The sequence below is a fragment of the Canis lupus genome, chromosome X, assembly GCF_011100685.1.
Source record: "Canis lupus familiaris isolate Mischka breed German Shepherd chromosome X, alternate assembly UU_Cfam_GSD_1.0, whole genome shotgun sequence".
Classification (NCBI taxonomy): Eukaryota; Metazoa; Chordata; class Mammalia; order Carnivora; family Canidae; genus Canis; species Canis lupus.
Genome location: NC_049260.1, coordinates 107,838,097 through 107,910,185, shown reverse-complemented (window position 1 = coordinate 107,910,185; position 72,089 = coordinate 107,838,097). Strand labels below are relative to the sequence as shown.

The following is a 72,089-nucleotide window of genomic DNA, read 5'->3' as shown; positions in this document are numbered from 1 at the left end:
GTCCATTGAAAGATGAATGGATAAAGAAGATGTGGTCTATGTATACAATGGAATATTACTCAGCCATTAGAAATGACAAATACCCACCATTTGCTTCAACGTGGATGGGACTGGAGGGTATTATGCTGAGTGAAGTAAGTCAATCGGAGAAGGACAAACATTATATGGTCTCATTCATTTGGGGAATATAAATAATAATGAAAGGGAATATAAGGGAAGGGAGAAGAAGTGTGTGGGAAATATCAGAAAGGGAGACAGAACATAAAGACTCCTAACTCTGGGAAACGAACTAGGCGTGGTGAAAGGGGAGGAGGGCGGGGGGTCGGGGTGACTGGGTGACGGGCACTGAGGTGGGCACTTAACGGGATGAGCACTGGGTGTTATTCTGTATGTTGGTAAATTGAACACCAATAAAAAATAAATTTATTATTTAAAATTTTTTAAATAAAATAAATAAAAGAAGATGAAATCATACTGGATCACGGTGGGTCCTAAATCCCATGAGTGGGGTCCTTATAAGAAGGTCATGTGAAGACACAGACACACAGGGAAGATGGACATGTGATAATAGAGGCGAAAATGGGGTGCTACAGGTACAAGCCAAGGAAGGCCGAGAATTGCCAGCCAGCACTAGAAGCTGACAGGTATGGACCTAATTTCTACCTCAGCACCTCCAAAAGGAGCCTGACTGCTGACACCAGCAGTGTCAGACCTGAACTCTAAGAGAATCCATTTCTGTTGTTTCAAGCCAGCAAATGTGTGGTAATTTATTATGACAATCCTAGGAAGCTAACACATATGATTGGGGGAGATTTTGGGAATGGGGAATACTGATGCCTAGGGGGAGTAAGTCACTTCAGCCTTACCCTGATCTCCTTTGTGCACTCCTCTGATGTTTGACCTTTAATGGTACCTCCACGGAGCACCAGGCATCCACCCTCCACTTGGAGCCTCCCATTTAAGCAACTTTATTTTCGAATTTCTATTGAGCTTAGAGGTTTTCAGGTTTTCATGAGGATTCTACTGTTCTTTTTTTATTTATTTTTATTTTTTATTTTTTGGATTCTACTGTTCTGATCATCACATAGACACAGGGCAAACAAGTAGAATAATGTCAGGAAACCCTACATTCTTGGGGCACCTGGGTGACTCAGTCAGCTGAGCGTCCAGCTCTTGATTTCAGCTCACATCATGATCTCAGTGTCATGGGATTGAGCCCCATGTTGGGCTCCATGCTCAGTGCAGAGTCTGCTTGAGACTTTTTCTCCCTCTCCCTCTGCCCTTCCCCCTCCTCAGATAAATAACTAAATCTTTTTTTTTTTTTTAAGAAACCCTGCATTTTTGTTGTGCATGCATCTGGGTGAACAAAAACATCTGTGCAGCTGGACCTTCAGGATCATCTTCTGCTCTGCCTTCATACTGCCACAACTGGAGCCAGCCCTCACATGCTGTACAATGTGCCTCCTCCAGAAGTAAAGCAAAACTACAGGCATCCTGGAGGAGGGGGGCTACTCAACTGTTGTTGTGTTTTTCTTCTACTTTATTACATTTTGAAAAAGGCATGATGAGAGACTGAACTTAAGAAGTAGCAATGAGGAGAGGGGCACTTGGGTGGCTCAGTACGTTACTGGCTGCCTTCAGTTCAGGTCATGATCCCAGGGACTTGGGATTGAGTTCTGCATCTGGGTCCTTGCTCAGCTGGGAGTCTGCTTCTCTCTCTCCCTCTTCCACTGCTCCTCCTGCTTGTGCGCTCTCTCTGTCAAGTAAATAAATAAAACATATATATTTTTAAAGTAACAATGGGGGATGCGATGTTGGATTTAAGAGATAAGCTGTAGAGCACCTCGGTGGCTCAGTTGGTTGAGTGTCTGCCTTCAGCTCAGGTCATGATCTCAGGGTCCTGGGTCAAGCCCCACATTGGGCTCTCTGCTCAGCAGGGTGTCTGCTTCTCTCTCTCTCTCTCTCTCTCTCTCTCTGCGCCTCCTCCCTGCTCATACTCTCTCTCTTTCTCTCTCTCTCTCAAATAAATATATTTTTCAAAAAAGGAGCAATGGGGGAGATATGATGTTGGATTTAAGAGATGAGATGTAGGGCACCTGGGTGGCTCAGTCGGTTGAGCATCTGCTTTTGGTTCAGGTCATGATCTCAGGGACCTAAGTCACAATCCCACCTCGAGGACAGTCCAGGTGGCTCCGCGGTTTAGCACCACCTTCAGCCCAGGGTCTGATCCTGGAGACCCAGGATCGAGTCCCACATCAGGATCCCTACATGGAGCCTGCTTCTCCCTCTGCCTGTGTCTCTGCCTCTGTGTTTGTGTGTGTGTGTGTGTGTGTGTGTGTGTCTTTCATGAATAAATAAATAAAATCTTTTTTTTTAATTTTTATTTATTTATGATAGTCACACAGAGAGAGAGAGAGAGAGAGAGAGAGAGAGAGAGAGGCAGAGACACAGGCAGAGGGAGAAGCAGGCTCCATGCACCGGGAGCCCGACGTGGGACTCGATCCCGGGTCTCCAGGATCGCGCCCTGGGCCAAAGGCAGGCGCCAAACCGCTGCGCCACCCAGGGATCCCTCATGAATAAATAAATAAAATCTTAAAAGAATCCCACCTCAGGCTCCCTGCTCAGCAAGGAGTCTGCTTCTCCCTCTACCCCTACCGCCCCCCCTCCGCTCATGCTTTCTCTCTCTCTCTCTCTCATGTGCTCTGTCTCTCAAATAAATAATAATAAAATCTTAAAAAGAGAAAGAGATGACCTATACCACTACCAGGCTTTGTTGATTAATTGGTTAGTGGATACTGTATAAAGATGAAGGAGGAAGAGTTAAAAATTAAAAAAAAAGACCTTGAGGTGCCTTAGCCAGGGGCCTGAAAATATAGTAATATATCATCAGACATAAGCTGTACAAGAGGGACAACAAGTTGTAGGGAAGAACCAGGGATGTGATTCCAATATCCTTTTAGATTAAGCTCATATTTTACAACAGTCTTCATTCTTCCCATTATTGACCTTCTCTCAGTCTCCTTTCCCCATCTGTAAAGTGGACAGGATGTATTACTGACCTTATAGAATTGTTAGAATTTCATGTGATAATAGTAGATTGAACCTTCTGAAATACTCATTTTTGTAGGTAAAAAATCAAATACTAGCATTTTGAATGTTTTAACTTCTACACATAAAGCATAGTGCACTTAATAAACACTAGGAATAATTATTCTAGGGGCACCTCAGTGGCTCAGTTGGTTGAGCATCTTTCTTAGGCTCTGGTCATGATCCCTGGGTCCTAGGATCCAGCCTCGGGCTGGGATCCCTGCTCAGGGAGGGAGTCTGCTTCTCCCTCTCCCTCTGCTGTTCCTCCTGCTTGTGTGCTTGCTCAAGCTCTGTCAGATAAGAAAATAAAATATATTTTTAAAAAATGAATGATTATTTCAGAGATATGGATTCCAATTTGAGCTCCCCGGGCAAGCTGTGTGACTTCAGATACAATGTGTCCCTCCTCTGGGTACAAGATTTCCTTGTGCTTTCTCTTTCTGTGTTTTCATTGGAGGATATTCATCTTTCCCAACACAGGGTGAGTGTGTATAAACTTCTTGAGGGCGGAGAACTTGGTCTTGTTTGTTGCTGTTTCCTCAGTGCCTAGAAGAGTCAGTGCCTGGCACACAAGAAGAGTACAACTAGTGATTGGGAGTGAGTGAATTAAAGCACAGTCAAGGCCAGATAAGGGGGTAACTGATCCTAACTCAGGTACTTTTTGCCTTTTCTCCTCCCAAAGCTGTTGAGACCACAGTAAGGTAAGTGTTCTAGATTGACTATTCAGAGCGAAGACAGATTAGATTCACAAGATAATTACTCTCTCTTCATTTTGCTCAAGGAAATAGTTGGGGATGCTTGCACAGAACAGTCAGATACTCGGGATGCCTGGGTGGCTCAGTGGTTGAGCATCTGCCTTTGCTTCAGGTCATGATCCTGGGGTCCTGAGATTGAGTCCTGCATCAGGCTCCCCACAGGGAGTCTGCTTCTCCCTCTGCCTATGTCTCTGCCTCTTTCTGTATCTATCATGAATAAAAAAAGAAGAGTCAGGTACTCAATTTTTTCTAGTCTAAGAAGTAATTAAAAGAAATAGAAAAAAAAAGGTTGAAATGATGATCAAATCTTTATTATTGGAGAGTTAAAATGGTCTGCTGTAAGTCTTTTTGAAAAAACAAGAACATTTCCCATAAGAAAAGGAAAGGAAAATTTCTACATTAAGGGGGAAAATGGTGTTATCAAGAATCTGAGTTACAGTGCAAAGACAATTTTCACAGTACTGTAATTTTAGAAAGGCTATGTAGTATTTTGACAAGTATTCAGTTTCTACATTTCCCTGGGGTAAGATGCTGATGGTAAAATATTGAATACAAAATAATAAATGAGAATTCTTACCATGGCATACATCCCTAAACCATGCTGGGGAGGTGTTTTAAGTCACTAAGCTGTTTTGAGATTAAATCTGATGGTCACAGGGATCCCTGGGTGGCTCAGCGGTTTAGAGCCTGCCTTCACACCCAGGGCGTGATCCTGGAGTCCCAGGATAGAGTCCCATGTCAGGCTTCCTGCATGGAGCCTGCTTCTCCCTCTGCCTGTGTCTCTGCCTGTGTGTGTGTGTGTGTGTGTGTGTGTGTGTGTGTGTGTGTGTGAGTGTGTGTCTCCTGTGAATAAATGAATGAAATCTTAAAAAAATAAATCTGACAGTCGCTTTTAAAGAAAATATGACAACTCCTGATTTTTTTAACACAATAAAAATGTGGTAGAAAATTTTCTGATTGAGATAGACTTGTGGTCAAATATAATTCACTTAGAAATCAAAGAGAAAACAGATCTGTTCTGGATCTATCTATTATGCTACTGCAGTGGACTATTTCACTGTGGGGTTTTTTCTTTCTTTTCTCTCTCTCTTTTCATTGTTTTTTTTTTAAAGATTTTATTTATTTATTCATGAGATACACAGTGAGAGAAGCAGAGACATAGGCAGAGGGAGAAGCAGGCTCCCTGCAGGGAGCCCGATGTGGGGCTTGATCCCAGGACCCCAGGATCATGTCGTGAGCTGAAGGGAAATGCTCAACCACTGAGCCACCCAGGTGCCCTAGATTTTTGTTTTTTTAGCTGCAACTAGAGCCTTTTCCTCCATCTCATTGAGAGGTGGCCCAGAACAACTTGCTCACTGGTTGACAAAGAAATGGAGACCCAAGTCAGATCCTGTTAGATACAGCTCATTGGCCTTCCTACCACTATGTCTTCCTTGACAGCAGAACCCTGTGTCAGGCCTTCAAGCCAAGAGCTCTTGGCCTCAGGGAAGGTGTCCCCATCCACTGTCATTACTGATCCAAGCCAAGCATAATAATCCTATTTCTCTTGCCACTAGGTCATGTGGCCTAGTTTGGTCAATGGGACAAAGAAGTCCACTGCGAGTGAGGTGGGGGCTTCTGGGAAATGTTTTCCTCTCTGATCAAATAGACAGACATATAGAGAACAAGTCTCCTCCCTATATCACTTCCTGCTTCTAGAAGGTGTCCGGTGATTATGTGCTGCTTGGATCTGCTCCTGAGTGGGAGAATGCTTTCCCACCCAAGGTAGCAGAATGGAAAGAGAGAAGTGGGGGCTCAAGCTACAGTCCCTTCTCTAGAACTACCTATTTCAAAGTTTATATTATAGGAGAATATTAAATTTATTGTTTAAACTGGTGTTAGTTCCTCTACTACATGAAGCCAAAGGCAACCTAAACAGTAAGACACAGAAAAACAAAATGACATGTCCAAGAGCACTTGGGTCATAAGTAGCAGTGCAAGAGTCAGGTCTGGAGTGAATATGCAGTTTGAAATGAAATAGCCCCATTTTGAATCACTGCTGCACTGTGTGTTCTAGAACAAGCTACTTCATGGGGATAACATCTCATGGGGCTACTGTGGGGATTAAGTGAGGCCATGTAATGTGGCCAACAGTCAATGAGTATTTTTCCTCTTCTGCTTCCCCCCTGACACTGCTTCAGCACAATTTTTTATTTCAAAAATGGATTTATTTTAAGAAAATTAACTTTAAGAATTTTAATGCAGGGGGACACCTTGGTGGCTCAGGTGCCTGCCTTCGGCCCAGGGCATGATCCTGGGGTCCCAGGATTGAGTCCCGCATTGGGCTCCCTGCATGGAGCCTGCTTCTCCCTCTGCCTATATCTCTGCCTCTGTGTGTGTGTGTGTGTGTGTGTGTCTCATGAATAAATAAATAATAGTGAAAGGGAATAGAAAGGAAGGGAGAAGAAATGGGTTCAAAATATCAGAAAGGGAGACAGAACATGAAGACTCTTAACTCTGGGAACCGAACTAGGGGTGGTGGAAGGGGAGGAGGGTGGGAGGTGGGGGTGAATGGGTGATGGGCACTGAGGGGGGCACTTGACAGGATGAGCACTGGGTGTTGTTCTGTATGTTGGCAAATTGAACACCAATAAAAAATAAATTTATTATTAAAATATAAAATAAAGAATAAATTAATAAATAAAATATTTATTTTTTAAAAATAACTCTAATGAAGTAAAAAGTTTTTAATTGATCTTATTTTTTTTTTACAAAATGTATTTGAAACAGTGCAATCTTTTGATTGTTTTTTCTTTCCTTTAGCACTATATTAGCAGTTGGATTTTCAAGATGAATATTAATTGTACACAACCTCAGACTACCTAAAGGAGTAATTTCACTTCATTGTAAACATTTTTCTATATTTACAGTGTGCCTCTTCTCTCAAAGTCCCACAAACAGTAGATTTCTTAGCTACATTAGAATCTAGAAGAGTTGCTGCTAAAGATCTAGATCTCGCTCTGAGAATTCTGAAAATGCAATGCATCATCTTGAAAATCTTTAAGTGCTTTTTAAAAAGTATCCTTAAGGGATCCTTGGGTGGCTCAGCAATTTAGCGCTGCCTTTGGCCCAGGGCGTGATCCTGGAGTCCCAGAATCGAGTCCCGCATTGGGGTCCCTGCATGGAGCCTGCTTCTCCCTCTGCCTGTGTCTTTGCTTCTGTCGCTCTGTGTGTCTCTCATGAAGAAATAAATAAAATCTTTTTAAAAAAATAAAAAGTATCCTTAAATCTGTTTTTTATGGTATTTTCAGGCCCTTATGACAAAAGCAGATAAAAATGAGTGACTCAGTTGTTCCTACTTGTGAATATTGGAAAAGAAATGGTATCTAAATATCAGTGATTTATAAAGTGGCTACAGTGTCTCTACAGCACAGATGCTGACAACCTCACCCTTGAGTGAAGGCGCTGCATTCGATTCTCTCTGGTTGGTATCTCATTAAACTGTGCCAAAAAATAAAAAATAAACTGTGCCAACAGCCCTACGTGGTAAATTCTGCTATCCTCATTGGAGAAACAAGAACACAGATATGACAAGTTTAATGGTCTGTCCGAGGTCACACAGCTAGTTAAAGTGGTATGGCTGAGACTGAAACCCAATTCTATCAGATTTGGTAGCCCATGCTTTTGATTGTTGTGCTGTACTGCCTGCTTTCCTGAGTTGTCACACTTTTGTGAACAATTGGACATAATCATATAATAGTCATTCTTCATAATACTAGTTAGCATTTATTGAGCACCTACTATATACCAGGTAAGTGATAACATTTCATTATCAGAACAACTCTGAAGGATAGGTATAATTGCTATAATAATAAATTATTTCTTATAACAAATATCAATATCAATTAATGTTAATATTATTGTTAATAATATTTATGAACAATATTGGCTATAATATTAACATGAATTAGTGATGTTGAATACTAATTAACTGTGTGAATTATTAACTATTAATTGAAATGCTGACATTATTGGTCAATAGTGTTATTAATACACATATTGTTTATTATAATAACTTACAGATGAAGAGAGTGAGGGGCAGGGGTGGGCTATAACGTCTCCAGGTTTGCACAATTAGTAAAGTTCATTCGATTCCACCATGGCCTGATTCCAAAGCCTGGGCTCTTTCCAGTCTTCCATGTAGCTTCCTATTGTAAGAAGAGTAAATTTCCATGGGGAAGCTGTTGCATGTTTACACTGGAAAACAATTGGGGTGCCTGGGTGGCAGAGTGTGTTAAGCGATCGATCGACCCTTGGTTTTGCCTCAGGTCATGATCTCAGGGTCGTGAGATTAAGCCCTGTGTGGAGCGGAGTCTACTTGAGATTCTCCTCTCCGTCTGCCCCTCCTCCCCTGTCAGCATAAATAAATAAGTCTTAAAAAAATAAAATGGAAAACATATATATAGTAATATATTTTAAGGGTCTCAGGGGCCCAAAGATACAGATGCAATGAAACACCGGGACACCTGCACCCCGATGTTTATAGCAGCAATGTCCACAATAGCCAAACTGTGGAAGGAGCCTCGGTGTCCATCGAAAGATGAATGAATAAAGAAGATGTGGTTTATGTATACAATGGAATATTCCTCAGCCATTAGAAATGACAGATACCCACCATTTGCTTCAACGTGGATGGGACTGGAGGGTATTATGCTGAGTGAAGTAAGTCAATCGGAGAAGGACAAACATTATATGTTCTCATTCATTTGGGGAATATAAATAATAGTGAAAGGGAATATAAGGGAAGGGAGAAGAAGTGTGTGGGAAATATCAGAAAGGGAGACAGAACATGAAAGACTCCTAACTCTGGGAAACGAACTAGGGGTGGTGGAAGGGGAGGAGGGCGAGGGGTGGGGGTGACTGGGTGACGGGCACTGAGGGGGGCCCTTGACGGGATGAGCACTGGGTGTTATTCTGTAAGTTGGCAAATTGAACAACAATAAAAAATAAATTCATTATAAAAAAATAGAATAAAATAAAAAAAAAGGATCTCAGGGGCCTTACTTGTTTTGTTCCCCAACTAGAGCAGTGCTAGGTGCCTATTGGGCACTCAATGATTGGTCAATGAACTGATTGATAACAAGCAATATCTTATTTGTGCACATTTCCCTCTGAAGAAATTTTTTTAAATATTTTATTTATTTATTCATAAGAAACACGAAGAGAGAGAGGCAAAGACACAGGCAGAGGGAGAAGCAGGCTCCACACAAGGAGCCCAAAGCAGGACTCAATCCTGGGACTCCAGGATCACTCTCTGGGCCAAAGGCAGCGCTAAACTGCTGAGCCACCTGGGCTGCACCCCTCTGAAGAAATATTTAAGGGACTGACAATGATGTGAATCTCATCATCATTTCCAAAATATCTATTATACTTTCTAAGTGGCTGCAGGAGACTTCCACAGCAATGACAGTTTCATCAGTTTGTGGAAGTCTTGAGGATACAACTATCAAAATGAAAGCTGGTCACATCATTCTTTTAAAGGCCAAATAGAGCAGTAGTTTTATTGGAGGAAAAATAAAAAGACTAAGGATGTGATCCTTCATTAAACTTTCATACCAAAGCTGAGAATTGGACATGAATCAAAGCAGTTCGCAGAACTCAAATTTTAAGTGTCATGGCCATAACTCTTCAGCAGCTATATAACTCAAAATTCTTGAGTTAATGACTATGTGCATTTTACATAGTCATTAACTTGAAGGGATAGAATGATTGGGAGCAGAGGTTGATGTGTATTCTGTGAAGAAAATAAAGTTTGATGTTTTTAAAAAAATGCATTGCAATTTCCTTTATATAATTTCAGATTGAGATCCCAATGAAAAACTAGTGAGTTAGAAGAAATGAGGAAGACTGGAATCTAGTTCTGGCTATATTGCTGATTGACTGTGTGACTTTGGGAGCATCATCTCTTCCTCTCTCTGGAGCCCCATTTCCCCATATGTACAATGAAAGCTTGACCATGTGATTTGTAAAGCCACTTTCATGTGCAAGTTAGCTCCTTCTCTTTCCTTTTACCAACCCCTCCTCCCACCCCAGGTTCTTGCCATTAGAGGAGGAATGGACAGTCTTAAGTCTCGAGAAAAGTCCCTTGTATAGTAAATAACTTATCTCATGAGCCTGGAAGATATTATGTAAAGTGAAAAATGCCAAACACACAAAAGGACAAATACTATATGATCCCACTTAAATGAGGAATCTAAAATAGTCAAACTCATAGAAGCAGAGAGTAGAATGTTGGTTGCCAGGGGCTGGGGGATGGTGTAACAGGGAGATATTAGTCAAAGGGTACTAAGTTTCAGTTGTAAGATGAATAAGTCCTAGAAATCTATGGTACAGTACAGTGCTTATAGTTAACAATGCTGTATTGTATACTGAAATTTGGGGTAAGAGGGGAGATCTTATATTTAAGTGTTCTTATCCCAACTAATGATGATAATGATAATGATAATAAAGAGGGTAAGAGGAAATTTTGGAGGTGATGGAAATGTTTATGGCAAAGATTATGAAGGGCACCTGGCTGGCTCAGTTGGAAGAACATGTGACTCTTGATTTCAGGATCATGAGTTTGAGCCCCATGTTGGGTGTAGGTATTTACTTAAATAAAATTTTTAAAAAAGATTATGAAAGTACTTGGAGGCCATAAAGCTCCTCACTCATTTGCAGAGCTAATGGCATATTCCATGTGTATATTACTCAGGATTCTTATGGTTGCCAGTGACTTATCCCCAGCTGGAGTTTTGCTTATACATAAAAGAGAGACCTACTTGTTCATGTAACCAAGCCATGGGAAAGGCAGGGACAACTGGAATGAAGGACTTGAATAACTGGCAGGATTCTCTCTTTCCCTTTTCCTCTCTCTTTTTCTGACTCCCATCTCTGCCTCTCTGAATGTCAGCTTAATTCTCTCAGACTAATTTCTTCCACAGACCTGGATGCATGGCAGCTGGCCAGTTCTGTGCTCATACCTCCCAGAGTTTCTGCCAGAGAGGAATTTCTACTTGCTCTTTCTAATGCCAAGTATTAAAAGATCCCAGAAAGTATTGGCTTACCTTGGATCAGGTGCCCATGTCTATACTAATCACTGTGTCCAGATAACAGAGTTCTCTAAGAACATAGCTGTAGTCCTTCCAGTGCATGGCTGGAGTGCAGAAGGGAGCATTTCCCAGAAGGGGAATGCTGCTCTGAGAAGACAGAGCTCTGGATAGCCTTGGCAGTGAGGCTCCATTGTCTGTGATAAAAGCTTGCTAATCACAGCCTACAATGACACCAAATGGTTCTATGGCATTTTCATAATCAGGAGATGCTACAGTCTGAATGTGTGTGTGTCACTCTCAAAATTCATATGTTGACATCCTAACCCTCAATGTTATGGTATTAGAAGGTGTGCCTTTGGGAGGAGAGTAGGTCATGAGCATGCAGCCCTCAAATGGGATCAGTGCCCTTATCAGAGACCCCAGAGAGCTCCCTCACCCTTTAGCCATGGGAGGACACAGCAAGATGGCCATTTATAAACCAAGAAGTGGGGTCTCACCAGATACCAAATCTTCCAGTGCCTTAATCTTGGATTTCCCAGTCTCCAAAACTGTAAAGAATAAGTTTCTGTTGTTTATAAGTCACTCAGTCTGTGGTAATTTGTTATGGCAGCTGGAATGGACTAAGACAGGAGACTCTTGGAAAAGCAAATATATTGCTCCATTAAATTCAAAGGATTAAGGAATTGAATATATTTTACCAGTCTCTTTTCTCCAATGCAGACATGACCTGTAATTTTGCAAGAGACATCCACTTTTTATAGTGTCACTCAAGGAGTGAGCAATAGAAACTTCATCCATTTGTTATTATTCATAACACTACTTGATACTTATATATATGACATTTTCATCAAAGGATTTTAGAACATACAATTAGCAAGTATTAGTCAGTTTTCAGATGGGAAGTCAGAGGTGCTGAGAAGGCAAAGCCAGGCACTGTGAGTCTGCCTGGGATGGTGAACTTCTGGAAAGTACCTTTTCTAACCCCGACCTAGTAAGCCAGTACAAAGGTGACATGCCATCCAATTCATAAGCCCCATTCCAGTTAGAAGGAAATTAAAGATGAAGAACAAGCTTTCACAGAATCAGAAACTCTCAGATTTGGAAGAGAACTTGGTGGCCAATTGCAGGCCAACTTCCCACCTGTGCATATTCTCTTTCTAGAATATCGTCCATCATGAGTGGCCATACAATGTGTAGAGGCTAAACACTATTTGGTTTACTAAATAACATGTTTTATTGTTAGAGTAAGAAACTTACTTTTTAAGTTGGAACTTGACTTCCTCAGGGCAGTCATTCTTTTTTAAAATTCATTCTTGAAGTCTTGTTCTATGAATGACACTCAGCTAGTGTAGGGATTCAGAGGTAAGAGATGGTTTTCGTTCTCCAGGATATCAGTGTCCAGTGAAAGACAAAGATGTATTTGTCTACGGTATATTCTTTACTGAAGGTGTAAACATGGGAACACAAAAGGAGAAATGTTTACCTCTCTCCAGAGATGTAAAAAAAGTTCTCCTAGAGGGACTAACCCCAGAGCTGATTTTTTATTTATTTATTTTTAAGATTTTATTTATTCATTCATGACAGACAGACAGAGAGGGAGAAGCAGGCTCCAGGCAGGGAGCCCGATGTGGGACTCGATCCTGGGAACCCAGGATAGCGCCCTGGGCCAAAGGCAGGCACTCAGCCGCTGAGTCACCCAGGGATCCCCCAGAGCTGATTTTTAAAAAGATGAGTAAGATTCTGCCAGGTGGGGACACCTAGGTGGCTCAGTGTTTAAGCGTCTGCCTTTGGTTCAGGTGGTGATCCCGGGGTCCTGGAATCAAGTCCCGCATTGGTCTCCCTGCAGAAAGGTCTGCTTCTCCCTCTACCTGTGTCTCTGCCTCTCTCTGTGAGGGTCTCTCAGGAATAAATAAATAAAATATTTTTTTAAAAAAAGAATCTACCAGGTGAATTAGGATGGATTCTGGATTAGGCAGAGGTGATACCAGCATATACAAAGGCTCAGAGATAAGCAAGAGAATGGCTCATGAAGGGAAACAGAGCGTTCAGTGTGACTGGAGACAGGGTGTTGGAGGTGTAAAAGGTCAGGCTGCAGAGCTAGGTGGAGCCATATGATGAAGGGCTCGTATATCATAACAAAACTGTGTTTCCCTTATAAACTAATGTATCTTCGCACTTACAGGGCCACAAATCACTGAGTATCTGACAGGAGGCTAGGGACTGGCCTCCAGAGAAACACATGAACACAGATGCACATATGTGTGCACACACACACAACATATTTCTTATCATTGTACAGATGCTTTAAAATCCATCCATGGAGGGGCACCTGGCTGGCTCAGTTGGCAGAGCATGTGACTCTTGATGTTGGGGTTGTGAGTTCAAGACCCACATTGGGTGTAGAGATTACTTAGAAATAAAATCTTTAAAAAAATAAAATCCATCCATGGATTCATTCATTTGTTCATTCAGTATTCATTGGGGGGAATTAGAGGCCTGGAGCCAAGGACTGTGTTAGGTGCTAGAGAGAGCAGTATTTTGTGTTGAATTGTGTCTCCCTTGCAAAAGATATATTGACCATACTTGTACTATTCCTACTACCTCAAAATGTGACCTTATTCGGAAATAGGGTTTTTAAAGAGATGATAGTTAAGATTAAGTCATTAGGGTGGGTCCTAATCGAACATGACAAGTGTCCTTATAAAAAAAGAGAAATTTGGACAAAGGCATGCACACAGGGAGAACAGTCCTGTGAACACGAAGGCAGAGATCTATATGATGCATCTACAAGTTAAAGAACATCAAAGATGGCCAGCAAACCACCAGAAGCTAAGCAAGAGGTCTGGAACAGATTCTCCCTCACAGCCCTCAGAAGGAAGCAACACTGTCCACACATGATCTCTGAATCCAGTCTCCAGAACTGAGACAATAAACATCCATTGTTTAAACCACCCAGTCTATAGTACATCATAACGGTAGGCTTAGCAAAGTAATACAAGCAGTGAACAATGAAAACCTGCATTCTGCCCTCATGGAGCTTATACTTTAGCAATGGGGAGAGATAATCAAACAGATACAAAAATGTATGCCACACACTGTGAGAGCAAGAGCTCAGGGGTTTATGGGAATACATATAGAAGGACCTAATTTAATATAGGTGGTCAGAAAAGGCAACCTAGAAAAAAATGTGCTAAAGGATGAGTAAAATTAGGGCATGCTACTAGGGTGATGAGGTGAGAAGTGAGTTGTGAGAAGAGAGAATATCCATGTGCAAAGGTTCAGAGGCAATAAAAAGCATGAGGATGAATTCCAGGAATGGAAGGAAGATCACTATGGCTGCAACTTAATGTGTAAAGGAGAGAAAGGTCAGAGATGAGGATATAGACTTAGGATCAGATCTTGGAGTCTTATAGGCCGAGTTAAGGAGCTCAGACTATATTGTAAGAGCAATGGGTGGGATCCCTGGGTGGCGCAGCGGTTTGGCGCCTGCCTTTGGCCCAGGGCGTGATCCTGGAGACCCAGGATCGAATCCCACATCGGGCTCCCAGTGCATGGAGCCTGCTTCTCCCTCTGCCTATGTCTCTGCCCCTCTCTCTCTCTGTGTGACTATCATAAATAAATAAAATAAAAATTAAAAAAAAAAGTAAGAGCAATGGGGAATCACTGAAGGGTTTTAAGTAGGGGAATGAGATCAGATTAATAGTTTAGGAAGATCACTCCCACTGCATGGTAGGGAATGGATTTAAGAACACTAAGAGTGGCCTCAGAGAGACCAGGTTAGGAGGCTTTTACAAGAGTCCAGTGAGTGATGATGATGGCTTGGGCCACAGGCAGTAGCAAATAGAGGTGGAGAAAACTGAATGGATTTGGGTTAAAATTTTGAGTTACAGGGACACCTGGGTGGCTCAGTGGTTGAGTATCTGCCTTTGGCCCAGGGCGTGATCCTGGGATCCAGGATCAGGTCCCACATTGGGCTCCCTGCATGAGGCCTGCTTCTCTCTCTGCCTATGTCTCTGCCTCTGTGTGTGTGTGTGTCTCATGAATAAATAAATAAAATCTTTAAAAAAATTTTTTTTATTTACAGCCAATGGAACCTCCAGGTGGAGCTATCCTGCAGATAGTTAGAAATATCTATGAGAATCCCTTCTTGAATGCACCACCAATTTCTCTCTTTTCTACTGCATCGAAGCCATGAACATACAGACATACTCTAATAATTCCCATCTTTAAAAAATACCCTTTTTATTTTATATGCCCCTCCAGCAGTTCCCTCTCAAAACAAAATTTTTGCAAAGAATTTTTGCAAAAAATGTCTGTATTCTCCTTTTCATTTTCCATTCACTCTTTTAAAAAAACAGCTTTATTAAAGACATAATTCACATCATACAATTTACTCATTCTAAGGGCACAGTTCAGTGGTTTTTAGTATACTAATAGAGCTGGAGCATTTTCATCCTCAAAAATATTGGGATGCCTAGGTGGCTCAGTGGTTGAGTGTCTGCTTTTGGCCCAGGGTGTGATCCTGGAGTCCCAGGATTGGGTCCCACATTGGGTTCCCTGCATGGAGCCTGCCTCTCTCTGCCTATGTCTCTGCTGCCTCTTTCTGAGTCTCTCATGAATAAAAAAATAAAATCTTGTAAAAAATATATTCCTATATCCTTTGCTATCATCCTCTCCACCCCTCCCATCCTATCAAGCCTTAAGCAACCACTAATCTACTTTCTGTCTCTGTATAATTGCCTATTCTGGAATTTTCACATAAATGGAATCGTTGGTATCTTGTGACTGACTTCTTTCACTTAGCATAATGTTTCACAATTCCTCCATGTTGTAGCACAGATCAATATTTCATAGAAAAATAATACTCTGTTTTACAGATATGCCACATTTTGTTTATCTATTCATCAGTTGATCCATTCATTCTTCAATATTGCCCAATTGGGCTTTCATCTCCACTACTCCACTGCAGATACATTTATCAAAGTCACTAATAACATCTACATTGCTTAATTCAATAGTCACTTTGCTAGTCTCATATTATTCAAACTCTTAAGCATTCAACATGATTGAACACTCTTTCTTTTTTGAAATAATTACTTCTCCTGATTTCAGTGACACCATAATTTCCTACCCAAATTGCTTGCTTCCTTCAATTTTGTTGCTGCTTTTTCTCTTTAATCCCATCTATAAATGTTGGAATGTCCTAGAGTTTGACCTTGAACTCCTTGGTCTATCTACACTTTCTAAATTATTTCATCCAATCTCATGGCTTTATATATTCTCTATGTATGTTGATGACTCCAAAGTCAGCCCAGACCTCTTCTCTGACTCCACACTCATGTATACTTATCTCCAATTCAGGGCACAGTCTCACAACCATGAGATTATGACCTGAGCCAAAAATCAAAAGTCAAACACTTAACTGACTGAGTCACCCAGACACCCCTTAATAATCACTTTAAATGTAAATGGTCTAAATTCACCAACTAAAAGACAGAGATTGGCAGAATAGTATTTTTTAAATGACCTAACTATATACTGTTTTTAAGCAATGAACTTCAAATATAACAAGATAATAAGTCTTAAAGTAAAAGGATGGAAAAAGATATATCATGCAAACATTAATCAAAAGAAAGAGGGAAGTGATATTAATATCAGATAAAGTAAACTTCAGAACAGAGAAAATCACTAGAGACAAAAAGGGATATTATATAGTGATAAAAGGGTCAATTCATTGAGAATACCACCAAACAACACAATTTCAAAATACGTGGGCAAAACCCATAGACATGAAGAAGAAAGAGACGAATCCACAATCAAAATTGAAGACTTTAATACCCCCTCTTAGCAACTGATAGAGCTTTTAGATGATCAGCAAGGGTATAGAAGATTTTTTAAAGGTTTTTATCTATTTGAGGCACAGAGCGAGAACAAGTGGGGGGAATGGCAGAGGGAGAGGGAGAAGTAGACTCCCCACTAAGCAGGGAGCCTGATGTGGGGCTTGATCCCAGGACCCTGAGATCATGACCTGAGCTAAAGACAGATGCTCAACTGACTGAGCCACCCAGGTGTCCTTCAAGGCTTTTAACACAATCAACAAACATCACACCTATCCATGACAGAATATACATTATTTTTCAAACACTCATGGGACATTCACCAAGATAACTATATCTGAGTCATTTAAAAACCTTAACAAATTTAATCATAAATCATACCAAAATCAAACTAGAAAGCAATAACAGAAAGATAAAGAGAAATCTCCACTTTGAAACTAAGCAACACACTTAAAATCCATGAGTCAAAGAGGCAGCCTCAAAAGAAATTTGAAAATACACAGAACTGAATTAAAATGAAAGTATAACATATCAACATGTATGAGATATATCTCGATCAGTGCAAAAAAAGGAAACTTATAACACTAAATATTTATATTAAAAAAGGAAAAAAGTCTCAAATCAATAACCTAGCCTTCTGTGCAGCTCTGGTGGCCCAGAGGTTTAGTACCACCTTCAGCCTGGGGTGTGATCCTGGAGACCCAGAAATCGAGTCCCATGTCAGGTTCCCTGCATGGATCCTGCTTCTCCCTCTGCCTGTGTCTCTGCTTCTCCCTCCCTCTCTCCTCTCTCTCTCTCTGTGTCATGAATAAATAAATAAATAAAAATATTTTAAAAAAACCTAGCCTTCTTAAGAACCTGGGAAAGGAGAGCAAGATAAATACAAAGAAAGCAGGAAGGAAATAATAGTGATAAGAACAGAAATTAATAGCATTGCAAACAGGGAATCAATAGAGAAAATTAATGAAACAAAGAGCTGGTTCTTCAAAAAAACTCAATAAAATTGATAAGCTGCTAGCAAGTTTGAAAAGGTAAAAATAGAGAAGATGCAAATCACCAACATCAGGAATGAAATAAGGATATCACAGCAGATGCTGCATCCCTTAGAAGGATCATAAAGGAACACTACAAACAACCTCATGGTTCTAAATTCTCATGCAAGAACTTGTACACAAATTCTGATAGCATCTTTTTTTGTAGTGGCCCAAACTGGAAACTACCCAAATGTCCTTCAATGGGTGATTGGTTAAACAAACTGTGGGGCATCCACCCTATGGAATACTATTCAGCAGTATAAAGGAATGCACTCCTGATAAATGTAACAACTTAAGTGAGTCTCAAGGGAAAAAAAAAAGTGAGTCTCAAGGGAATCATGCTGCAGAAAAAAAGCCAATCTCAAGAGAGTACCTGTTGTGTAAGTCCATTTATATAACATTCTCAGAATGGCAAAACTATAATGATGGAGAACAAACTGGTAGTTGCCAGAAATGAGGGGAGGGGATGGGTGTGGCTATGGGGTAAAACAAGAGCATTTGTGGTGATATTATAATTGAGTGTCTTGATTGTTGTGGTGGTTATACAAAGCTTCACACATGATAAAATTGCATACAGCTACACACACACACATTGATGTGTGCATGTGCACACACACTCAAGTGCATGTGTATGTGTATAACGGGTAGAATTTGAATAAGTTCTGTGGGTTTTATTAATGTCAATTTCTTGGCTTTGATATTGTACTATAGTTGTATCAGATGTCAACATTAGAGGAAGCTAGGGGAAGGCTGCTTCAGACTTCCCAGTGTCTTTCTTTGCAACCTCCTGTGAATTTATAATTATTTCAGCATAAAATGTTACAAAAAAAAATTGGAAACCAAGCAAGAGACTCCATATATGATGACCTTAATCAACTGAGGTCCATATATATTTTCTTTATTAATGTTATTGTTACTCACTTGCCTTCCTGATTCAAACTCGTCCCCATGTATAACAGCCTCAAATAGTATTGCCAAAGTGGGTGGCTTTGCCCAGTGTGGTTGACTCAAGGAAAACCAAGATTCTGTTTTTAACCTAGCTAAAGCATGGGGTCCTCTATTAGGCACTCCAGCTAGTCCTTCCTTGCTTTCAAGATGGGCAAGAAAACACATTTTTATTAATAGAGTAAGAAGCACTTGCATAGGGTGAACTTCACGTCTAGTCAGAACAAGAGTTAACAACAGCACCAGCAATCTAAACTTTACAGGGCATATATGTATATATAATTGTATATATAAGAGAAGTGATATATGTCATTAATTTACAGGAATCTGGAGATAATGGCACTCTGCTCCTTTGCTTTGGAAACAAGCTTAGTATGACTTCAAACATTTCTCACTCTATCTAGCCTGGGTTAAGAACATAGGCACTGCCAAGGTAAACTTATCCAAATCCCAGTTCTGACACTCACAGGTTGTGAGAACATAAGCCATTTGTGTTGACCTCTATAAACCTCACTTCCTCATCTGTAAAGTGGGGCTATAATCTCAACTACCTTAGATGATTACTTGCATGAGCCAATGAGAGTTTAAAAAATGCTTAGCATGCCACCTCCTGGCATATAGTAAAAGCCCAATACACAGTGGTGCTACTAATAGTAGTCATTGTGGTTATTGTTGTTATTACTAGTATCATTATTATTATTATTTCACCACCCACCTCTAGTGGTAGCAGAGGCCTTAGAACCCAGGGTTTTAGATTTCTATCCTTTTTGTAAATCTGAGTAAGGCTGGTCCTTTCTGTCTTCACCCTCCCAAAAACTTTTGAGCAAATCTTTAGGTTTCAAGTAAACCTTTACTTCTGTGGGGTCTACACTGTGGTTTTGACTGAGTTTCGCTCTGATATTTGGGTTCAGCCAAAGGTAGAATTCAAAGTGAAATGTAAAGAGGAAAGTCTGTTTTATGCAAATGTCACTGAAAAAAAAGTTTCTGCAAAATGGAAAGTGCTGAGTTTTGCACAAACTTTAGGTCAGTTGGCTTTCTTAAGCTAGACTACTCTGTTGTCTACACTGCCAGAGCCATAGGCCTAGAAGAGAGAAGGAGCTGGGGGCAGAGAAGAGGCCCTCTTCTGTACTCAGTAGTTATCTTGGGCGCTGACAGAGAGATGCTTGTCAGCAGGGTTAAAATAGGGGGCACCTGGGTGGCTCAGTGGTTGAGTGTCTGCCTTTGGCTCAAGGTGTGATCCTGGGGTCCTGGGATGGAGTCCCGCATCAGGTTCCCAGCCTGCTTCTCCCTCTGCCTATGTCTCTGCCTCTTTCTCTGGGTCTCTCATGAATAAATAAATAAAATATATTTTAAAAGGGGGGGTCAAAATAGGATCCTGTCCTGCAGCTCAGTGTCTGCTGATGAATCCAGTCATCTTTAGATGGTTATCCTTGTCGCTCTCTCGGGCAGAAGCAAGTTCGATGAGGCCATAGTGGGTGGGCGTCAGCACAAATGCCTCCTCTCCAACTTCTCAGATGGGAAGTAACTATGGAAACAGTGTAACACTCTCACAAGCACATGATACCTGGTACGTACAGTATGAAACACAAGTCAATGGTGCTACTAGTTTTACAGCACTAGGAAAATAAATTGTTGCAATAGACTGTGCCCCCTCAATTTACATGCTGAAACTTGACCCCCAAGGATGATGGCATTAGGAAATGAAGTCTTTGAGAGATAATGAGGTCATGAGGTGGAGCCCTCATGAATGAGGTCAGTGCCCTTACCATGGGACCCCAGAGAGCTCCTTTGCCCCTTCCACCATGTGAGGACATGGCAACACAACACTGTCTATAAACCAGGAAAAGGACCCTCAACAGACTCTGAATCTGCTGGTGCCTTGATTTTGGACTTCTCAGTCTCTAGAACTATGAAAAATACATTTCTGTTCTGCAGTGTAAGGTATTCTGTTAAAGCAGCCTGAACAGACTAAGACAGTTCTTTGTGAAGCCAGAGAATTAAAATTTTTTAAAGAGATTTTATTTATTTACTCATGAGAGACACACAGAGAGAGAAAGGCAGAGACATAGGCAGAGGGAGAATCAGGCTCCCCACAAGGAGCCCGATGCGGGACTCAATCCAGGACCCCGGGGATCACACCCTAAGCCAAAAGCAGATGCTCAACCGCTGAGCTACCCAGGCATCCTGAGAATTAAAATTTTTAAATTCAATAATGTCCTTTTGAAACCATCAGGCCTCCCGCAAACTTTGGGTCCTATTATTCCCACAACTAAGGCCATCCATTCACCAGTGAATACTCCTTTCTGAGATGCCGGCTGGGTATAGTGCTGTAGATGCACACATTTGAAATGCCATACTAGGCAGCATTTTGCCAGGAGTAGCCAAGAAATAACCCCTTGCATGAATGGAAGATCTGGGAGCATAACTGAGCATTCTGATCAAAGAATCCTGTGAGTATAAAATAGATTTGGAGGATTATTTTTCTACAATGCTTTTAGTTTTAATTTTTCAATTTTCATGCTGGTTTTGGACCAAATGTGCCTCTTTTATCCCAGCTAAGAAAATCCCAAGTGTTTTCAAATAGCACTTTTTAAAAATCGAAGTGTAGTTGACATGCAATTTTATTTTGGTTTCAGGTGTACAACATAATGATTCAACAAGCATATACGTTATGAAGTGATAAACGTCACTTCTTTAGAGGAGCTTTCTTTGACTCGTTCACCAAGTCCCCTGAGGTTGGGATCCTACAATATCTCACAGTCTCTGCTTCCTTTTTGTCAGAGGGCATGTCACGCTTACAGTTCCCTAACGAAGTGTGTAGTTTGAGTTTAGTGTTTGTTTTTTCTGCTGGACGGTACACTCTCTAAGGACAGGGGCTGTGCCCATCTTAGTCACTGCTTACCTGGGACTCCTAGCTCAGAACCTGGCACATTGTGGATGCTCAGTAAATATATCTGAATTAATCCAATCTCCCCACCCATCCTTTATGCGAACTAGCTTGATGGGTTTCTATTCCTTGCAAACAAGAGACTTGAGTAGAACGCAAAGGAATAAATGAAAACTCAAAGTCTCTGCGAAAGCTGAGCCCAGGTTTCTTTCCAAGAGTTTATTTACAGAGGGATTAATCCTGTTGGTAACACGGAGGGTGAACATTTCACATCTGGGTGCTTGGATAACTCGATCTGCTTCCTCTTAGCAGGTACTAAAATGTTACACCACTCTTTGCCTCGCCTCCATTCTAGTTTCATTTTTAGGTTGCTTATCTGACCTTTAGTGTTTTTTTTTTAAAAGACACCAAATGCAAAGAGAGTGTAGGTATTTTCCCCAAGTGTTATTACCAAAGTGAGACAACATCATTTCTTAGCTTCTCTGTACTTAGGGACCCATTCGCAATTAAAAGTGCCTGATCATAATGCATATGCCAGAATGTACTCCATCTTTATCCCGGGGGCCAGTTTTTCTTGGATAAGTTGGGCGGTGGTGTTTATAAGAATGTATAGTATTGAGAAGAGAATGGTATGGTTTATCCTTTGTCCATGAAATCCAAAGGCTTAGCAAACAACAGATCTTTGAATATGGGATTTAATAATACTCCCCCAAACAAAGGATTTGGTCCCATTCAGGTCAGAATTCAATAAATGCAACCAATTCCCTCCACCACCACCACTACCACATCCATATTCAGGCAAAAGTTGGAAGCCCTTGGTCAGGGCTGATATAAAGCAAAGCCCTGAATTGGGTGAGAGAACAACTCTTACTCTTTCATGAAGAATATGTTGGTTAACATATTTTAATATGTAAGAAGACATTACTTTCCTAGCCTCTGTTTCCAAGAGGGATGGCCACTCCTAATTATCTTTTGATCTCAGCTTAACATATCACATCATAGAGGGACCTGGCTGGCTCAGTCAGAAGAGCATTGCGACTCTCTCTTTTTTTTTAAGATTTTATTTTAAAGAAATATTCACACCCGACACAGCCTTGAACTTACAAGTCCGAGATCAAGAGTCACATTCTCTACCGCCTGAGCCAGCCAGGTGCCCCTAGACGCGCAACCTCCACCCCAGAGTTGTGAGTTGGAGCCCTGGATTGGGTGTAGAGATTACTAAATAAAGTAATAAACTTTACCAAATAGTTCAGCAAGTATTAAAATCATTTTTTAAAAAGATATCTCATTACCTCCTCTAGGAAGCCTTCCTTTACCCCCACTAATGGGGTGCCCACCTCTGTGCTTTCAGAGCAATGCCCCACCCCCCACTACCCCGGCAGTCTCCAGCAGGGCACTTGACCCTACATTTCCTTCCAACTGTTTCTTCATTTGTCTCTAACTGCACTGAGAGGCCCCTTAGGGGGCCGGGAACAACTCATCCCTTTCATCAATTCTGCCCTGTCTAGCTTCTGGGCCTTCACTCCTAATTACCCTTCAGGGGCTTTCTTAAGCACTGTTTCCTCTACGAAGCCTTCTGGGACACTTCCTCACCTCAAGCTCCCCCAACCTACACCAAAATCCCATAGCCATGGGGCCCATTGGCTTTACCATAATCACCTATGGCTAGTGTGTCTCTGGTGCTGTGCTGGTAAATGTTTAATAACTGGTTTTCTGGAAGAAAAAAATCCTGCGTTGTAATGATCGCTGATTTCCTTGATATAAATTCTCCCGCAGTGGCCAATCTCAGGCTACCACAGTGAGGTCATTCAACACTAAGCTGGGAAGAAACAGCAGCAGCACAGCATTACATACTATCCTATCATAGTATATATTATTTGCACCCTAGAGATACAACAGCCGTAGATTACCCCAGGAGCAGAGATAATGATAAAAGGCAGAAAAAAATGGTTGGGAAGCGATAAGCTTTGAGTCCTTGGTACTTTTGTTTTAATTATATTTTATTTAATGGTAAGCTGATATGAAATAATCTGTAATATGGGACACCTGGGTAGCTCAGCGGTTGGGCGTCTGCCTTTGGTTCGGGGCATGATTCCAGGATCCGGGATGGAGTCCCGCAACAGGCTCCTTGCGGGGAAGCCTGTTCTTCCTCTGCTTGGGTTTCTGCCTCTCTCTCTTCTCTGTGTGTCTCTCATGAATAAATAAATAAATGATAAAAAATAATAATTTGTAATAGTACTGTGTTTCACAGTCGGTCTGCAATATTCCTGAATGCTGATTAACTCTCCCGACCTAGTACGAACTGGCTGCAGCCTGTTACCATCTGTGTCCCCAACTAGACTAAATTTTGTGAAGACTTAGGCTGGGACAGCCCCCAGCACAGAGGACATTCGCTAATGTTGACTGTAACCAGCCCGGCAATTCTGTCCTTTTGTCCTCTGTAAAGAAGTTAAGAGAGAGCTTAGTGTGCTGTTTAACCACAAAGGCCACTTGGCAAATGCTCTGGAGGAAGCCAGTCTGACCAAGGTCAGAGCTCTGTTAAATATAGCACCTCATGACCAACTTCCTTCACAGTGAGCTAATGTGCCACTCCCTGTTGACAGACGGAACAAGGCTCTGCCAAGTGTCTTAGACTTTCCTTGAGGGGTGATCACCTAAGGAAGCAAGCAAGGTAGTATGGATCTGGTCTTCTATGAGATTCGAACCAAATCCTCTACAGGCAAAGTGAATTCTTGCCCCTTCAGGCCTCAGACACAGATCTGGTTATTCCAAGACCCATCAAAGTTCACTGAATTCCAGCCCACGGAGAATTTAGACATTTCCCTGAGGTATCTTGTGATGGTTTGGACTACACCAGAGCACCAGGCCGGCTGCCAGCAGAGGAGAACTGTGGGAAGGGACCACAGAGGGTCTGAGACCAAGACAGACATTAATAGCACCCTATGGAAATGAATTTTTATTAATTGTAGCAATAGCTACTATGCACTGAGTGCTTCCTACCTTGGTGCCCGGCTCCATGAGGGGCCATCCTCACAAACTAATGAACGAGGTCTCACAAAAAGTCCTCCACCAGTGGCACCATTAAGATTGTCACTGTCCGGGGGCTGTTGTCAATCCCCCAGTTGGGATCAATAGGTTCTGCTTCATTATCTCAAATGACTCTTTCCCTTTCTGCCAAGATGGTGCCAATGTGGCTTCCTCCATAAGTGTGTTCAGGTCTCACCTTGAAGCAGTCCACTGAGAAGCACGGCAGGAAGAGGTCCCAGGGGCTCAGCTTTGCCCCTCTCTGACATCCGTTCAGAGAGTTGAAATTCGTTGGCTTTTCAGGGCACTGGGTGACACTACCCACGGTCCCCTCCAGATCTCAATAGGTTGACATTTCTCATCATTTGAATAAATCAAAGTGACAGAGGCCCATTAAGTTGCTGAGTTGGGGAGATGATCACAAAGAAGTGAAAAAGACATTTTCATTTTCTTGCTGATGAGCAAAATAAGTAAATTTTGCAAAGGAAGTGGGACGCTTTGTGAGAGGAGACTTCTCAGGGAGAGAGTGGCAGGGCTACCTCTGTCTAGGTAGTAATAAGCTGGTGGGGGAAACATTTCAAAGCCATCCCTTAGGTACACTCGAAAAGCCCATCATGTAGAATCCACTCTCTCCCAGAAAACAAGAGAGTCCTGATTTGGTGAGTCCTGACCTTGGAATACAAACTCAGTGTCACTTGGAAAATGGAATCCGGTTTCCCCTGAGTAAAGCTTAAACTTTGGTCTCAATGGCTGTTGATCTTCATCTTTTCCTACAACAGGAAAAAAGTAGTTTTTCTACCATTGGTGGAAACATAAACTTGGGTGCTCTTCTGTTTGTGTGCAGAAACAGACTAATTCTGCTTTCAGGCTGCTTTGTTCAAAATGTGTTTCAAGGATTTGGCAAGTGAAAAAAAAAAGCCAGCCAGCCAGCAAACAACAACTCTAAATTGTCCAGCAATTTGGGTCAGAAGTTGAAAAACCCAATTGTGAGGCCTCATTCAGGAAGGAAGATCTTTTTCATGCTAATCAACTACTAATTATAAAATTGGTGATAGCAGGGGAGCAAGGAACTAAAAAGGAGGGGGTGGGGGCGGTGCTAGTTCATGATTTAGTCACCCTTGATTGGAAAGTGGGTGTGTTAGGGTTTTTGGCACCAAACCCCTGCAAGTCACTCTGCAGCGTGGGTTTCTCTCACTTTGGGCTTTCAGTTTGGACGCGGAAAAGAAAGAGCCAAAAATTAAAGCCCGAAGGCCTGATTTTGAAAGGCTAAGCTGCATAAAGAGTGGGTTTTGGACTCCTTTGCAAATAGAGGTGGAATAATGGGAATTAACTCTTAAAAGCGGGGGGGAGAAGGAAACCGTGGAAGTGGTCCGCTATTGTGTCCAGATAATGCCCTCGGAGTAGCCTCTAGGATCCTGGGCATAATAGGAAGTTCTGGGTTGGGGGTGGGGGGTGCTAAAGCCATTCTAGGACTGAGTCAGAGTCCTGACATTAGCAATGTCAACTGGCTGGGGTTTTTCGTGTGAGGCAAGGAAGGGTAAGAGATGCAGATTAAGAAGTGGACAGGGGTCAGATGGTGAAGAATCTGGATGATGTCAGGGAGCCAGAACTCTATCCTATGACCAATTGGGAGCCACAAAAGCAGCATTTCTCCTATTTGGCTACAAATTGGAATCACCTGGAGACCCTGATGCCTGGATCCCCAACCCCCAAAATTCCATGGGTATCTGGATATTAGAAATCTGTCCAGGTGATTCTGTGATGCAGCTAACATTGAAAGCCACTGCTTTAAAGGGTTTCAAGCAGGGCAGGGATGTTTTTAAAAACCCATTGTTGACAGCAAGTGGAGAGAAGGCAAAGGCAAGAACCAGTCTGGAGGCAATTGCAATAGTCCAGGTGAGAGATGATGTAGGATGGACCAAAGCAATAGCAGTAGGACTGGAGACGACACAATTTTGGAGAGGGACTGGAGACGACAAAATTTTGGAGAGATGTTTAGTTTGTTCAATTGGCAAGACTTGGGTTATTGATTAGCTGAGTGAGCTTGGGAAGAAGGAGGAATCAAGACTGACTCCCAAAGTTGCACCCTCATACAAGGCTGGTGGGTGTAACACAGCACATTCACTTTGGAAAATGGTTTGGCAGTTCCTCAAAAACCTAAACATAGGGATCCCTGGGTGGCTCAGCGGTTTATCGCCTGCCTTTGGCCCAGGGTGTGATCCTGGAGTCCTGGGACCAAGACCCACGTCAGGTTCCCTGCATGGAGCCTGCTTCTCCCTCTGCCTGTGTCTCTGCCTCTCTCTCTGTCTCAATCTGTGTGTGTCTTTCATGAATAAATAAATAAAAATCTTAAAAGGAAAAAAAACCCTAAATATAGATTACTGTATGACCCAGAAATTTCACTTCTAGGTATGTGACCAAGAGAACCAAAACTATATGTCCCTGCAAAAATCTGTAGATGGGTGTTTATCGTGGCATTGTTCGTAACTGCCAAACTTTGGAAACAATGCAAATGTCCATCAACTGGTGAATGGATAAATAAAATGTGGTATTATCCATACAGTGGAATATTGTTCAGCCATAAAACAGAATGATCTGTGCTACAACATGGTTGAACCTTGCAAACATTATGCTAAGTGAGAGAAGCCAGTCACAAAAGACCACACATTGTAGGATACCATTTATATGAAAAACCCAGAATGTACGCGCCCGATCTCGTCTGATCTCGGAAGCTAAGCAGGGTCGGGCCTGGTTAGTACTTGGATGGGAAAAACCCAGAATGGGCAAAGTCCAAAGAGACAGAAAGTAAACTCATTGTTTTCAGGGGTAGAAGGAGCGGGGAATAAGAAGGGACTGTTAATGGGTAAGAGGCATCTTTTGGGGAGTGATGAAATGTTGTAAAACCAGATTGTGGGGCCAGTTGCCCAACTGTGAATTTGCTAAAAATTACTGAATTGAACACTGTAAAAGGGTGGCTGTGCAAATTACATCTCGATTTTTAAAAAAGAATAGCTTCTAAGTTCTTAACCTTGACTGGCTTAGTTAAGGATGGTTTCATTAAATGATGCAGAGAAAACAGTGGGGGAACACATGTGGGAAGGGCTGGTACCTGTGGGACTTCAGGGTACCAATGTGCAGAAGACAGGCGGGTGATGAGTCTGGAGCTCCCAGGAGAGATCTTGGCAGGAGACAGGGATTCTGGAGCAATCAGCTCGGTCATCAGTGGCCACTGGTGTTATGGGGAACGATGCACTTAGGAAGAGGGTGTAGGGTGTGAATGCTGGAGGCCAACGAGAAATCCCTGGAGGATGCTAACAATTAGGGGATGGTAGGGAAAGAAGAGTTCATGAAGGCACCAAAGAGGAGCCTCAGAGAGATTTGAAGAAAGGAGCAAACGAAGAGGAGCAATTTTCTTTTCGTGGGATCCAGAGCAGTGAGATTAGAGGGAAGATCCAATTTCAATGCTATTGTAGAATTATATCCTTGCCCACAGGACCAACCCCTACTGACTTGGTTTTGCAGATATGGATAAGATGAATTTTGTCCAATGATCAATTCTTGATAGTTCAAAAAAATTCTCCTGAGAATTTTTCAAAGTTTTTTAAATTCCTTTTTTCCCTTTAGCTACAAAATGCATTTATTTACAGCCAGATAAATTTCCAATCTAGGGGATCCCTGGGTGGCGCAGTGGTTTAGCGCCTGCCTTTGGCCCAGGGTGCGATCCTGGAGACCCGGGATCGAATCCCACGTGGGGCTCCCGGTGCATGGAGCCTGCTTCTCCCTCTGCCTATGTTTCTGCCTCTCTCTCTCTCTCTGTGTGTGACTATCATAAATAAATAAATAAATAATTTTTAAAAATCTCCAACTGAGTATGTGTGCACATATTATGAAGACCTTTTTGGATACATATCTTGTTAATCAGAGCCAATTCTGATTATTCAAATGTATACTGAGCATCTTTGACTTAAAATATAATGGAAAAAACCATGGAGGGGGTGCACTGGGGGCTCAGTGGTTGAGGGTCTGCCTTCAGCTCAGGTTTGATCCCGGGGTCTTGGGATCAAGTCCTACATCCTGCTGCCAACAGGGAGCCTGCTTCTCCCTCTGTGTCTCTGCCTCTCTGTTTCTCACGAATAAATGAATAAAATCTAAAAAAAAAAAAAAAATACCCTGTGTGTCAATGCGTAAGCTCTAGGTCCGCCATTGTCATGAATGGCATGGGATTCTTCACCGATGAATCCAGAGCAGTATCCACACATCACCCACTCCCTTTTGAGACTGTTTTAACAAGAATCTTTGGGATCCCTGGGTGGCATAGCGGTTTAGCGCCTGCCTTTGGCCCAGGGCGCTGTCCTGGAGACCCAGGATCAAATCCCACGTCGGGCTCCTGGTGCATGGAGCCTGCTTCTCCCTCTGCCTGTGTCTCTGCCTCTCTCTCTCTCTCTCTTTCTCTCTCTCTCTGTGACTATCATAAAAAAAAAACAAGAATCTTTTACAATTGTCTCTTACAATTCCTGGTTCCTCTGGCAGTGTCCTTCCTGTACCCCCCCACCCGGCAAGGCATAGGTCACCTCTCCAGGGCAGAATTTGTTCTTCCAGCCTCTGTAGCTCTGGTTCTTCTGCAGGGGCTCCGGGAGACAAGAGGAAAAATTATCATCCCCAGAAGAGTGAAAACTGAGCTGTTTTGCTTACCATTTAAAATAAGGGATTTGGGATCCCTGGGTGGCGCAGCGGTTTGGTGCCTGCCTTTGGCCCAGGGCGGGATCCTGGAGACCCGGGATCGAATCCCACATCGGGCTCCCGGTGCATGGAGCCTGCTTCTCCCTCTGCCTATGTCTCTGCCTCTCTCTCTCTCTCTCTGTGACTATCATAAATAAATAAAAATTTTGAAAAAAAAATAAAAAATAAAAAATAAAATAAAATAAGGGATTTAGGGCACTTGGGTGGCTCAGGTTATGATCCCGGGGTCCTAGGATCGAGTCCCACATGGGGCTCCCTGCAGGGATCCTGCTTCTCCCTCTGCCTACGTCTCTGCCTCTCTCTGCCTCTCATGAATAAATAAATAAAATCTTAATACAATACAAATAAAAGAGGGGGGAAACGAGGCAAAAAGAAATAATTTGCTTTTGCCTGACTCTACACAGCTAGAGAGCAGTAGGACTCCAGAGCACTTGGCCTTCACTGTTACTCTTCCAAGCTCTCAGGAAGCAGTATAAAGCTGTGTACAGCAGCGAAGGGAGTGGGTTCAAAGTCACAGTCAAGTGTAAACTCTATAACCTGACAGCTAGCCGTGTATTTGGCAGCGCATACAACCTATCTGAGCCTCCATTGCCTAACCTCTATAACGGGTTTATTCATATTTGCTTTCCATACCTCACCAGTTTGTTGCGATGCTCAAACAAGATGTGTGCTAAGAGACCAGCTAAAACAATAAAGCTCTGTGCACAGACTCTCAATTGGCAGTTGACACAGAGTAGGGGCTTAGTACTGGGGATTGAAGGAACGCAGAGGTCCTGTCCCATGCCCTCTGCTGACACTAACTGCACTTGGAGGTAATTTTCTGTTTGGGAATCCGTCTTCCCCCCTAGGCTGTTTGCCAAGGGCCAGGACCAGAGCTTGCCATCTCTGTCTCCACCGCACCTCGCTCGGTACCTGGCCCCGAGAGAGCACTCGCAAAATGGCAGAGACGGCAGAAGAGACAGCGTTAGCAGCACAGCAGGAGCAGCCCCTGCCGCGCCGTCGTAAAGGAGGCACCTCCTGGGCGCCGACAGCACCAGGCTGCGGCCAGCAGAGAGCAGCAGAGACCCCCGAGTCCGGCCCCCTCTGCGCGCAAGCCCCCACCCCACCCCCACCCCCCAGCATCCGGGCCAGGCCTCCTTCCATCTCTAACCTTGCACCGCATTTGGCCTCTCTCCAAAGGGGTGGAAATCGGGCCCGGTTTGACTAAAATGTTTCCCCGAACCTAAGCAGTTTGCAAATTTCGGCCTGAAACTAGGGCAACGGGAGCACTTTTAGTCACCAAGGCCATTCCCAGTGTTAACGGCGGCACAGCATCCATGAGGTCTGAAACTCTGCGGGGCCCGGACAGCTTACCACTTGAATGCGTTTGACAAAAGGTCTCACGGAATTTGGAAAGAATGCCTGGCTTTAGAAGATTGAGAACTGGAGAGTTCTGCTTTTTTGTTGCTGTTCAACGGCGCTTTCAAAGGTCCCTTAGAGGGGGCTGCTTATCTACATATAATTTGATGTTCTACAGTGAAGTAGAGAGCCGAATGAAAGCCGCCCCAGCCCAGGTTGGGAGTCATTAAAGTGGCTGAATGAACAGTAATTATTTTAGCTAGCAGTGGGACGAAGGACCCAGCATATTGGTAAAGTGGATCGCCGGCTTTTACTAACTGATGGGCGGACCTTATTATTTTTCCCATTTGACACCAGAAGACTGCTGGAACTAATGGCCTTTCAAGAGAAAGCAAAAGCTTTCTATTTATTTACTTTATTCTCTGGCTTTTACAGGGTTCCATTTTAATGCTTTTTAATTACGCTACAGCTAGCCGTTGAGTGTAGGGGTTAAGAGTATGGGCTTTGGAGGCAGACAAAACCGGGCTTCCATCCCAGCTCTGCAGCTTCCCAGCTGCGTGGGCTGGGTCACTTGCTAGAGCACTCCAGAGTTTTATTTTCCTTTCTCTGCAAAAGAGTGACTTCTAATTCATGACTCGTAGGGTTATTGTGATGATTCAGTGAGCTGATGCATCTAAAGCACTTAGCCTGGAACCATAGTGCTCGGTGGGTACCTGGTAAATCGGAGCAGTTATTACTCAAATATTTTAAGAATTTTACATACGGCGCATGTGTGCATACATGCATAGAGTTATGAAATCACCTTGAGGGTGGTCCATGGCAGTGATAAGATGCTCACAACAAACCCTGACAAAGAAACAAGGCTCAGAGGGACGCTGGTCATAAAGTGCTGGAGATGAATGGCAAACCCTGTGTGTCTGAAGCCAAAGGCCTTATTCTTGATGACAAGAATGAAATCTCCCCTGTCAACTTTTTTCTAGAGGGACAACCTGTTTTTCTCCACAGCCTTAGCTCTCTTTGAGCCCATGTGTAAGGGAAGGCCCAGTGCCCACTTGAAGGGCCATCCCTGAACTCAGCACTCTGACTGAGGCTGGCTCCCAGAAGCCAAGTTATTTGTCTAAGGTCACACAGTTAGCTGAGCAAGGAGACCTGGAGAAGGAGTGGTAACTCCATTATTCCTTAGCCTTGACCTTATACTTCTGGAACATGGAGTATGATTAATATCCTACGCATTCTGTTATTCATAGACATGGCACTGGGAGTGTGGTAATGGTCAGGTCAAAGCCAGCTCACAGTCTGGTGGGGACCACAGAGAAGGGAACAGTCAAGGAGGATAAACATGGAGTGACCAGTGCTGTAATAATGGAAGCCCAGCAAGCTGTGGGAGCCTTGGGTGGGGGTGAAGGTGGGGTTCCAAGAAGGATCCATTAAAGTTCATTTGTTGTCCTTGTCAGCCAATAGTAATAGCAATTGGTCAGTGGGAAAATGCTATTTTCATTCACTTATTTATTGAACAAAAATGTACCAAATGAAGTCCCTGTGTCAGGCACCATGCTGGGCATGATAAAATACAGAGATGACTCCGACATGAGGATTGCTTTTCTGAAAGCTGGCTCTTTCCTTTGGAAGTGGCGGCAGTGATGCTTTTTGGTTTATTCAGAATGATCGACTGGATCCATTTCAGGTAACATAACACCAGAAGTAATCTGAAGATTTCATTGGTTGGATTTCTGCCTGATTTAAACATCCATTGATTATTTGTCCTTTTTGCATCACAGAAGGCTTTGGTTCTTGAGTAGGAAAGTGTACCTGAATTTCTAGGCATGGTTGTACTTACGATATTGGTTAATGGGGTCTTGAAGAACAACTTCCAGCTTTTGAGTGTGAAATCAAGTTCAGTGTCAGTGGTATGAGGAGACATGTTAGCACTGAGGTTTGTCTTTTTGTTTTTTGGTTTCATTTTTCATTTTTAAAGGTTTTATTTATTTATTCATGAGAGCAGAGAGAGAGAGGCAGAGACACAGGCAGAGGGAGAAGCAGACTCCCTGTGGGGAGCCCAAAACAGGACTTGATCCCAGGACCCCGGGATCACCATCTGAGCCAAAGGCAGATGCTCAACCACTGAGCCACCCAGGCGCCCCTGGTTTCATTTTTCAATTCTAGTCTTATGCCTTTTAAAACCTTGGCATTGGGGATCCCTGGGTGGCTCAGCGGTTTAGCACCTGCCTTCGGTCCAGGGCATGATCCTGGAGTCCCGGGATCGAGTCCCACATCAGACTTCTGCATGGAGTCTGCTTTTCCCTCTGCCTGTGTCTCTGTCTCGCTCTCTCTCTCTCTCTGTGTCTCTCATGAATAAATAAATAAAATCTTTAAAAAAAAAAAAAAACCTTGGCATTTTACACCATAGGTGTGTTCTGCCTGGCTTTTGTTTTTAAACTGTATATAAATGGAATCCTGCTACTTCCTCTTTTAAAACTCCAAAGTATTTCTTTTCAGTACAAATGACAATATCCTTTCAAGGTACCAAGCTCTTCTAACCTAGAATTGGAAAGCCTTCTTTCATAAGTTCAATAATTCTAGAAGCTGCTGAGGTGAGGCCAGTTAGAGTGGACATACCACCATTGCAATTAAGGTTTTGAGACACAAAATCCCAGCCAAAGGGCTGAAAATTTTTGAAAATGAATCCCAATTTTCTTCCCCCAAAGTGCTATTTTTGTCATTAGCTAGCTGAAAGCAAATTAACAGATGACAGATTCACAGTACTCCAAATTAAATACACTGCTGTTGCCTTCACAACGTGTGCAAATCATTACCAGAAATCTAGGTTTTTGTACCATCTAGTGGTGCATCCCAATACAGCTGACATGTAAATGTTTTTTAAGTTCATGATTCTTGATGAGAACCTCTGAGGGCTCGGTGAGTTGTTTCAAATAGAGGTTACAGGTACGAGAAGATGGTCAGCTTCCTCACCCTGCTGTTAATCTGAGTTTTGTGGCTTGATTCATCACCTGTCACAAGTAGGATAGATTCGGGCCTACAATCTGCAGATTCCAGGTCTGCACTCACCACAAGAGAAAGACCACGCGACAGCAAAGAACAGAATGTGTTCTCCACCTCGTTCTTTTTCTTCCTTGGACACTGTTTAAAAGCGCCCAGAGCTCTCTAAGGGGTTTTTAAAACCATTTTCTCCAATGTGGTCAAAAGCATATAACATAAAATTGACTATCTCAGCCATTTCTGAGTGTGCAGTTCAGTGGTATTAAGTATGTCCACATTGTGCAACAGGTCTCTATAAATTTTCATCCCACAAAATGGAAACTGTTTCTGGGGAAACGCAGTCCCCAATTTCCCCTCCTCCACTAACCCCTTTACCAATGGATCACTCCGCAGGCAGACATTTCTCTAGAGGTCCATGTTTTTACCATACTTATTAAATTATAATATATGTGAATAATGAATAATTGTCATGAGAAAGCAGTCATTATCACAAAAACAAATGGTTCTCTCCTATTCCCGGCCTGCTACCTTGGGAACAAAAGGATGATTCTGAAGTCTTGATTCCTTATCTTTTGTTAACCAAATATCTGAGCTGAGTTCCTGTTTGCCCACCGTTCTTGCTCAGGAAGGCTGGGAGCAGGGGTTTCAAGACCTTTAAATGCAGGATTCTGTAAAAAGAAAAAGTTTAAGTTATTATTTTTTTAATTGCAGGATTATATCAAAGGAACTCCAGGCTCTCCAGGGAAAAGCTAGGGAGATCTCTGTGGGCTAATGGAAGGAAAGGGCCAAGTTTCCAGCTGTGTGGCTGTTATATCCAGATTTTTCTCTCTGTGCCCCCTCCCCCGCCAAAAAAAAACTTCTAGGCTTTAACCAAATCCCTGAGTATTTAGTGATGGTATTTGGAGGTGGGGCCTTTGAGAGGTGATTAGATCTTAAGGGCAGAGGTTTCATGAATAAGGAACTGAAATGTTAAGGAAGAGACCTCACGGGATCCCTGGGTGGTACAGCGGTTTGGCGCCTGCCTTTGGCCCAAGGCGCGATCCTGGAGACACGGGATCGAGTCCCACGTCGGGATCCCAGTGCATGGAGCCTGCTTCTCCCTCTGCCTATGTCTCTGCCTCTCTCTCTCTCTCTCTCTCTCTCTCTCTGTGTGACTATCATAGATAAATAAAAAATTAAAAAAAAAAAAGGAAGAGACCTCAGAGAGCAGCCTTGGCCCTTCCCCCTGTGAGGACACTGCAAAAAGATGGCCACTTAGGGGCCACCTAGGACCCAGGAAGCGGGCTCTCACAAGCTACAGATCTGCCCATGCCTTGAATTTGGGCTTCCAGGCTCCGGAACTGTGAGACATAAATTTCTGTGGTTCATAACCTATCCAGTCTGTGGTAATTTTTTGTGGCAACTCTAACGGAGTGAGACAGGGGCCTTGAGGTAAATTAGTGAGCCTCTGACAACCTCAATTTCCTCATCTGCCAGATGGGAATGACAATGCCTACCTGTTGTGAAGCTAAAATGAAGTTATATACCATAACCGGCCCATTAAATACATTCCCTCCTCTCTCCCATTTTTGGCACTATGTATACATATCTCCCTGAACCTCAGTTTCCTTATCTGTCAATTGCACAGGTCCCTGTAAGGTTCAAACTGAGGCGATGCATGTGCAAGTTAACTTCATAACAGACGAGATTTTTTTTAATGTATTTTTATGTCTACAGAGCAGTAACTAATCAAGAAAGAAAACTCATTGAATACAGGTGATTAGTGTTTCCCAAAGAATGTTATTAAAATTGTCCTCATAAGCAATGATTTGTCTTGAATCACTTAAATACTGTATACCTCTGAAGGCAGGGGCCTGGCCTGGCCCGGGTCATCTCTTGAAGCTGTGTCTTCCCTCGGGAGTGTATCACTCTCTTCCAGTCTCACAAAGGGAACAGGACTCAAAAAGAGAATTGCTCTGGGTTATCAGGAAAACTTTGAAAGAACAAAATATTTTGCTGCTTCACAATGTTCACACCACTCAGAGAGAACCACTGTTCATTTCCTAAGAATGTTCTGCATAGGGACACCTGGGTGGCTCAGCGGTTGGGCCTCTGTCTGCCTTTGGCTCAGGATGAGATCCCAGTGTCCTGGATGAGTCCCGCATCGGGCTCCCCGCAGGGATCCTGCATCTCCCTCTGCCTATGTCTCAGCCTCTCTCCATGTCTCTCATGAATAAATAAATAAAATCTTTAAAAAAAAGAATGTTCTGCATAAGACATGTTTGAAATAGTATGAAAACTATTTTCTCATGAAAATGACACATACTTGTAAAAGGCTCAGAAACCAAGAGTATAATGTGAAAAGTCAAATTTGCCTGACCACCACCACCACACACAGATATATACTACATACATGCATCAGCTCCCCCAACCCACTCCTCAAAGGAAATCACTTTTGAGGTGTCTGAATGGCTCAATCGGTCAAGCATCTGCCTTTGGCTCAGGTCATGATCTCAGGATCCTGAGATCCAGCCCCACATCAGTCTCCCTGCTCTGTGAGGAGTCTGCTTCTTCCTCTGCCTCTGCCTGCTGCTCCCCGTTTGCGCCTTCTGTATCAAAAAAATAAACAAATAAGCTTTAAAAGAAAAAAAAAGTAAATTACTATAGACAGATTGTCTGAGCCTCTCCCAGTAATTATCTATGTAGGTTCTATACATGTACAAATACACGTATACTAGATACATATATAGATAGATAGATACATATATACATATATGCATGCCTGCATATACACACACACATCCTGTGTTTCAGAGAGAGCCTTATCAGGTACAATATCTTGATAAATGTGAATAGTTACCCTGAAATTGTGTAATATTGTGCAAAGCAACAACCTGCCCCCCCCCCCACCACGCTAACAACTCCTTTTCCAAAAAACACAGAGAGATAATACCAAACTGGCTATTTTGGAACTTGCTTTTTTCAATTAATAATATAGCTTTCCATTTAAGTGTACATAAATCTACCTGACTGTACCTGCTCCCCAGTGTTCAATTGTATAGATGTATTATAATTTATTTAGCCAATTTGTTGTTGTTGTTTTTTAACGATTTTATTTATTTATTCATCAGAGACACACAGAGAGAGAGGCAGAGACACAGGCAGAGGGAGAAGCAGGCTCCATGCCGGGAGCCCGATGTGGGACTCGATACAGGGTCTCCAGGATCAGGCCCCAGGCTGAAGGCGGCACTAAACCGCTGAGCCACCTGGTCTGCCCTGTTGTGTTTTTTTTTTAAGATTTTATTTATTTGAGATAGAGAGCACGAGCAGGGGGGAGGGGCAGAGGGAGAGGGAGAAGCAGACTCCCCGCTGATCAGGGAGCCCTATGTGGGGCTTGATACCAGGACCCTGGCATCATGACCTGAGCCAAAGACAGATGCTTAACTGACTGAGCCACCCAGGTGCCCCTAGCTAATTTGTTTTTGACAGAAACTGGGGCCACTTCTAATTTTTTGCCACAACTAATATTGTAACAAACAATTATGCCTATTTGAATTATATGTGTATATTTCCCAATGAGCTTTGAGTACCTATGTGTGTGCAGTGAATGTGTGGACAGCTTTTTAACTTAATAATATGCATTTTCATGACTAAAGATCTATTGTGTCATTTTTTAAAGTTTATTTATTTAAGTCCTCTCTCCACCCAACGTGGGGCTCAAACTCACGACCCTAAGATGAAGAGTCGCATGCTCCACCGACTGAGCCAGCCAAGCACTCTATAGCACCATTTTTAAAGGCTGTATATTGGGACACCTGGGTGGCTCAGCGGTTGAGCGTCTGCCTTTGGCTCAGGGTGTGATCCCAGTGTCTGGGATCAAGTCCCACATTGGGCTCGTTGTGAGGAGCCTGCTTCTCCCTCTTCTTGTGTCTCTGCTTCTGTGTCTCTTATGAATAAATAAATAATTTTTTAAAAAAAATAAAGGCTTATATTGTATAGTATTAGATGGATGAAACATAATTTGTTTCACAGATGCCCTGCTGTTGGGCATTTATATTGTGCCTGATTTTTCACTATTAGAAACAATGTAGTGTTGAGCACCCATGTACTGAAATCTTTGTGCATTTGTCGAATTATTTTCCATGGGTACACTCCTAGAGGTTAAGTTGCCAGGTCAAGGGGTATGCCTATTTTGAAGAGTAGCCACTTCATTTAAAAGAAAAACTGCCAATTCTGTCATGCAGATTTGCTACACAGAGGTCCTCAGATATGATAGCCTCCGAGGGAAACATGTATATCAGATATGTAGGTGTTTTCCAGACCTGATATGGTAGGGCAGGATAATAGCCCCAGCGAGGTCCTCATCCTGACCTTCGGGCCCTGTGACTGTCTTCATTGACAGGGCAAAGGGAAATGAAGTGTGCAGATGGTATTAAGGTAGCTAATCAGCTTCATGTAAAACGGGGAGATTATCCTGATTATTTGGTGCCCAATGTAATCACAAGGATCCTTGACAGTGGAAGAGGAAGGAGGCTCTGAGAGTTTGGGGTGTGGACTTATTGGAGGAACCTCAACCTGTAAAAGATACAAGAGGGGAGGAAGCAGAGGTGAACAGAGACTCAGACCATCATGGGGATCTCACAAAGTCTTGGCCAATTCAACAGGAATCTGGAACAAATATCACCCAGTAGAGGAGCCCCACAATGGGCAGAAATGGCCAGGCACCAGTACCTCTATAATGCTTGGTTACTGGTTGGGAGCTACCCACAAATAGCATGGATGAAGCAGATGCCAAGTCTCCAACAGGTAGAGACACTCAGTGAAGGGCACTTCCTGCAGTTGAATGGCAAATCTGGGGCCACCGCAGTTCTTCCTTCTGTTCTTCAGCTATCCAGACCCTGGCCTCTTCTTTGAGCCCTGGTATGGCAACTCTTGATAGGCCTTTTTGAAAATACATTTATTTCAAAAGAGATTTTATTTATTTATTTGAGAGAGAGACAGAGTGAGAGCAGAGGGGAGGGGGAGAGGGAGAGGGAGAAGCCGACTCCCCTCTGAGCAAGGAGCCCATGCAGGGTTCGATCCCAGGACCCTAGGATCATGACTTGAGCCGAAGGCAGATGCTTAATTGACAGAGCCACCCAGGCACCCCATAAATACATTTATTTCAAAATCAGAAATTGGAGCTGGAGATGACTTTAGGGATCACCTCATTTTCCACAAAGAAAAACTGAGACCTAGCAGGGTAGGGGCCTATTCAAGAGAACAGCTAGCATGAACAGCAGAGCCAGGACTGGAACACAGGGGTCCTCATTCAAGGTTTGCAGTAGCATTAATAAAAGGCTGGTCAGGGGCACCTGGATGGCTCAGCAAGTTAAGGGTCCAACCCTTGGTTTCAGCTCAGGTCACAATCTCAGGGTCGTGAGATGGAATCCCCCTATGGGGCTCCAGGCTCAGCTGGGTATCTGCTTCCCTCTCCCTGTCCTTCAGCCCCTGCTCCTACTCACATACTCTCTCTCTAAAATAAATAAATAATTTTTTTAAAAGTCTGCCCATTTGGAAAGATTAGTAGAGGGTCACCATTTTCACCAAAAAAGTAACGGTCACTGCTATAAATAAATACTCAACTTGCGTCAAAGCACAGAATCATTAAAAGTAAAAAAAATAACCAGGCTGATCTTTGAGAAGACCTTTGAGGTTTAAATTAACCTTAATTAAATTTATTAAAAAATAGCGATAAAACTCTAAGCCTTATAAAAATGCTAGAGCCCACTTCATCCCCACTAATCTGCAAAAATTCACAGTGACATACGGTTTTAAAATCTTACACAGTAAAGGAATTAAGATGGGGTACTGCATTATTACTGCACCGGTGGAAGATACAAATGGTTTACTAATTATTTTCAATTCATGATATCAAACTAGGGAAACCATTATGGAAAGGGCAGAAATTATGTATATGGGAGAGAATGATTATATTCTAGTTAGCATTTACTTGTGGAGAGATGACTTTATTTCCAGTGTTACCGGTGGAGTTGATTTGTAGAATGGAAAAGTGCTACAAACCCACCTCAATTGGATCTGCAAACAACATTCTTATTTGGAATTCTTTTTTTTTAAGATTTGTTTGTTTGTTTGTTTTTTAAAGTAATCTCTACATGCAACATGGGGCTCAAACTCATGACCCTGAGATCAAGAATCTCAGGCTCTTCCAACTAAGCCAGCCAGGTGCCCCTCTTCCTTGGAATTCTTTTTTTTTTTTTTAATTTTTATTTATTTATGATAGTCACAGAGAGAGAAAGAGAGAGAGGCAGAGACATAGGCAGAGGGAGAAGCAGGCTCCATGCACCGGAAGCCCGATGTAGGATTCGATCCCGGGTCTCCAGGATCGCGCCCTGGGCCAAAGGCAGGCGCCAAACCGCTGCGCCACCCAGGGATCCCGGAATTCTTAAGATGGTCTTTGCTACTAGAAAAAAGGAGTTGTCACTTTTTCCTTGCTTTTTCAGTACAGGTATCATTCAAGTATGGGAGTTTCCCATTTGAAGCAATTCCAATTTTCCCAACTGTCAAGTTCAGGAATGGGTGTGTTTGGGGGGAGGGACGGCAGCCAGTGAGTCAATCAGGTCACTTGTCCATTTCCCAAAATTGCAGAGAAAGATGTGAATGAGATTTGTGAACTCGAGCTCTGTTGGGCCCCGACTTCCCATGTTCAAACCTGTATCCATCTGCTAATTCTACACCCCCACCCCTAAACTAGCATCTCACAAGATCATCAGCTAGGAGTGTAGATAAAGTCAGGCAACACACGGGGCCAGCCATCCCACCTTTGTGTGTGAAGAGTGACACACATCATGTGCGTGCATGTGTGTAGATTTTTAATTCCAAGAGTAAAATGCCAAAAGTGAGTCAAAAAAATGTTTTTTTGAGTTAGCTTTTTGGAAATGAGGTGGGAAAGGAAACAAAGGATGGGTATAGAAATTCAGGAATCTAAGACTAGGATTAAGTGGTTGATCTGGGCAGGGATTTCCCAGTATGTCAGAGGAGCAGGGGTCTCTCAGAGGCAGGATGCCTTGTCTTCCTCCTTTATTACAGTGGGTAACTTCAGTACAGCTTTCAGCTTCATTCAAGAGAGAGCTTCGGAATTTGCAAGGAAATGTTATCAGATTTTACCAGGCTACAGAAGATGCCAGCCTTCTTGGAATCATTTCTTCTTTTTTCCTAAAGAGTATATATTAAGGGTTCAATCCTGATGGTACATATTATCTTTGAGCACAGATCAATCTTTCCAGCGTGAGCCAGAAGAAATACACACTTGGATAATTATGCATCACAAGCCTCCACCCTGAACTTCTCTCAGCCATCACCAAAAAGAGAAATGGCTTTTGAAGGTAACTTTGAGAGAACCTGTATTAGCCAAGTTTCTTTTCTCTTACTAAATCTAGGAAACAGGGACACCTGGGTAGCTCAGTGGTTAAGCACCTGCCTTTGGCTCGGGGCATGATCCTGGAGTCCCGAGGATCAAGTCCCATGTCGGGCTCCTTGCATGAAGCCTGCTTCTCCCTCTGCCTGTGTCTCTGTCTCTCATGAATAAATAAACAAAAATCTATAAAAAATAAAATAAATAAAATAAAATAAAATAAATAAAATAAAATAAATAAAATAAATCTAGGAAACATATGTAACACATTGTCTTGAGACAGATTTACTGTATTAAACTGCCAAGGTCATGGACTCACTCAAGCAAGAGCTGTGGTCTTTATTTACACAGCAGATGGGAGGAAACATATCCAAGAGCCATGCTGATGTTAACCCTTGAAAAGTCATATGGTGGGGAGACGTGGGCAGGTCATTTACCAATGCTAAGCCTCAGTACGCACATGGATTACGTGGAGGTAATACCAGTCCCAGGGTTGCTGGGAAGTTGGCAGGAGATCATGGATGTGAAAGAATTTGAAACAGAGAATAGCATAATCTAAAAAAGTAGTTTTATTGTTTATTCACCCTCCGAGCTATTACACAGGAGCAAGTAGGGGGTGCTGTGTGGACAGCCAACACTGCCAGCAGGGGATTCTGAGGTTGTCACAGGCTACCTGCCAAGCTCACGCTGACTGCAAGGCTATCTACTAGATTAGAGACATGAGGGAGTTCGAAGAAATTTGTCATTTTATCTGGAACAATCTGTAGGGAGGTCCTGCTGCCATGTCTTGGACTAAGCCTTGTCTTTCACCTCCAATTTGTCTAAGATGCTGTGGGTACCTATTTGGGTGGCCCTAATGGCTCTGTGCCAAAAAGAGAGCTAATGGCTCCCAGATGTCACTAACAGTGAAAGAACTAAGGGGCAGGCTTCATGGTCTGTAGAAGCCAGTAGAGGTCCAGATAAACACCTGCAGGGGGTCAGATGCGAGAGTCATCCTCAAAGGGAGGGCATAAAGCAGTTGGATCCACAGCTAAGAGATGCTCTTGGCACAGAACTGTCTAGGCCCAGCTCGAGACAGGGCAGTCTGTTCCCTAACTTCCAATAAGTCAGCTCTCAGGTTTCTCAGCAACTCTATTTGGAATCCCTTTTTCAGAACTGAAGAATCAAACATTCCCAGCGAAAGTACTTCATTCATGAGAGCCCTTCTGAACCTTTTCTGCTTCTTTCCAGACTCTGAGGATGCTGGCAGAACATGCCCAGCCTCAACTTCCTCAGTGGATCTTGCCCACCCCTGTTCTCATTTTGCTTTTGGTGGAGGCAGGAGTGCAGCCCGCCACAGTCTGGGCTCAGGCTAGAAAGCTTCAGGCCATTGCTGGTATGTCATCCATTCAGTTGGCAAACTAGGACAAGCCCATAGGACACCACACGGTCAGTCTCGGTCTGAAAGACTCTGCTGGTAGGGGGTGAGGGGACTGATTTCTAAGTAGGGAGGCAGCAGATACAGGGAAGGTGGGATAAGCAAACAGGGGGCCCTCTAAAAGTTCCCATCACTGAACTGCTCTTTTAACCATTTCATATGCTGAGGAGTCACTGATGTTTGAAAAACTCCTGCCATAGGGCACAGGTACTAGGGAAGAAATGTGTAGAATTTTAGGGAGAACATCAACTTGCTCCTGGCGCAATGCTCTTTAGTGACGGAAAGAGAAAAAGGCGGTGCAGTCTCTAGGCCCTCTAGATTCACAGTAGAAAATCATGAGCAGGTTTGGAAAAAAAATTCTCTTCTTCAGACTGAGTTTCAATAAAAGAACACATCTCTTCTCTCTGGAGATTGGCTTTCTGAAAAACAAGATAAGCATGATGAGGAAGAAGCTGGCTCTGGGGTCAAGTGAGCCCAGATCTGAATCTTGACTTCTCTACTAGGTGCCTAGTTGTGTGACTTCAGCCGAGTTACCTAGCCTCACATTCTCATCTGTTAAATGGGACTACTAATGCTACCTTCCTTCCCAAGATCCTGGAAGGGATTAAGTGAGTTAAACACATGGAAAGCCCTTCAAACAGTGCCTGGAACAAGTATGCTCAATAAATGTTAGCTATTATTTTGAAAGAGGCAGTGTTGGGCAGCCCGGGTGGCTCAGTGGTTTAGCGCTGCCTTCAGCCCAGGGCCTGGTCCTGGAGACCTCGGATTGAGTCCCGCATCGGGCTCCCTGCATGGAGCCTGCTTCTCTCTCTGTCTGTGTCTCTGCCTGTGTTTGTGTGTCTCTCATGAATAAATAAAATCTTAAAAAAAAAGGGGGGCAGTGTCTTTGGGGCACCTGGGTGACTCAATTGGTTAAGCATCTGACTCTTGGTTTTGGCTCAGGTCATGATCTCAGGGTTATGAGATGAAGCCCAGTGCTCAGCGGGGACTCTGCTTGTGATTCTGTCTCCCTCTCCCTCTGCCCTTCCCCCTAACTCCGAATGTGGCTGCTGGCTATCTCTCAAGTAAATAAAATGTTAAAAAAAAAAAAGAAAGAGAAAGAGAGACAATATCTTTATATGTATGAAGTAGAATTAGCTTTGTAGGGAAGACCAAGGATTTGGAAGTCAGAGAAAGCAGAATCTGGCACTCACTCAACATTGACCTTAGGCAAATTGACTTAACCTCCTTAAACCTCAATTTTCCCATCCTGTGAATGAGGATAAAAATAGTACCTGCCTTGTAGATAGCTACTGGTTCTTATTTTGCTTCACTTCCACGAATCTTATCATTCTCCTCATCTCTAATGACGACCTTTTACTTCCTTCGACCTCAGCCAGCCGTTCCCATGGCCACACACTAGACTTTGTCATCACCCACAGGTGGTACCCTTGACATTTCAATTTCAAACATCTACTCTCCACCCACCACCTCCCACATCATTGGTGTAAGTAGTCTTAGCACTACATGTTTCCATAACCTAATGCTCTGGTCCATCAACCTCCACTACCCCTCTCCCTCATCGGCCTCCTCCTTCTTTGTGCCGCTCAAAGACCAGGCTCCCTTGTTACAATCACTCATTTGCAAATACCCTCAGCAATTTTTCCTTTCACCCCATCCATCACGCTTAGATGCCAAAGCCAAAGCCTCCATCCCGGATGAACCTCGGATGAACCTCACCATCTTCCTTCTATGCATCACCCTAACCAAACAGCACTCAGGCAAATCACACTACCCAGCTCTTTCTACTTGTGACTCTTGACCTCAGACTTCAGCTGGGAACTCAAGAAGTTGGGATCCCTGGGTGGCGCAGCGGTTTGGCGCCTGCCTTTGGCCCAGGGCGCGATCCTGGAGACCCGGGATCGAATCCCACATCGGGCTCCCAGTGCATGGAGCCTGCTTCTCCCTCTGCCTGAGTCTCTGCCTCTCTCTCTCTCTGTGACTATCATAAATAAATAAAAATTAAAAAAAAAAAAAAAGAAGCTGACAACTTTCATATTTGCCCACCTTTCAACACTCAGATTCATTCTCAGCTGATGTTCTTGCCCCAGAGTTGATGGAAAAAACAGGTCATTTGATTGCACCTGTGTCCTTATTCTCCTTTTGTACAGTTTCAGTGCTATCATGTCCCCTCTTTCTAGCCATGTCAGTACTTTCACATGGCCCTTCTCTGGTCTCAATGACCCCCTAACCCCACAAAGTTATCCTCATCCTCCTCCATCATTATTTTATCTCTTCATCTTTGTTGGATCATTCCCATTACCATACAGATAAAAGGCAAATATTAGAGCCTTTAAAAAATATTTTATTTATGTATTTGTGAGAGAGCAGGGGAGGAGCAGAGGAAGAGGGACAGCAGACTCTACACTGAGCACAGATCCCATGACCCTGCGATCATGACCTGAGCTGAAAGCAAGAGTTAGACGCTCAATGGACTGAGCCACCCAGGAGCTCCTGCCTTCTTTTTTTTTTTTTTTTTTAAAGACCCTCTCAACCCCACTAAGTCTCTAGCGACTACATTTCTACTCATTTGGGGCTAAACTTCTCTGAGGGGCTGCTGGTACCTACAATCTCCACTTTCTCATCTTCCATTCAGTCTGCCAGCCACTGCTCCTATGAGGAAAACTGCTCTTTATTTATTTTTTTTTTTAGATTTTATTTATTTATTCATGAGAGACACACAGAGAGAGAAAGAGAGAGGCAGAGACATAGGCAGAGGGAGAAGCAAGCTCCATGCAAGGAGCCTGATGTGGGACTCGATCCCGGGTCTCCAGGATCACACCCCAGGCTGCAGGCAGGGCCAAACCGCTGCACCACCGGGGCTGCCCAAACTGCTCTTTAAAAAAAAAAGATTTTATTTATTTGTTCATGAGAGACACAGAGAGGCAGAGACACAGGTAGAGGGAGAAGCAGGCTTCCTGCGGGGAACCCAATGTGGGACTCGATCCTGGGTCTCCAATGTCAGGCCCTGGGCCGAAGGCAGCACTAAACCACCAAGCTACCAAGGGATCCCAGGAAAACTGCTCTTAACAAGGCTATCAAAATCTGATGCCACAGGCAAGAGAAATTTCTCTCTGTATCCAGGAGAAATTTCCCACTCTTCTTGAATATCTCAGGAGCCTAGGGCAGCCCGGGTGGCTCAGTGGTTTAGCGCCGTCTTCAGCCCAGGGCATGATCCTGGGGACCCGGGATCAAGTCCCATGTCAGGCTCCCTGCATGGAGCCTGCTTCTCCCTCTGCCTCTCTCTCTCTCTCTCTCTCATGAATAAATAAAATCTAAAAAAAAAATTTCAGGAGCCTTTGACCCAGTGGATCATTCCCCCTGTTTTGAAACATCACTCCTCAGTATCCTCTGCTGGTTCCTCAGAGCCCCACCCTCTGAACATTGGCACACTCTTGGAGTCTCTCCTCTGTCTTATCTACACTTTCTGCTAAGGTGATCATTCAGCGACTTGAAGTACTGTCAATTTATATATTGATCAACCTCAAAGGTTTACCTAGGCTTCCCTTCTGAACTCCTCACTTATATACACAACTATTTAAGAGATATATCCCCTTGGATGTCTTATAGGCACCTTAGACTTACACGGCCAGAGTTGAATAGAGTCAATAGAATTGTGTTCCCCTACAATTTCCCTTGTTTTGACACATGTACCACTGTCCACCCAGTTGCTCAAGCAGGAAACCTAAGAGCTACCCTGGATTCTTCTCCTTTCCTCAGCACTCCCATCTAAACCATTAGCAGATCCTAAGAGCTAAACCTCCCACATAGGTCTCAAGTGCATCAACTTGTCTCCATTGCAGCCACGTAAACCAAGCCGCCATCTTCTCATGTGTCTTCCCTCCTAACTAGTCTGTTTTCTTTCTTGCCTTCCTCCAGTGTGTCATTTCCATGATGGCTGAGGTGACCTTAGTAAGTACAAATTGGATCACACTTAAAATCCTCCCATGGCATGGCTTACCAAGTCACTTAGAGCATAAAATCCAAACTCCCAATATGACCCATTAAGATCACAGGTCACCTGGCTCCTGTCTACCTCTCCAGCCTGGTCTTGTGCCACACAGCCCTTTCTCACTACACTCTGGCCACACTGATCTTTCTCCATTCCTCACAGACATCTAGACCTTTGCATGGGCAGCTTTCCCCACCCTCTCCATCTCCATGCCAACACTCCTTCAAGCTGGCTCTCCCCTCCCCCTTTATTTGGGCCCCTGCTCACACATCACTGTCTTATTTTTTTTAAGATTATTTATTTATTTATTCATGATAGACAGAGAGAGAGAGAGAGAGAGAGGCAGAGACACAGGCAGAGGGAGAAGCAGGCTCCATGCCGGGAGCCCGATGTGGGACTCGATCCCGGGACTCCAGGATCACGCCCTGGGCCAAAGGCAGGTGCTAAACCGCTGAGCCACCCAGGGATCCCCACATCACTGTCTTAGAGGAGCCCTCTGACCACCTTATCCAAAGTTGGTTCCCATTTTCCCTTATTTCAACACCCTGTATTTTCCTTATAGCACTTATAACTTGTAAATATTTTTTCCCTTTTGGGGAGAGTGAGGTCTTGCCTTCCCCACTAGATTATTAGCTCTATGAGGGCAGGGACAGAGAGGGTCATTCACTAATATGTATGTGCATTGTAACACCATGCCTGGCAGTTAGCAATGTCAATGAGCAATATTGATGTATTATTATCTGTAGTCATTAAAGCAATGCAGTGTCTATTTCTACAGACCAAAAAAAAAGAAGCAAATTTGCTAAAAAATTTTGGCACCAAAGTTTTTGGGACTCACCTCCAGAAAGGTCTGACTACTTTTCTGGCTGATTGCTCTGCTCCACACGGCTCTGTCGCACAGATGTATGACAGATAGCACAGGGTACTGAGCCCATGTTGGAGGGGCAGCAGACTCTACCCTCCTTCCTTTGACAAATCTTTATCTGGGGCCTCACTCAGGAAATCTTTCATAACTACTGAAATTCCTACTGAAAGGTTCATCCAGTTCATTTTGAAACCAGCTTCATATAAATTATACAAAGAATCAAACACATAGAAGTGACAGAGTTCTGTGCCAGATCTATTGTAACAGGAAGTGAGGATGCAGAGTCTGTGCATTTCACAAGCTCCCCCAAGATACTCACCATCAGTCAAGACTGGGAGCCTGGTGCATGCTGAAAAGCAGGGGCTTTGCTGGAGTTCCTGGAGGTGGCTCTCTTTCCCAGTTCCCGTGCCCTGCTGCCTCCCTCTGCCCAGAGCCACAGTGGCAGGATAGCTGCCTTGGGACTGTTGGCATAGCCAGTAGCCACTCCCCATCTCCCTTCAACTACTCTCCCTTCAACTACTCTTCCCTCAGGGAGTCCAACCCCTTGCCCATTTCCATAGGTAATGTTCCTGTGCCTGCTTTCCAAGCATCCCCTCCCCTTATTCTAGCCAGTGTCCAGGCCATAGATAGACAGTGAATCCAGATACAGTGGAATGATTTTACCAGTTGCCAATTCCCACTGTTGTACACTTGTTTTAGGTTGGAATTGTTTTTCAAGATTTATGTTTATTGTAATTTAGGATTCGGGATGGCTTCAAGACTGAGAGCAAAAGAGAGTAGTACCCCTGCCACCTATTGCTGTGTGACCTTAAGGCAAGTTCCTGTCACTCGTTTGAGACTCAGTCTCTGTGTCTATAGAATGAAAATAGCTATGCATCCATTCAATCCCTATTTACCGAATATCTGTTGTGTTAAGGCACCTAAGATACGCACATACATAATTCACAAAGTCACTGTGGGCACTGAGCCTTCCGGCTCATTGTCCCCACCTGTACATGTTGTTGCTGTTGTTTTTGGCCTGTAAACAATTTAAAGCATCAAGTTTCCAGTAATTCTAAGGCTTAACATTACCAAGTGTATAAACTATTAACAAGTACTTAGAGAAGACTTTATAATCCTGACTTTCATTAATTAGTAGGCTAGAAGAGCTCCTCTTGGGTAGAGATTAATGCGAAGCCTAACTCAGCCATGCTAAAGCTCTTGAACCAGCCCTAAATCCTCACTTGGGCATGACAAATTAATCACCGAGGGTGGTTTATGGCTTTGTCTGTTGGTCTGTCTTACAAAGGGGCATCAATCAAAATAATCTGTACTATATAGGCAGATGTATTTTTACTCTTTCCTTCTTCAGCATTCTTCTATTGTTCCCAGCATTCACTCATTCATCCACTCAACAAATTTGCATTCACCTCTATTCCAGGATTTGTTGCAGGTGCTGGGATGTGGGTGTACACCCCACAAAGTCTTGGCCCTTGAGCAGCTGACATTCTAGGGAGGTCTACTATTGCCCTCACCCCACTCTATACTAGACTGTAAAGTATTTGAGATTGGGGCCATGGCAGCAGCTCTTCCCTTCCTTACACACACAGCTTGGAGCAACCTGAGGCACACAAAATACCCTATCCTCCCAAAAGTCACTTTTTGATAGCTTACTGTGTGCCAGTCTTATCCTGTGTGTTTGGTGGCTCGTTTTTTACGGCTTACTGTGACTAATTTACAGTGGAATGTCAATCCTCAGCATTTACATATATTATTTTATTTAATCCTCACAGAAACTCGGGGGGGGGGGGCACAGTATTTTAATCTTCAGTTTACAAATGAGGCAACTGAGGAATGGAGAGGTTAAGAAATGTGACCAAGTTTCTGAAGCTAGTAAGTAATAAGCCCAAATTAGAACCCAGGCCATAAAGACCCCCAGGCCTTTCCATCCAGATTTTCCCTTTGTAAGTTCCTACTGACACCACTTAAACATTGAGTGTGGAGCCCAGAGTCCTGGCCTTTAGCCTCAGGTGACATTTTCCTCGTCCGCAGAGTCCTGGGGTGGCCCTATGTTCCAGGCTGAAAAGTGAACACCTGGGACAAGTAAACTCACCCTCATGAATTTGTTCATTTTGCTGAGTCATCTGGGTTAAATCTAGCTAAGGTGAAAGAACTCAATAGAGCTACTAGGATAGCAAAATAAAGAGAGAAAAAAAGAGACAGAGAGAGAGAAAGAAAAGAAGAAAGAAAATGGCCAAGACATTTTATAAGGCACCAAGTGCATGTGCTCTTTGACACTAAGATGAAACAAATTCCAACTATGAAAATACTAAATAATAGAGATCAAGGTATTTTCAGCTGAGGAGCCTGGTTTTCACATTGGGAGCTTCTCAGGTTTTGTTCTCAAGATACAGAAACGTAGTATCAAAGGCAGAACCAGATACCTACTTTCACTTGCAAGGTTGGCACTGGCAGGTCCACCATCTGGGGGGAAATATATTTTCTTGTCTAGAAAGGAAGAACACATGATTAGAAATCTCCAGGGACCCCAAATGGCCTGTCCCTATTTGTTCTTTTTTTTAAGATTATTTATTATTTTTTTTATTTGAGAAAGGGAGAGGGAAAGAGCATGAGCAGGGAGAGGGGCAGAAGGAGAGGGAGCAGCTGACTCTGCTGAGCACGGAGCCCACAGCTCCTGCGGGGCTCTATTCCAGGACCCTGAGATCATGACCTGAGCTGAAGGCAAATACTTAATTGACTGAGCCACCCAGGTGCCCCTGCCTCTCAACTTATAGACTCTGGGCAGATTCTCTCTTATCAGAAGTCACAAAAACAGAGAAGCTTCTGTTTTTAAGGTACCTTGGGTCTTGTTCCCATCTTAGAGGCAGTGTTCCTGACTTCCCCAACAGATCCTAAGAGCATCAGGTCAATTAATACTACTGACATCAATGTTAGTAGGAGAGTGTGAAGTTCGCAGTAGTCAGACTTGGTGATAAAAATTTGAGAACGGGTCTACAGGTTTCAGAAATAGGATCACACCTGCATCATAATTTTGCCATGATGTGCCTGGCATATAGTAGATGCTCACTAAATATTTGCTGAATTGGGTTTGAACTGTATAGTTGTTATGTTTGGGAGGTGAGGATTTGAGCCATCTGTGTTCTAACCAACTATTGAAACGGGGCTCTGCTGTGTGTATGCACAGGCATATATGCAGACACAGTTGGCCTAATTTTTCTTCTGAATCTGGGAGGACAGATTTTTGAAAGAGTACAGGGATGGGAATTTTCATAGGTTTCCCAAGCATGACATTTTTATGATTTACTCTTGAAGTACATTCCTTTTTTTTTTTTTTTTTGAAGTACATTCCTAATCAAACTCTGGAAATGACAGAGTGGTGTTTTAATGGAAAATTTGTTTTCAACATTAGGCTGGAACACAGTGCCTGACTTAGGTAGGCTACGCTGAACAGGCCCTTTGTGTACTGTATATTTAGTTCAGAGTAAAGGCAGCTTCTAGCAATTTCTTTCAGGCATGGAACACTAGAACTACTGACACATACAGACTAGGGGGCTGTAAAAGAAAATTCGTCCAGAGTATAGAATGCCAGAGGATGCAGAATTGGCCCATTGAAACCATAAAATATATATTATTACCAATGTTTCACATGAAAGGCAAATTTTGTAGCAGATTGGGTTGTTCTGTTGGTGAACGTATACTTCAGACCAATTCTTTTACAAAAAAGGGAGTCTTATTTTTTGGTAGGTATTTGGCATCTAGTAGGCACTAATTAAATAGTTGTTGGGTGAATGAAGAAGTAAATGAGCCTTAGGGGATTTTAGTTCAGGGGTAGGGATAGTGTCCAGGGAGCAGGAACCCAAGGGAGACAGCGCAGGAGGGGCCCAGTTCACAGGCACAAGCCACCGACAGCCAGACACTGTGGCGGTCTCCAGGCAACAATGGGACCGCCTCTATGGTGGCTTTGAATTTTAATATTTGGAACAGATGGTTGGTATACAATGCCCTTGTTTTTACCCAGGAACCTGGAATCACTGCTAGTCACCAACCTGTTTAGAGGATAGAGTTTGTGCCTGTAGGTATGTCACAGAGTTCTGTTTTACAAATGGATTATTTGGTGGCTTATGTGGTGAGGTAAATGCAGGACCCTGTGAGTTTAGGTAGTAGCCTAAATCATTTTTCTAGAATAAGTCCAAGTCAACAGACTGGGGTGAATATTTGGGGACAAGTCCATCTGGTTGGTTATCTATGAACCCTTAATCATTAAACTGTGAATGTCGATGAAGCTTAGTGAAGATCTATGGAAGTTGAAGCAGAACATTCCATATCACGGAAACCCCATGTCTGAAGCAGGAGCAATTAGCCTTAGCACCCCTTCTCATAGCCAACTCCCTCTCAACTACAACCAATCAGAGACCATCCTCCAAGTATCTGGAGGCATTTTCTTACAGTGGGCTGAGCTGGGAGGCAAGCTGCAGAGCAATCCTGTGCTTCCGGCTATCTGGGCAGAGTTGCAATCCTCCCACACTGCAGACTCCTGAGGATGGGCTAGGTGTCGATCTTGCTGGAGGAGACTTAAGAAGGGCTCATAGTTCCCATTGGGTTGGGGCTCTGGAACCATGTGCCCAGTGGAGTAGGCCTGAGAGTAGCCAGGCTCTGAAGAGCTGGGGCTGGCTAGGGAGGGGTAATGCCATGGCTCGTCAGACTCAACAGGGGGGCTCCCCGCCAGGGACGCTGGGTACTGATCCATAGTCATGAGACTAGGCCCATTCAAGTTGCAGTTGGTGGCACCATATGCAAAAGATGCTTCTGGCTCTAGCTCTGGCTCTGGCTCTGGCTCTGGCTTTGTCCACTGAGACGAGAAACGCCACTGGTTTGGAGGCATGTCACTATCTGGGAAGGAAAGATGTACAAGACACGTTAGGTGTTTATTGTTTTCAAAATGGAAATAGCTAAATTTTTTTTCTGGTTACTACACACTCTATTTTTTAATGTCAAGAAAATGTAGAAAAAGTAAAAACAAAAACAAAAACAAAACACCACGCTACCTATAATATCCAGAGACCACCACTGTCCACTTTTAGGTATACTTCTTTCTAGGATTTGTTTCTATTCAGGTCCACAGGTTTTCACATTACATAGGAATTTTTTTAAAGATTTTATTTATTCATGAGAGACACAGAGAGAGAGAGAGGCAGAAACACAGGCCGAGGGAGAAGCAGGCTCCATGCAGGGAGCCCGACGTGGGACTTGATCCTGGGTCTCCAGGACCACACCTTGGGCTGAAGGCGGCGCTAAACCACTGGGCCACCCGGGCTGCCCATCTTCACATAGGATTTTTAAGGCGGCTTTTGCATTATTAAAATACCACAAATATCCTCCCATAGCAATGAACAAAGCCAACACCAGCAGAATATTCAGTTATGTTAACAACACTGCGATGACCATCTTTGTATACACATTTTTGCAACGATGTCCAACGAGCCCCTCAAGGAAACTTTTCTAGAAGTAAAATTGCTTGATTAAAGGTGATTTGTGTTTGGTTGTTGCTAGCTGACTTTATTTTATAGCCAGTGGCTTGAATACACCAAATAAAGGATGCCAAAAAAAATTGTAAAGGGTTTAACGCCTGTGTAAGTCACTCACACAAGTCTAAGTGTTCAAACCCCATTTTCTAGAGGCATCAGGGGCTTGGGGATACTAAGACTGGACCAGGTTAGCAAAGCAGATTAGTCAAGTAGGGAACTGAGCTAGAGCAATAAGTGATGGGTAGGGAAGTGATTGCCCGGACCCCTTCCTGCAAAAACAAAAATGCTCAAGGTCAAGCAGTGATGGAATCTCCTTTGGTCTTACAGATACTATTCTAATTGTGCCTATGGTAGAAGCTGAATCTGAGTGTTCAAAAAGTCTAGGGCAGCTCTCAAAATGGATGGATGTTTTCCCCATTCGCAACACCCACACAAGCAAGAAGGGAGGAGGGAGAGAGCTCTGGCAGATGGTGCTTAAAGCCTAGAGCCTCTCATCTATCCAAGATAATGAAGGGGGGCGTGGGCGTGGAGACAAAGGAAGATTGGAGGGCTGGAGAGAATGTCTGATCCCCTTCCCCCCCAACCACGTGTGCCTCTCCCAGATCTCCTGAATGTTCCACTTCTTTGGGTTTTGTACAAGTTAAAAGCATCTTGAGTGGTCTGCACAGGGACACTGCAGCAACCCACCCTCCCATCATAGCTTTTCATGTAATACAGATGATAAGGGCAAAATAAGCCCTACCCTATGTGGCATAGACAATCTACCCAACATTTCACATCACTTACAATGAGCGGAGGGCTATGGTTGGCCTCTTTTAATGAAACCAAGGGCAAGGAAACATATTAAGATTTGTTCCTGGGGATAAATGCTATTTTTGAAAATTGGTATCTGCAGACCGGTAGCGATTCAGGGCACTGTGTAGCACAAATAGAGCGATTAAGTGGACTTAGTATAATCACTCTGCTTGCTTCATGTTGAATAAGGGTACTGCATGTTCTGAGCACAAGTTAGAAACAATGTGTAGCCTGACAAGCGGGCAGTTTCCATCTGAACTGGCCTTACAGATCTCATACATATGACCTAGAAGCTGAATGCTTGAAATGTGCAAGGCAGGGCCCCAGTGGTTTTTAAATATTTCTTTTAACTGCTTTCCTTCCAGAATTTTCTTTTCAATTTTTTTAGGCCCTCCAGAATTTTCTTTTTTTTTTTTTTAAGATTTATTTATTTAGGGACTCCTGGGTGGCTTAGCAGTTGAGCATCTATCTATCTGCCTTTGGTTCAGGGCGTGATCCCAGAGTTCCCGGATCAAAGTCCCACATTGGGCTTCCTGCATGGAGCCTGCTTCTCCATGCAGATGAATAAACCTTAAAAAAAAAAAGATTTATTTATTCACGAGAGAGACACAGAGAGAGAGAGGCAGAGACATAGGCATAGGGAGAAGCAGGCTCCTGGCAGGGAGCCTGATGCAAGACTCGATCCCAGATCCCAGGATCACGACTTGAGCTGAAGGCAGATGCTCAACCCCTGAGCCACCCAGGCGTCCCATAGGCCTTCCAGAATTTTCTGATCAAAATGTTAAGGGGAGTGGGTGGTGTGTCACTGTCCAAGGACCATTTTGTCCCTGAGTGCACCAGAGCACAGTTTGGATGGCAGCATGTGGTGGGGGGGCAGTGTCCCAAATCCCAAATTCACAGCAACCTTATAGTGAGCCTTGGGTCACCTGGGGAAAGCCATCTTTGACAGAGCAGATTTGGATGGTGGTGTCCCAAGGAATGGAGGCCCTGAATTTTGGGGGGCCATTCTTTCCAGCAACCACGCTCATCTAGCCTGTGAACTATGAAGGTATTATAAGCCACAGCCCTTGCTGCCTCAAGGTGGCTGCTGCCGCTGCTAAAAGTGACCCTGGTGACACTTTCTTACCCAAAGTCTCCTCCTCTCTTAGTTACCTCTAGAGATGAGAGAAAGGGAGCCCCGGGGAAGACTGCTGCTATACCAAACCCCAAACTATATTAATGAATAGAGACCAGTCAAGAACATTTTGGTCCTGCGACATTTGAGGCAGCCTGGATTTTCCTTTCGGTGGATACAAAAGGCTTCCATCCCATATACTCCCAACTCTGAGCACCTAGGCCCTGCCTCTCGGTCCCATCCTAGCCTCAGAGAGTACTGGTCCCCATTCCCCACCCCACCCCTTTAGGGTGAAAGCGGCAGTCCATTCCCTTGCCTCCTAAGCAAACACAAACAGGACCCCCACATCCACCCAGATACACTTCTTTTTTTTTAAGATTTTGTTTATTAATGAGAGATAGAGATAGAGATAGATGAGGGAACATCTCATTATTATTATATAATGGCAGTTATAATTATTGTAAATTATTGTTCTCTCAGAGAACAAGCAGGGAACTAGCAAACTCCCCAAGCAGGGAGCCCAAAACGGCACTGGATCCCAGGACCCTGAGATCACGACCTGAGCCTAAGCCACCGAGGTGCACCTGGAATAATCATTCCTAGTGTTTTTTTTAAAAGATTTTATTGATTTATTCATGAGAGACACAGAGAGGCAGAGACACAGGCAGAGGAAGGAGCAGGCTCCATGCAGGGAGCCTGATGTGGGACCTGACCCCGGGTCTCCAGGATCATGCCCTGGGCTGAAGGAGGCGCCAAACCACTGAACCACCAGAGCTGCCCTCATTCCTAGTGTTTATTAAGTGCACTATGCTTTATGTGTAGAGGTTAAAAAATTCAAAATGCTAGTATTTGATTTTTTTTTACCTACAGGAATGAGAATTTCAGAAGGTTCAATCTACTATTATCACATGAAATTCTAACAATTCTATAAGGTCGGTAATACATCCTGTCCACTTTACAGATGGGGAAAGGAGGCTGAAAGAAGGTCAATAATGTAGCCACTTGGCACAGCCAGGCTTTGACATTGGATCTGTTTGATTCAGGATCCAGAGCTTTTCACCTCTACACTATGCTGCCCTCCTAAGTTAGTGTCACTACCTCCCACCCTGCTGTTGGTCGCCCCAGGGACCATGTCATCAATTGCTGATATATTCATTTAAAAGCAGAAATGTGGACTTCACAAATCTAGCAGTTCTAATGAAATCGATTATACTCATTGTGTAGCCTTGATCTGAAGTGTCAAAATAATTCCTGTGAAATTTCTTATATGAAAAGTTTTTTTTTAAGATTTTATTTATTTATTCATGACAGACACACACACAGAGGGAGAGAGAGAGAGAGAGAGAGAGAGAGTGAGGCAGAGACACAGGCAGAGGGAAAAGCAGGCTCCATGCAGGGAGCCTGATGCAGGACTCAATCCCAGGTCTCTAGGATCACACCCCGGGCCGAAGGTGGTGCTAAGCCACTGAGCCACCAGGGCTGCCCTACAATTTCTTTTTAAAATATATTTTATTTTATTTTTCTTAAGTAGACTCCACCCCCAATGTGGGGCTTGAACTCACAACCCCAAGCTCAAGAGTCACATGCTATATTGACTAAGCCAGCCAGGTGCCCCTCCCAACCTGCAATTTCTTTTTTTTTTAACATCTTTTTTTTAAGATTTTATTTATTCATGAGAAACACACACACACACACACACAGAGAGAGAGAGAGAGAGAGAGAGAGAGGCAGAGACACAGGCAGAGGGAGAAGCAGGCGCCATGCAAGGAGCCCGACGTGGGACTCGATCCCGGGTCTCCAGGATCATGACCTGGCCTGAAGGCGGCGCTAAACCACTGAGTCACCCAGGCTGCCCATAACCTGCAATTTCTTAATTCACTCACTCACTCACTCACTCACTCACTTGATATTCCCCACTAGCCAGGAAGCTTGGGGAACATGGAGAACTTTTCTCTTTTGTTCACCATCATACCCTCAGGGACTTGCATGGTGCCTGGCACATAGCAGGCTCTGACTGAACACTATATTCTAAGGAATGCAGACACACACATGCACTCATATGCTTGCACATAAACACACACGCACACTCACAAACATGTATCCCCTCTCAAAGACCTGCACACTCAAGCATACACTCACATCCCCACTATATCTTTCTATATTGAGGTGACCAGTGTGCAAAATGGCTAAGGACAGAGGCTTTGAAGTCAGAGAGGCTTCTCCCCTCTTCCTGGTCCAATCCCAGCTCTGCCACTTTCTAGTTGTAGGACACTGAGCACATCTCTCATCTCCTTCCAGGATTGTTGGGAGATTGAATGGGATGATCCTCGATTCCCCTGAAGGGCTTAGCACAGTGCCTGGTCCCTAACAGCCCCCACTCCCTCTACCCTGGCCATTGCTATTGTTGATTATTACTGATCCTTATCTGGGTTCATACTCATGGGCTTCTTTCCTGGTTTGCAACACTCCATGTACATTAGCCCAGCCCAGGAAAAAGGAAAATGATAATGGCCAAGGTCTGAGGGTCGCCCCCTGCCATTGGCCACCTAGTCCCAGGGAAGGGAAGAGTGCAGGGCTGAGCAGAAAAGCCCGCAGCAACAGCAACAGCAACAGGAGCAGCACCTGAGGGCTGATGTGGAGGGTGGATGGTATAGATAGTGGTTGTAGAAGAGAATTTTCGGAAGCCATTGCTCAGTGCATGTCCATTTCCAGGAAATGATACACCAGAGGTGGGCTGGAGCAATTGCAAATCCACAACAGTTTTGTTTACTGAGCACTTACTATAGGCCAAGCGCTTCACTTAGCACTCTGCCCACATGAGCTCATGTGATCCTCACAGCAACCCAGATGACAAAATAAAGACTTGGAGTGGCTAAGGTAACTTGCCTAAGGCCACAGAGTTGGCAAGCACTCTGGCTGGCTGATTCTAAAACTTGGCCCTTAGCAGCTATGCCTCTCTGGTATTGCAAAAATGCAGTGAGCTGGATGCTCTTACATACTCTTGGGGTTAGAAAGTGGCAGGTAGGCGTAATATTTCTGGGGGCAATTTGTATGCACCCTTTGATCCAGTCACTCCCCTTACAGCAATTTAGGGATCAATGATGTGTGCAAAAAATGTAGCTATAAGGATATTCAAGAGGATATTTATAATATAGTGAAAAATTGGCAACAACCTAATGTCCAAAAATTGTAATAGATTTAGTATATCTATAAGAAGGATACTCTGGGGCAGCCCCGGTGGCCCAGCAGTTTAGCACCGCCTTTAGCCCTGAGTGTGATCCTGGGATCCCAGGATCGAGTCCCATGTCAGGCTCCCTGCAAAGGAGCCTGCTTCTCTCTCTGCCTGTGTCTCTGCCTCTATCTGCGTGTGTGTATCATAAATAAATAAAATCTTAAAAAAAAAGAAGGATACTCTGGAGCCATTGAAATGATGTTATAGGGGTGCCTGGGTGGCTCAGTCAGTTAAGCATCTGCCTTCTACTCAGGTCATGATCTCATTGATTGGTATAGAGCTCCTTGCTCAGTGGGGAGTCTGCTTCTCCCCCTCCCTCTGCCTCTGTCCCTCCTCCCACCCCACTCGTGCTCTCTTGCTCTCAAATAAATAAATAAAATCTAAAGAAAAATGATATTGTAAGGATGCCTGGGTAGCTCTGTCAGTTAAAAAGTGTTTGCCTTTAGCTCAGGTCATGATTTCGGGGTCCTGGGATTAAGCCCTGCTTCTCCCTCTCACCTGCTTATGCTCTCTCTCTCTCTCATAAATAAATAAATAAATAAATAAATAAATAAATAAATAACAAATAATATCTTTTTAAAAAATGATGTAGTAGAACATGTAATGGCATGGAAAGAGAGAGAAAGAAATACGACTTACGTACAAAATGATGTTAAGTTGTAAAACTTAGCATGTGTGCATAGATGCACATGTGGTTATGTCCTGAATGCTTATCTTTGTTTTCTAATTTTCAAACAATAACAGTACTTTTGTGATTAGAAAAAGTTATTTTTTTAAGTAAGAACTGAGGAAACCACTTGACTCATTGAATCTGAGTCATGGTTGTAAAAGACCAATCCAAATTGCTGGCTTTCCTTCCACCCATCCTTCCTTCTTTTCCCCTTCCCCTCTCTCTGTCTCCACCTCTAATACAAATCCTAGTTTATGATGATGTTAAAACCAAGCACCCTCCAAACACACACTCACACCCCACACTGTGACAATCCAACCTTTGGCCTGTCTGATCTGGACACATTGACTCTCCCTTCTCTGCCTTCTTGGCTAGTGGCTCTGGCCTCTTATTCATTCACCCCAGAAACAAAGAGGATACTGTTTGTATTAGACGAGGTTGAAACAACACTGGGGACAGAAGGACAGCTTATGGGACACAATCCTGTTCCAGGGCACTAGGGTAGCCTGCTCGATCCCACTGCCTCCTTTACTGTCACCTCCCTGGGGTATCCAGTCTTTTGCTGATTATCCAGGGCCTTTTCCCAGATGAAAATGAAGATGAAACACAGAACATGTGCAGTATTTGAAAGTGGCTAAGAGCTCAGGATCTGAGTCAAACTGGCCTGGTCTCAAATAGCCACACTGCTAGATGTGGGATCTTGTACAAGTCACTTGGCTCTCTGAGCCTCAGTTTCCTTTCCAAGATAATGGGCACAGTGAGAGTTAACCAATAGCTGGTGTGAGAATTAAATGAGATAATCCTTGTGAGAGGCCCCAGCAAAGTGCCCCCCCAGGACGCGCTCCATAATAGTTAGCCATTGTCAACAGTATTAGCTACAGTCCTTCTGGGCATTAGCCCTTTCACTGGGGGTGCTGTCATGGTCTACAAAGGCAGGACAGTGGACTAGTAAAGAGTCCAGTGGACCTGAGTTTCTATCTCTAGCTCTCACTGGCTGTGTGACCCATTTCAACACTTACCCCTATTTGGGTTGCTTTTCCTCCTCTGTGAAGTAAGGATATTGATACCCCTTGTAAAGTGGGTAAAGTGTGAAATACAACAGGCATGCAGGAAAATACACAAGTGTGCTGCTGGGGGGGAATGTTCACCAACTGGGTAACGAGGACCCAGATCAAGGAACAGAACCCGGCCGCCACCCCAGGAGCCCACCTCCCCAAAGGTAACTGCTCTCCCGTCTTCTGACACTATATTCAGCTTGTCTATCTGTGACCTTCGTAAACCACAGTGGCTTTTGAGGACTGAAGTGGATGCAGTCACTGTAGCAGGTGCCTAGCACCCAGCGGGGACTCCCTCTATGGTGCCCCGGATTCCTCTGCCTCTCCGGAAAGAAAGATACAAGAAAGATACAAAGTTGTCAGTGTTCACAAGGGCCACAGACAACTAGCATGACTGGATCTCAAATGGATAGTCACACTTAAAGAAGAAACCAGTGTTTCTTCCCCACCCCCACTGGATTATGGTTAAGGGAAGAGAGGGGAAGATGTGAACTTTTGGGTCTTGCTCCAGAAGATCTCTGGAGGGGCACCTGGGTGCTTCAGTGGTTGAGCATCTGCCTTTGGCTCAGGTCGTGATCCCAGGGTCCTGGGATCAAATCCTGCATCACCCGCGGCTCCCTCTGCCTATGCCTCTGCCTCTCTCTCTGTGTGTCTCTCATGAATAAATAAATAAAATCTTTAAAGACCTTTGGGTGCTCAGTACACATTCACTCACCTTCTCACAGCAGCCCTTGAGCAATGCTGCCAGGCCTAGGGCTGGGACGAGAAGAATATGGAGTAGGATGGGTACACCCAGACCCTGACCCCCGCGCCCCCCGGAAGTGGTAACTACTGAAGCTTCTCTGGTTACCAACTCTGAAATCCCCAATGTCCTCTTTAAAAGGGAGATAATCCAAAAATACCTTCAGCCTGTGTTTTCTTTTCTAAAGTACGGCCAGTATAAAATATACATAAGTAAATAAAAAAATCATTTGGACTTGGGAAAAAAAACAGCCAGGAAATTTGATGGCATTTCCTAGCCACATGGGCCTCTGTGTTTGGGCTTTGCATATTTGGCTTGACAGAGCTCTCTTAGAAAGTGGCCGAGGAGATAACTGGAGCCCGTGAATGGGAGCCTGTTCTGTTGGGCATGGTTCAGTCAGGGCCCGGTGGCCTGGGGCTGGCCTGCAGGGAATGAGAGGATGCTAACGGTCAGTAATGAATGGCCACTTTATGGATTTCCCACCATTTCCGAAGGTGCACGTCTCTCACATAACACCTCTTCTGAGAACCACTGGGGGGCTGGCCTTCTTTCATGCCCCACCCCCAACCCTGAGGCAGCAGAGCTTGTGAGAAACTTGACTCCTCACCATAATGCGAGGTCTTGAGGAAGACAGGCCTTCCTTTGCTCACTCAGCTGGACCAACATTTGCCCAGCCCGCCCTGCTCTCTTGTGAAGAAAACGTCTTCACAGTCAAGGGATCTGTGAGAGTCTCAAAGGGTAGATGCAACCAAGGAAGTAGTTGGTAAAGATGGCCACCTCTCTGTTTGGCCTGGAAAGGTTGGCTTGGGCAGGAAACAGGGCCATATTAAGTTGCCTTCATGCACTGGGGTGTCACGGGATAGAACGAAGTCAGAAGGCACAGGAAACCATACAGCTGCCACAAGGCAGAAGCCCCTCGAAAACATGCATGCTTCCAAGAGGGGCCTGCTGCTCTCTGATCTTAATGTTTTGAATGCAGTCCCTCATATCCACTCTAACTTAAAAACATGTCAAGCTTTCATTCCACCACACAAAAATAACGAACTATGTCACTATGTGCCAGTGGACATGCATAATCTCACGGACTCCTCCTATAGTTAAATAATACTCAGTTTTAGAGAGGGGGAAGCTGAGGTACAGGCAGAGGACATGAGGTGCCCTGAGATCACATTGTTAATAAATGGTGGAGCTCACTTGGCCCCAGGCTGCCTGGTTCTAAAGCCATACACCACATGGTGCTCACCCTCTGTGGAAGACATCAGTACCCTGTGAGCTGAATCACAATTTCATTCATTTAAGCGATATTTACTGTGCACCCTCCATGTGTCAGACTTTGGGTTAGGTACTTGGGAAGTAGCCATTAACACAGAGTCCCTGCTGCCATGGAATTCAGAGTCTAAAGGATGGGAGGAGACAAGAAAGAAAATACATAAATATATAATATGCCCAGTGGAGACAAATGCTAAAAAATAAAATAAAATAGTGTAAGAAGACAGAGGGTGACAGGGGTGAGGGGGGGGCGCTTCTTTTTTTTTTTTTTAAAGAGGCTGTGCAGAAAGGGCCTGGCTGGAGAGGTGACATTCCAATGGAGACCTGAATGAAGAAAAGGTAAGTCATGCAGTTATCTGGGGAAAGAGTGTTTCAGGGAGAGGGGTGGGGAGGTGCAAAGGGCCTGAGGCAGTATCATACTTGGCATGTTCTACAAATAGCAAGGAGGCTGGGTTGGATTAAATGAGGTAGGAGGGGGCACCTGGGTGGCTCAGTTAGTTGGGTGTCTGCCTTCGGCTTGGTCATGATCCCAGGGTCCTGGGATCAAGCCCCACATCAGGCTCCCTGCTCTGCCGAGAGCATGCTTCTCCCACTCCCTCTGCTTGCCCTCTCTCTCTCTCTCTCTCTCTCTGTCAAATAAAGTCTTTTTAAAAATGAGGTAGGAGGTGATAGGATATGAAATCAGAATGAAAACAGGGCCTTATTCAAGACTGGATTTGATCCCAAGTAAGAGAGGAAGCTACTGGAGGGTTCTGAACAGAAGGCATATAGGATGAGAATTTCCTTTTAGTGATATCATTCTGACAGCTATCTTGAGAACAAACTGGTGGAAGGTGGAAGCAAGGAGACCAGTCAGGAAGCTACTGCAAAAATCCAGGGGTGAGCACTGGGTGTTATGCTATATGTTGACATATTGAACTCCAATAAAAAAATATATAAAAAAAAATCCAGGGGTGAGATGATGGCTTCCTGGACCAACACAATAGCAGCAGAGGTGGGGAGAAATGGTCAGAACTTGGATATATTTTGAAGGTAAAACTGACAGAAAATTTCAAAGGACTGGACATGAGGTAGGGGATGAAGAGGAGTTAAACATGACTCCCAGTTAACTGGAAGGGTGCAGCTGCCATAATTGAGATGGGGTGAGGTTGGACATAGCAGGTCGTGGAGGAGATTAAGAGCTCAATCTGAGACTCATTTAGTTTGTGACTTCTAGTAGATATGTGAAGGGATCAGGTGGGCAGCTGGATAGACAGGACAGAAATGCAGTCTGGGCTGGAGGTAATGCATTTGGAATTGATAGAGATGGTACTTAAGACCAAGAGACAGAAGAGATCCCTTAGGGAGGGAGGGAGTGTATGTACATAGAGAAACTGACACCCAAGTACTGAGGCCTCCAACATTTATTTAGAAAAGCTGAAGAGAAGAGGATGTCCAGCAAAGGAGACTGAGAAGGACTAGTAACCCAGGAGGAAGGAGGAAAACCAAGGGAGTGTGATGTTATGGAATCCAAGTGAAGGAGACATTTCTTTTTCTTTTTTTTTTGAAGGAGACATTTCTAAGAGGAAGGAACAACCAACTGCAGCCAGTGTTGCTGACAGGTCAAAAAGAGATGGAGGCAAGGATGGAGACCATTGATTTGGCAAGTGGAGGTCACTGGCTAACCTTGATGAGGGTGGTTAAAAAGTATGAAGATGAAAGCCTGAGAGGAGGGAGTTCCAAATTGCAGGGAGGGATTATAATGAATCCAAGCCAATGTGTTCAGAACTAAACCAAAGTCAAATAGCCACAGTCCATGCATGTGAAGTCCCTGCATGAAGAACTCGAGGTTTTGACTCTTCCAAGGAGCTGGTTAGAACCTCTGAAACCTGCTTATCCCATATTTCAGCTCTTACTACATGCCAATTCCCCTAAATGACTCAGTTGGAGTCATTCTTGCTCCTGCTCTAAAGTACTCAACAGACTCTTGAACATCATTTCCCCACCCTCCAGCCACCCCACTGAGCCCATTGCAACAGCAAACTCTACTACATCATTTCCTTTAACTGTCTGCTGCTACCACACCCCCTTCCACATGTTTACTTAACTCACCAGAGTCTCAGAAAATCACATCACCTAAGTGGAAAAATAATTTCTAGGACAGAAGTAAATTCTGCAAAGGTGAATACATGCGATATACACCAACACCCCGTTCAGGCCAAAAGAGCAAAGCTGGAGTGATGGTTTCTGAAGAGAGGGGAGATCTCCCAGCAAGCAGATGCCCCACCTGGCAGCTTCATACAAAGCAAACAACCATTTGGAGGCATGTAGATTCTCCAGTGGGGGCCAGGCATTCAATGTGGGTGCTGGGCAACTACACCAGTGAGTTCTTAAAAATCAACCAGACCCTGGTTTATTGCACATTTCAAAATGTTGGATGGATTTCCATCCACCTGGTAAGGCAACTTCTCCATTAGGCACAGCAGATACAGTGCTTAGGGCCCACGGATACTTTCAGGAGCCCTTGAAAATGTTTTAACATCTTTTAAAATTGGAAGAAAATGAATATAATAAAATAATGAATACATAAAAATGAATCCAGCCTATATCCCTTCTGTTCAGAACCCTCCAGTACTTAAGACCAAGAGATAGAAGAGATCCCTTAGGGAGGGAGGGAGTGTAGATAGAGAAACTGTCTAACACCTGAGTACTGAGGCCTCCAAACATTTATTTAGAAGCTGAAGAGAAGAGGATGTTCAGCAAAGAAGTCTGAGGAGGACTAGTAACCCAGGAGAGGAAGCAGGAAAACCAAGGGAGTGTGATGTTATGGAATCCAAGTGAAGGAGGCATTTCTAAGAGGAAGGAACAACCAACTGTAGCCAATTTTGCTGACAGGTCAACAAAGGATGGAGGTAGGGATGGAGACCATTGATTTGGCAAGTGGAGGTCACTGGTTAACCTTGATGAGGGTGGTTAAAGAGCAATGAGGATGAAAGGATTAAAGTTGTTTTTATACCAATGCAGTCACAAGATGTCCTTTTTCTTGGCTGTACCAAGGAAGAGGCCCTTAGAGCCAGATATGTCTAGGTCCATCAAAGTCCTACTACATCCCTGCCAACTTAATTTTTATAGCTTTCTCCAAACTTGGGTGCTTTGATGAACACTCTTTGACATAGCTTTCTTGAAATAGTTGTTTAGAGATGTAAGAATGTTTATTTATTTATTTAAGAGAGAAAAAGCACACACAAGTGGGGCAGGCAGGCAAAGGGAGAAAAAGACAGTCTTAAGCAGATGCTGAGTTGAGCACAGAGCCTGATGCGGGGCTCGATCTCATGACCCTGAGATCATGACCTGAGCCAAAACCAAGAGTTGGACACTTAACAGATTGAGCCACACAGGGACCCCAAAAATACTTACTTTAAAAAAAAAGTCACCAGGGCAGCCCCGGTGGCACAGCGGTTTGGCGCCGCCTGCCGCCCGGGGTGTGATCCTGGAGACCCGGGATCGAGTCCCACATCAGGCTCCCTGCATGGTGCCTGCTTCTCCCTCTGCCTGTGTCTCTGCCTCTCTCTCTCTAGCTGTGTCTCTATGAATAAATAAATAAAATCTTTAAAAAAAAAAAAGTCACCAAAGAGTGTGTGCAATTGATGCCCAGATACTGTTAAGGTCAGGGAGGCGGTTCTGTGAGACACTTCTTGGATTCCTCTGGAGCCCTACCCTTGCTCACCAAATCATCTGCTATTAGATGAAAGGAGGCTGGGTGCACCTACACAGGACTCCCTGTCAGACCAGTAGTAGTAGTAGTAGTAGTAATAATAATAATAATAATAATAATAATAATAATAATAATAATAAAGGCAAGGCACCTAGATGGCTCAGTCGGTTGTATCTGCCTTCAGGTCATGGTCCCAGGGTCCTGGGATTGAGTCCCAAGTCAGGCTTCCTGCTCAGTGGGGAGTCTGCTTCTCTTTCTCCCTCTGCTGCTCCCCTTGCTTGTCTCTCTCTCTCTCTCTCTCTCTTTCTCTCCCTCCCTCCCTCAAATAAATAAATAACAAAGGCTGATAATAGCGAACAGTTGTGGTGCTCTTACTGGGTACTAAGCAGTGAGCCCAGCGTTAAGGAAACAATGAAATAGGTGAACTGGCTTGATTAAACAGTGTTGATTTTCACACTAGATTTCTAAAAAATGGGTGCAGATTCTTACAGTGTGATTTGCCTTCTGCAAATACACACACACACACACACACACACACACACACGTCAGTGCATCAAGGGCATCGGAGAACTGGTCTTTCCATGATAGCCTTGATAGGGAGTTCCAACATGCTCACCATTCCTCAGGATCACGTCTGCGCCCTGGCTCAAGGGGCTCAATCCCTGAGGGCTCCTGACATTGCTCAGAGCTCTGGAGAAGTGTTCGTCCACTACGCTGCCGATGTCTCCTTGGAAATAGGTGAACAGGACACACTGGGGGTTCCACTCGGTCTTTATAGGTCTTTGTAGCTGGATATCTGTTTTCTCCATTTCTTCCATTGTGAGCGACACAGGTAGGTGATAGCTGCGGATCAAACACAAAATGTTAACTGCCACTGTTTTCCTAAGTGGCTTGGCTGTAGTTTGGATGAGAGGATGGGGGCCTGCAGTATAATTGCTCACAGTGGTTCTGGGGAGCCACTAAGCACCTGAGTGATGCCAAGAAGCTCACCAATCCCACCATGCTGGGCTGAGTGAGGACCAGGTGCTGAGCCTTGACTGATCCATGCTCAGGGAACAAGACAGAGCTCTACAAAGCGCAGAAGGGGCCCTCAAGAGCCTCACATAAGAATTATCTGGCAACTCAAGTAGAAAAACAGCAGGAAATTAAAAAAAAAAAGGCCATTGAGGCCAGAAGAGTAACTTGCCTTCTGGGGAAGTGACCCAGAATTGCATTTAGATGCCCCCAGAACTGCCCCTGGATGAAGGCCTGGCCCAGCCTGGAGAGCTTGACTAAGCAATCCAGTGGGTATTCCACGACTTCACTTTTCCTTAAAAATGTTGCTTTCCATCTTGATCATTTGCATGTGAGAAAAAATTCTCCCACTTCCCTGTTGCTGTTGACCTCTGTACAATGGTGTCCTACACCCACCACCCATCCCACGCTAAAAATGGGTAATTGCAAATACCAGTCCTAAGGCCCCCAGACAGATGTACCCTGAACCAAATAACAGATCTCAAAAACAAACTTTCTTTACACTAACATATATGGCAACATTGGTGAGAAGTTCCTGAAAGATTGTCAGATTGTCAACCCTGGTCACCGCTATATCCTCTGCACCTAAAACAGTGCCTGGGACAGAGTAGATGTTTAATAGCTGTTTGCCGAATTGCCTTCGACTTGGCTTCCATCATAGTATCCTAACCATGAGCTCCTGTAAGATCAGGGGCTGTGCTCGATGTTTATAGCAGCAATGTCCACAATAGCCAAACTGTGGAAGGAGCCTCGGTGTCCATCGAAAGATGAATGGATAAAGAAGATGTGGTTTATGTATACAATGGAATATTACTCAGCCATTAGAAACGACAAATACCCACCATTTGCTTCAACGTGGATGGAACTGGAGGGTATTATGCTGAGTGAAGTAAGTCAATAGGAGAAGGACAAACAGTGTATGTTCTCATTCATTTGGGGAATATAAATAATAGTGAAAGGGAATATAAGGGAAGGGAGAAGAAATGTGTGGGAAATATCAGAAAGGGAGACAGAACATAAAGACTCCTAACTCTGGGAAACGAACTAGGGGTGATGGAAGGGGAGGAGGGCGGGGGGTGAGGGTGAATGGGTGACGGGCGCTGAGGGGGGCACTTGACGGGATGAACACTGGGTGTTATTCTGTATGTTGGTAAATTGAACACCAATAAAAAATAAGTTTATTATTAAAAAAAAATCAGGGGCTATGCTCTTGCACCAAAGCCAGGACCGGGCACACAGTGGGCACTCAAGACATGCCATGTGGCCTTCTTTGACTCAAGAAGTAGCCTGTCCGGATGCTTCTTCACCATTGGCCACTCGACCAGACTTGCCAGGGTGCTCGGGTTAAAGGCACCTTTAGTCTATTCACTCATTCGTTCAGTTGCAATGCAACTGTTTAGTTTAATAGTCTCTGTTCCGGGATGCCTGAGTGGCTCAGCGGTTGAGTCTCTGCCTTCGGCCCCAGGGCATGATCCTGGAGTTCCAGGATCGGGTCCCACATTGAGGTCCCTGCATGGAGCCTGCTTCTCCCTCTGCCTCTCTCTCTCTCTCTCTCTCTCTCTCTCTCTCTCTCTTTCTCATGAATAAATAAATAAAATCTTTAAAAAGATAGTCTACGTTCCACTCTAGTCCCTGAGGGTGGGGGCCATTTCTTATTCATTTCTTTATCCCTAGCACCTAGCATAAGTAGGTCAGTAAACAATGGCTGAATGCCTGAGTGCCATTTCATGCAGAGAAAGCACAATGCAAGGAAATCAGACCAATTAAAAGTCAGAGGACCTGGGGTTTTCCTCAGCTGCAAGATTTTGGGGGAAGCACATGGCCTCTCTAGGATTCAGATTCCTCTTGGGTAAAATTAAGAGGCTGGAGAATATGAATTCTGCAGCCTATTCTTTCATGGTCTGGCTAGAAATGTCAGGAAGGAATCTGGCAGTGAGCAGGGCACCCTTCTAAAAAGGTCTCCTTTCAGACCCATTCTGGCCCCAGTCATGACTAGGCTCTGCTGTCTACAGAAGCTTTCCACTGAGCACATCACTGTTTCCCCTCGGTTGACAGCCATGCTAAGCATAACCAGGCACTACCTGAAAAATGAATCCATTGTATCCTTATTCCAAAGGACATGCAAACAACCATTTTGGCAGTTTCTTACAAGGTGAAACACACGCTTACTATTTGACCCAGTAACCCTACTTCTGAGTATATATAACCAAGAGACACGAAAACGTATGTCCACACAGACTTGTACATGTTGTTCATAGTAGCTTTATTTAAAATAGACAAAAGATGGAAATGAGCCAAATGCCCACCATTGGAGGGATGAATAAAAACCAGCTGCAACACTGTCATATACCAGTCACTGAGCAATGAAAAGGAACAAACACTAGCAATCCACACCACAGCATGGATGAATCAGAAAACCACTATGTTGCATGAAAAAAGCCAGACACAAAAGACCACCTATTATAGGATTCCACTTAACACAGGGCAGGCACAACTAACCCATGAGGATAGATATCAGAACAGTGGCTGGCTGTGGGGTGGAGACTGGGAAGGAGCTTGAGGAACTCCAGGCAGTGTTGGAAACGTCCTACATCTTGAGGAGGGTGAAGGTTATACATGGTTGCACATGTCTGTCAAAACTGATCAAGTTGTACACTTAAGATCTGTGCATTTCACTAAAGGTAAGTTATTCCTCGATAAACATACACACACACACAACACATGCCATATATTCAGATTCTCAGAGCTGCAGAAATAAAGCAAAGGTATCATCCTTGAGTACAATATAAAGAGTTCAAGAAAGACAAATACCATCGACCCTTGGACAATGCAGGGGTTCAGAGTGTTGATCCTACACAGTCAAGAAATCTGCATATAACTTGAATCCCCCAAACTTAACTACTCACAGCCTACTGCTGATTGGATGTCTTATCAATAATATAAACAGTCAATACATATTTTGTGTGTGTATTATACACTGTATTATTACAATAAGGTAAGCTAGAGAAGAGAAATGCAAAGAAAATCCTAAGGAAGAGAAAATACATTTATAGTACTGCACTGTAAGATATTCACGTACAGTCAAACCCATGTAGATCAAGAGTCTACTGCATTTTATAATATCACTTCTGTGTGGAATTTTAAAACAGCAGAACTCAGAGTAAAATGGTGGTTACCAGGAGGATAAGGGAGTGAGGGGACCAGGCAGGTGTTTAGGGTACAAAGTCAAGAGCAGTAAACAGGCCCTAGAGATCTAAGGCACAGTACAGTGAACATACACAACAATATCGTAGCATAATCCTCCAAATTGCATAGAGATTGGAACTAAATTATTCCAGCTACTAAAAAGAAAAGATAATGATGTTAGGCAATAGAGGTGCTAATTATCGACCCAATAGCAATCAGATCACAATATATAAATTTATCAAATTAACACATAACACCTTAAATTCACACAGTTATACGTCATATCTGTTTCTGAAACACAGCCCAAAAAGAATAAGAAAGCGGAGGTGTTACAAATTATAAAGTAATGATAAATGTCGGAGCCAGCACTTTTCCAAAAGCCTACAGTTTACAAAATACCACCTCTGTGCCAGAAGCTCTGCGTACATTTTTCTCTAGTCTTTACAACTCTCAATGTAGGTGCTATTTTTTTTTCAATGTAGGTACTATTATCTCCATTTTATAGAGGAGCGAATTGGGGCCCAGAAAGGGGAAATTAACTGCCCGTGCCACCTGGGTAGGTGGGGGCCGAGCTGGGATTTGAATCCAAGGCTCTCTGGCTTCAGTGTCTATCCTTTCCCCACCGTCCCTTGCTATCTACCTGGTGAGACTCACAGAACCCCTCTATGAGCTTCAGTCTCCCCATTTATCAAATGTGGAGGCTTGGCTTCCGATCTCTGAGGGAACCTTGAGCCAGGCCCTTAGCCGGCCATCTGGTTTCCTCTAGGGAACGCGGGCAGAACATCTGTCCACTCCCTCCAGGCTTCTTAGAGCCTCTACTTGCAAGGGCTGCTTAGTACCTTTGTAAGATTCATGGTTTTACCCTTGGAGATGCCAGTGGCCGCTGCTCTAGGCTCAGGCTTGACATAGCTTGCAAATCTATCTTTGTGGAGACTCCTGGAAGCTACAAAGGAGGCAGCCGGCCAGACCCTTGGGACATCAGAGCTGTGGAGCACGCTCTACTCTCCTTGGGGAAAGACCATAGAGACCACAGGCCACCGGCCATAGGCAGGAGAGGTTCGACAGGGAGAAAGTCAGAGGCAAAGTCTCATCCCCATCACCTTGGGGGGCTCAGAACTTAGACAACCAGGATGCTGATTAAAGCTACAGATGCCACCTCTGTCCCTTCTCTTCCTCCCCAAATGCATGGGCACACCTCCCAAGGGAAATCCATGGTTTACTTATCTGGATCTAGTTCACAAGCAATTCTCTGGGCTGCACTCAGACCTCAGTAGAGAGGATGTGCATTTGAGAGCTACTAAAATTCTTAGAACGGTTATCCGCCACAGCCTTTGCAGAGCTGCATCTCACTGCACTGCACCCCCGGAGAAAGAAACATGGGCAGTCCCATCCTCGGGTGAGCCTTCTGTGTGAGGTCTGATGCAGGCGTGAATTAGCTGAGGTCCAGCTCAGGAGAACGGGTGCTGCAAAGCTGGAACCGAGGGGGCAGCTGTGAGGCAGAGGGAGGATAGGACTTTCCAGAAGATGTTCCTGACCCAGTCCCTGTCTTGTGATAAAAGACTCTTGCAGACAAAACCCTAAGGTCAAACTTTGCCAGCTATTCAGCTAGAACGGCATAATTACAAAAGTACACTGTAGTTCAAAATCTTTCCCCAGCGCACAAATTATAAAGACATCTAATGCTCCAAATGATGACCTCAAAATGATGCCCAATATTCTAGCATGGAATCCAATGCCAGCAGTTTGGCCTCAACTCTACTGCAGTCAGCCACTCTTCTGCAGAGAGGTTGTCACAGTGATACTTGGAACGAAAGCCCCAAAGGGACCAGATTGTATCGCAGTGAGTAAAGCATGTGATGCTCACCGATCCACACCGCACCCCCCCATTCCTTCCCAGTTAATTTTCATCCCTCCCTGCCCCCCCAAAAATGTCTCCAGCTTCTCCTACCTTAATTCCTGACCATCAACTGAGACAGCCAAGATGCCACAGCTGAGCAAAGGCGCGTAGTACTGGTCAGAGTTCCCTGGCCCCCTTTGGAGGAGCTCAGTGCTGGCGGAAGCAAGTCCTGGGGATTTTGTATCCTCCCCTTGCTACTTTCTATCCCTCTAGCCGGGGCTATAAGAGGCATTTCCTGCTGGCTATCTATTAAGAATGCAGAAAATGCGCTCCAACAAGTCATTCGGGTTGGGCACCTGCAGGAATGAGGAAAATAGGTAGCTCTTTTTTTATTTCTTCTTTTTGCATTAAAAAAAGCATTTAATGATTTTGTCTCTTAAAGTAGGTGGTCAGTTGTTTGCCGGAAACTACACACAGAGTCTAAAACATCAGTTATAGGGCTCGTGTTAGACTGCTGTCACCTTCACTCTCAGAAACTGGGAAAGTCTATTGGGCTCATCACAACTTTCTCCCTCT

At 43.9% G+C, this 72,089-nt stretch overlaps 1 protein-coding gene across 2 annotated transcripts; it reads right to left on the bottom strand.

The window, feature by feature from the left end:
- Positions 1-41,658: 41,658 nt before the first annotated feature.
- VGLL1 (vestigial like family member 1) lies at positions 41,659-71,749 on the bottom strand. 2 transcript variants are annotated; one of them, XM_038586615.1, is made up of 5 exons: positions 71,625-71,749; positions 66,093-66,319; positions 51,827-52,270; positions 49,808-49,867; positions 41,659-42,943 (listed from the first exon to the last, which is right to left on the bottom strand). In XM_038586615.1, exons 2-5 carry the CDS (start codon positions 66,292-66,294, stop codon positions 42,903-42,905), a joined length of 747 nt encoding a protein of 248 aa, XP_038442543.1. In that variant the 5' UTR covers positions 66,295-66,319; positions 71,625-71,749; the 3' UTR covers positions 41,659-42,902. The 2 variants fall into 2 exon arrangements, 1 of the variants encoding a protein (XP_038442543.1); XR_005386016.1 differs by lacking the exons at positions 49,808-49,867; positions 51,827-52,270; positions 66,093-66,319; positions 71,625-71,749 and adding an exon at positions 47,700-47,923.
- Between the last annotated feature and the right edge of the window lie 340 nt (positions 71,750-72,089).

Coding starts and splice junctions, on each gene's coding strand:
- VGLL1 (XM_038586615.1), bottom strand. CDS start 66,294: ATGGAAGAAATGGAGAAAACAGATATCCAGCTACAAAGACCTATAAAG. Junction 52,271..66,092: donor AGACGTGATCCTGAGGAATG/GTGAGCATGTTG, acceptor TTTCCTTCCCAG/ATAGTGACATGCCTCCAAAC. Junction 49,868..51,826: donor GCCTCCCAGCTCAGCCCACT/GTAAGAAAATGC, acceptor CTTCCTTTCTAG/ACAAGAAAATATATTTCCCC.